Source organism: Pinus tabuliformis, chromosome 1_1, assembly GCF_031772625.1.
Source record: "Pinus tabuliformis cultivar Carrire ecotype Pingquan chromosome 1_1, CPIR1, whole genome shotgun sequence".
NCBI classification, from domain to species: domain Eukaryota; kingdom Viridiplantae; phylum Streptophyta; class Pinopsida; order Pinales; family Pinaceae; genus Pinus; species Pinus tabuliformis.
The window spans coordinates 917207471-917279559 of record NC_142297.1 but is presented as its reverse complement, the minus strand read 5'-3'; the positions used below and the strand labels follow the sequence as shown (position 1 = coordinate 917279559).

The following is a 72089-nucleotide window of genomic DNA, read 5'->3' as shown; positions in this document are numbered from 1 at the left end:
AAACAGAAAATGGCATTTTTATCTCTCAAGCAAATTATGTGGTAGACATTTTAGAGAGGTTTAAAATGCAGAATAGTAAGTCTGCACCAACTCCAACTGTCATAGGGTTGAAGTTGAGAAAAGAAGATTGCAATAGCAATGTCATTCCGACATTATATAAAAGCATGATAGGCAGCTTGATGTATTTGACCGCCACTAGGCCGGACATAATGTATGCAGTAAGTCTGGTGTCAAGGTTCACGGAGACACCCAAGGAGACACATTGGCAAGCAGCGAAAAGGATTTTAAGGTATGTCAACGGGAAAAGATAGTATGGCGTTTTGTACACAACAACAAGTGACTTCAGGCTGGTTGGTTACACTGACAGTGATTGGGCAATTAGTGTCAATGACAAAAAGAGCACGTCATGTTGTGGGGAAAAGTATCCGACTCGGAATGACCCTATCCCTACTCTAAGGGTGATAGTTCCTTAGCAACAACTGAAAGTAAAGCTTTGATATTTTTCCTTTATGAAAGTACAGAGAAGGAAGAAAAGATTGACCAACCGATGTCTTTCGCTTTTGTCGATCCTGTCTTCTCTCTTTGCCTCTTGTTCCCAGCTCCTTGCTCCCTTTGCCGGCCCAGCTACACAAAGATCCTGCAAAAACAAGAGAGGGAAACTACAAGAAACATGTACTCATAACTGATGCATGGATTAGAATGGATCAAATATACAGATAAAAACAATACATCATTGCAATACAAGTATATAGGAGAACATCAAAGCTTTATTGATAGAAGAAAAAGGTTCTGAGAAGGTTACAACCATAAATGGCTCCAATCCAGCAGCACCTCCCCAGCAGCAAGAAATCTCCTCTTCTCCTCTATAAAAGCAATCACCCAATAGCTCTAACTATAAACCAACAGCACTTCCTTACTTTGCACAAAATTCCAGCCTCCCTAGACCTCATAGAAGAGCTCTATATATAGGGTAGAAGGAGAAAGGATGAGTCAGCTTGAGACTGACATAAAGCTGCCTTGTGTCCTCTCCCTCTTCAGTTAAACTTCAGTTCTTGAGTCCACTTGGAGATCCTTGCTTCCACATGGAGATCAAGTACCTCTTACTCATCACAGGGCAAATTCCTCGAACCAAGTGTCAGTTTGGAAGCTTCCTGGGCAATTGACACCTTGCAGAATGACTGTGCCACTTGGCCAATCTCGCCCAGCGCAGGTAGCCTTCATTAAAGTTGACTTTCAGCGCAGGTACAAGGAGGAGCAGTTGACATTCAGCGCAGATGCTCAGTGGAGCAGCTGACATGATCCAAAAAAAGCCTGTTTTTAAGTGTTTTTAGGTGGAGAACTGATAGGAAGTGCTGTGGTTTGCTGACCTTGTTCCTCTAGGGGTAAGAACAACATGCTTAGGGACTGAGGATCCCTGTAATTATTGACATTTCATGCTCCATGCTGCGAGGCACAAAAATGTCTATAACAGTTGCCCCTTAAAGTATGAGGCCGTTTATCGGGTGAAATGCTTTATCCAGAGGGTCCGAAGTTCATTCAAGTGCTGAGAGGTGCCCTGTAATACAATACAATACAATACATTATTTTTCATTTTGTTTTCATGATCTAGCTGAGGCAGGCATTCCCATGCTCAGCTTTATAAATACATTTTGGTACATAGAACAGACGATCGTCTGGTGGTAGACTGATAATTCTCTGCTGAAATTATCATCCTTTGAGTAGGATGATCATCTACTGCAATGATGTACATGACAAATGCTTTTATATTTCCTGAATATGTATCGCAGCCCGGATGGATGAAACTAGATCCGGGGTCTTCAAACTCGTTCGATCTTCACTCTAAGTACAAGTCGATCCATGTGAGAATTTCGCTGAAGTCGAACATGGAAAGACATCGCTTGATTACCGGTCAATGATGAAAACCGTTAACAAGCGCGAGAGGAATCACCGATAATGATAATGACCCTCAAGGTACTGCAGTACAATTCACGTGGCGTGAATAAAGGACTTGGCGTCGAACGCCACGCAAAATCTTCTGGTCGAAGGTCATTGATGTATACCTGTCGCCGGAAGTGAGAAACTTGCCATTAAGGCATGCAAGCTTCAAAGTACTGATGGGGTTGTTCCTAGATCAACTTCTTGGATAATGAGCTGAAGTCGACAAGAAGCGATCCGTCAAAGGAGGGCCTTAATGAATCCCACATCAATGACACGGAACGGAGCTAATGATTTTAGTGGAGGTGAAAACAAACTGTGACATATGATTCAGGGTGGCGATCATGAATGGATGAAGGATAATGTATGGCAGTGGATGGGACACGGTTGACACTTTCAGAAAGACCTCTCTTGAACATATAACGACACTGATGCGATGGATTGGTAGCATTACCCCAAAATGTGGATGGTTTGGCGAAGACCATGGTGAAGAGACCGGTGAATGAAACAACCCAACCCGATGTGGTACGGAAGAAAAGTGTCATGTTCAAGAGCGACTTGCTACCATTAAGCTTTGATGTTCTCCCAATTTTTCCCCAGTCATTTCTGACCAGTACCTCTTTATTTTTGTCAAGCTTGAGGAGGATAACATATGCTTGTTCTATAACCTGCCCTTCGGGCAAGCCCATCGCTATGATTTAACGAGCTTAGCGATAGGGAAACTCGTTCTCGTCTAAAGACAAGTTTGTCGCTATTTAATCATTTTAACGAGTCTAACGACAAGGAAAACTCGGTCCTTTTCATTTTTAGAGGGTCTGAAAAGGTACAGAAAGTTAACTCCATAATTCTTTTTTCGTCATCTAATCCCTTAAGTCCGAAAAAGTATAAAACAATACAGAAGGGATGAATTTTCGATTGCTTTAACGAGCCGAATAAAACAAGCACTCGATCTTTTTGTGCAATAATCCCTCAGGTCCAAAAAAGATTAAAATCTAGAGGAGGGATAGCTCTTCCGGTCGCTTTAACGAGCTGGAAGGCCAAAACTCGGCAAACTTTTCATATTTTACGAGTCAGTGAAAAGAGCTCAAAGAAGACTCGTCTTTTGAGGAACGAGTGATAAACAGGGATAGCAGCAGATTCCAGGTACAGGTTGGAATTTTCCAATCACGGCAATGTCACAAGGATGGCTAGGTGAAATCACTCTTCGCAGCTGTTTCTCAAAAGAGGTAAACACACAAATGGAGGTGAATGATCAGCCAAATGAAAAGTGGAGGTGACGGTGCACAAACACGACCAAGGCTTTTATGGCTGATGAATTTACGATCTCAAAAGGTTATTTACCGGTTCAATTTTTCTGAATGAGCTTGAACTCTAGGGGAAGATTGCTCACAACTTATGTTTATTTTTTAACGAGCATGAACTATGCGCTAAAACTGCTCGGATCTTGCATTTATTTTTTAACGAGCATGAACTATGTGCTAAAACTGCTCGAAATACCAGTCATAAAATAAGAATGCCTCCTCTAAGGTTCCATTTTTTATAGAGCTTGCGCCTTACCAAAGCTATGTTCCAACTCATCCTTCCTTTATGTAAGTTCGGAAAACGGTTAACCTTAAAACCAGATAAATAACCACCCCTAGCTTACACTCCAAAAGGTTCGCATGCCCCCAGGTATAGGGTAGGATTTCGAGGCTGCCCCTCCTCTCCCCCACCTCTACTTTTCTTTGGGTGTTCACAGCTACTTGTCATCTTGCCAATCTAATGTTAACGATACTAATCTTCTCGTTATTTTAAGGGGTCTTATGCGGTACTCAGGCTTCCCGTCGGCCCAACTTTTAACGAACAGCTATTTGTGACAAGAGAAGAACACTACTCAAAGATAAAACATTGGTATTATTGAGGGAGGCTTGCCTCTTTCTTATTATCCGAAGAGGGTTCTATTTGCTGCCGCAAATCAATCTCTTTCTTCGGCGATGTCTATCATCAGGTTACTAAAGACGGCGACCACCTGTTGCAGCAATAGAATCTCTTTCTTTGGAGGCTGCCCCTACTTATCCTTCAAAACATTTGTTTTAATGGGTGAGGCTTGCTTTTCCCCAAAGATGGTTACTACTTGCTACCGCAAATGGTCCCCTTCCTCGGTATCCTGATTATCTAGACAAGGGGAGCGAGAAGCTGATTATCTCACTCGCATAACTTTGACAAAAGAATATTATTCTAGAACAACCCCTCTTCCATCGCCGGACGGGGTACGGACTAGTCCATTCTTCTGCGGAAATTCTACCTTATACCCAGGGTTTCTTCTGCCCGAAGCAGACCAAGGTGCATGCCCCCTGGGTTCCAGTCTTTCTTTCCGAATCACTCGCACTCATCGGGAAGGAGGACTGGGGGTGGAGGCGAATCCTGAGTGAACAGACCATTTAGGATTGGTATTTGACTATTTGCGATGCGAGATCCCGGAAATGAAAGTTGGTCTACGAGCTTGACCATCCTTCCTTCGTGTGGAAAACACATTACTCTAAAGAGTGAGGAGACTATCGCTCCCATGCAATAAATATAGTCACGTCCAAGGAGTAGGTTATAATCCAAGGGTCCTTGGATGACCATCATGTTCAAATTAACGGTCTTCCCCTTAAATGTAACAGGCACATTGGGGAGGATTCCTAATGGTCGACTGGTTCCTTTATCAAAACCTGAGAGATTTCTTAACTCAGGTAAAAGCGCCGGGGAACCCAGCGCTTTCCAAGCAACAGAGGAAAGGATACTCACAGATGCCCCTTCATCAATGATAGTACCAGCCATAATCATTCTATAGATCTGGACAATGATTCTGAATGGTATACTGGCTGGTAACCGGGGTCTGCCTAGTCGATTCCAATCAAAGGATACAACCAGGTTGCTTGGTGGTGGGACCAAATATACGGCCGGGTATGACCCTGATGATGTTCCTTCCTGCGACAAAGGAATGGGCGCATTGCCCTGACGCTCATCAGAGTCGGTGTTGATGAAAAGAACCTGGATGGTGTCATCCTTATTCTCTTCAGTGAGGGTGTCGCATGAAGATGACTCTTCGGCGACGGTGTCATTTGAAGATGAAACTTCTGAAGGTAGAACCGGGTCAACTGCCGTATCGACCTTTGGACTTTCATCCGGTCTGGATTCAGTAGGTTCATTTTCAGTGACTGATGCTTCAGCCGACCACTTGAGCGGGCCAACTGTATTTTCAACTATCAAGGGATTAGGCGCGAGTTTTCGGTATCCAGGAGGAAGTCGTAACGGTGAAACCAGACGATCTTCCAAAACTCTCTTTGCCTCATCTAAGAATGGACATTTGTGGATGGCATGCTTGCCTTCACACAATACACAGGGTGATCTTGGTCTCCCTCTTCGTCCTTCACTCTCGCTAGTTGACGGACTGCAATCAACATGACTATCAGAGGTTGATGCTACCGGATTGTGCAACCTTGGGGACCAGTCCCTTAGTATCCGGGGAATACAAGGACAATCACGATGGAAGTGGGTCCCTTTGCAAATGACGCATGGCGATTTAGGCCCGGTCGGTGCAGTGTGTGGGTTTTTGTCAGCTGTCTCCTGCTTGCCCCCAGTCGCCTTCGCCATAGGCTCCATCTGCTTCTTTTCTTTCTTCTTCTTCTCCTTCTTCTCCTTGGGAGGCTGACTTTTTCCAGCTCTACCTTGCGAAGATGAAGGATCGGAGGAAGTATTGTAAGAAGTGGAAGGCTGGTGGGTAGTTCTAGACTGTTCTGACTGTTGATTCGACTGTTCAGGATTAGTGGTGATCTGGACTACATTAGTTGAAAAGAGCCATACAGGTAGGCCAATTGTCAATCCTGGAAGTGACAATGTCGCCATATGAGGCGCACCAACATCTCCCCAAGAGGAGAAGGGATTTGGATTTCCGCCAAGGTTGCATCCTTGGTTGGTGGGCTCCATACTTTTCAACTGAAAGATCAACGTGGGAATAATAGGTGATTTTGTTCCGCTTAAAATAAATTTTATTAATGACGCTTTTAGACACAAACTTGCTTTTTCATGTTTTAAGAGTCGAGAAAAAGCTAAAGATGACTCTAGTCGCCTTCGATGTATTAACGAGCCCGAAGTGACAAATGCTCGGTTGGACTTTTTCAGTTATAAAGTTTGAAAAAGGCCAAAAGAAACTACTCTGGAGTTCTAGGCAGAGGGTGTGCCAAACTTTTCGCGAAACCACAGAATACGTTTTACGGTACGGGTGGTCAATCTTCGTGAATGCTGTGTTCACTGCATCGCGATCAGTAGGGCGGCCGACACGGCTTCCTATGGATAAAGGATAATTGCCTATAGGGGTCTCCCAATATATACGCGACGGTACGTGGGAGCACAAGTCCGTGTTAGTGCTACCGACTCTCAGGAGGAATCACCCACCTTCGTAGAGATCGACAGTCACTATGTTTACCGACGCCGGAACACGTCTCTACCTAGCCCTCTAGATGTTTGCATTATGTTACAAAGCGTTGTTATGTAAATTGGATTTATTTTAATGTTGATCTTGCTTAGCAGTTTGCCTTTAAGGATCACCACGAGATGTATGTATACAACTTCCTAAATGCAATCTAAGATGAGAAGCAAAACTTTTCAATCTTTCAACTTTGAAAACCTTAATCTACTGAGGGAAAAGAAAGACATCAACTTTTCTCACAGATCATAGAACACACACTAAATGCATTTTTCCTAAATCACATGCAAACTGTCAATAATGCACATGCACAATGCAGATATTTCTTTTCTTTTTCCTTAATGTTGATGTAAGACAAAAAGGAAACTGTTGTATAATTTTGAATCTAATTTCAAGCGAAAGTAAACAAGCTTGTCCAAAATCAAAAGACACCTTAAGATCGACTTGTTTAGACACTGGAAATGTATAGATTCAAACCATAAAATGAAAAACAAACAAACTCAAACAACCATAAACAGTAATAAAACTAGCTCTTAAGATCACAAAGACACTTTTACAGTTCAGGATCTAAGAGGCCACAGCTATACTGGTTTGCTTTTCACAATGGGAAACTGTAACTGAAATAAGAAATACTGAAAGAACAATCACAGTTTCATCACACAACTGAGGCGGAATAATGTCAAGGAAAGTTGGTTTACAGCAAGTACAAATGACAAGCAATCAGCAACAAAACAACAGTGAAAACAGGGCCAAGACTCAGTGGAAACCTCAGGAAGACATAGCCTAACTGGTTCAACGCAGGCTCTGGTCTGTCAAACTGACTCTCAGCACAGTTCCCGAAGGGAGTACCTGCGCTGAAATGCAGACTGCCTTTGGACAGCCTGCACTGAGACACGAGAGTTGCGTTTACAAGGGTTTCCGGGTCATAAAAAGCTCAAAAATTCACTGTTTTTGCTGAAATAAAAAGCTATAGGTCAAGTACAAGCTAAGGGATGATCAAGAGGATGAAAAGCTATCACAAAGAGCACAAGAGTCTTTCGTAGATCAGCTCTCCAAATCATGAATCTGCTCAAAGAATGAGCAAGAGTAGCACCCCCTCTACTTCGCTTTTGATATAGTCAAAAACTTTTCGATTTGGTACTCTTTTGTTCAGGAAATGAATAGCAAAGATACTACAAACACCAACAAGATACTAGGGTCCCCAGCGGAGTCGCCAGTTTGTTGTGGGGAAAAGTATCCGACTCGGAATGACCCTATCCCTACTCTAAGGGTGATAGTTCCTTAGCAACAACTGAAAGTAAAGCTTTGATATTTTTCCTTTATGAAAGTACAGAGAAGGAAGAAAAGATTGACCAACCGATGTCTTTCGCTTTTGTCGATCCTGTCTTCTCTCTTTGCCTCTTGTTCCCAGCTCCTTGCTCCCTTTGCCGGCCCAGCTACACAAAGATCCTGCAAAAACAAGAGAGGGAAACTACAAGAAACATGTACTCATAACTGATGCATGGATTAGAATGGATCAAATATACAGATAAAAACAATACATCATTGCAATACAAGTATATAGGAGAACATCAAAGCTTTATTGATAGAAGAAAAAGGTTCTGAGAAGGTTACAACCATAAATGGCTCCAATCCAGCAGCACCTCCCCAGCAGCAAGAAATCTCCTCTTCTCCTCTATAAAAGCAATCACCCAATAGCTCTAACTGTAAACCAACAGCACTTCCTTACTTTGCACAAAATTCCAGCCTCCCTAGACCTCATAGAAGAGCTCTATATATAGGGTAGAAGGAGAAAGGATGAGTCAGCTTGAGACTGACATAAAGCTGCCTTGTGTCCTCTCCCTCTTCAGTTAAACTTCAGTTCTTGAGTCCACTTGGAGATCCTTGCTTCCACATGGAGATCAAGTACCTCTTACTCATCACAGGGCGAATTCCTCGAACCAAGTGTCAGTTTGGAAGCTTCCTGGGCAATTGACACCTTGCAGAATGACTGTGCCACTTGGCCAATCTCGCCCAGCGTAGGTACAAGGAGGAGCAGTTGACATTCAGCGCAGATGCTCAGTGGAGCAGCTGACATGATCCAAAAAAAGCCTGTTTTTAAGTGTTTTCAGGTGGAGAACTGATAGGAAGTGCTGTGGTTTGCTGACCTTGTTCCTCTAGGGGTAAGAACAACATGCTTAGGGACTGAGGATCCCTGTAATTATTGACATTTCATGCTCCATGCTGCGAGGCACAAAAATGTCTATAACACGTCAGGATATGTTTTTCATTTGGGTTCCGGAGCCATTTCATGGGCCTCGAAGAAGCAGCCAATAGTGTCACTGTCAACCGCAGAAGCTAAATATGTCACAGCAACAACAATAGAGTGTCAGGTAGTTTGGATGAGAAGGATGTCGAGGGATCTTCGTCATGACCAAGAGAGAGCGACAACTACTTTCTGTGAAAACACCTCAGCAATTGCATTGTCAAGGAATTCTATCTTCCACAAGAGGACCAAGCATATTGATGCTAAATATAATTTTATTAGAGATTTGATTAACAATGATGAAATTGTGTTGCAACACTGCAGGTCACAAGAACAATTTGTTGATATTTTCACAAAGCCATTGGCATGTGAAAGTTTTGTTTATCTCAGAAACTGTTTGGGAATTGTCAACGGCGACAATTGTGATTAAGGAGGAGTGTTGGAAATATTAATCCCAACCACCATGTTAAACACTCTAACAGCAGCCATACTTGTCAGAAGTATTTTTTCAAGTTGCATCTCTATTTGAAGATGGAAGGACTAAAGCCAGAACAGAAGTACCACGCAAACCATTCCGAAACGCAACAAGGAATTTAAATCATTTAATGTATTTTGTTAGATAGATATGGGCAAGCATTCATTCATTGACTATTGCCCACACTCCACAAACACCTGTGCAATTCTGATCACACTCAACAACAACATCATATTAATTATTTTTCTCTGTCATGAATTAAATGTAAAATCTTATCTTTAGTTAAATATGAATGTAAAAGTAATTTTGTATAGAGAGAGTGTAAGAGAGTTAAAGATAAAAAGAGTGAGGGTCTCTGAAGAGAAAATGGTTGAGCAAATTTTGGTGGGTGCATGAAAACTTCCTATTCTCAGTTATTTATTTCTTAGCATTTTTTCCATCTTGAGGCCATATCTCTTTTGTGCTAGGTGCCCCTTAAAATCAGAAGCTTTTCCCCCATCCAAAATTCCTTTTTAGGGAATCAGAGTTCTTGGGCTTACCATTTGTCTTTCACAATTTGTCATCAAGTGGAATCTCTTCTATACAATTACAATCCATACTCACTAATGTCTCTCATCAATCTATTTTTGTTTACTTATTATTACTGAAATCAAATTGTCTGCAATATTCATTACAATGTATGCCACTCGTTTAGGGTCCTTAATTCAAATAATAATTCACAATAATTTGAAAAAAAAATAGTTTCAGAGAATTACAATTGTTGCATCTTAGCAGTTAATGTGGCTTAGAGGGTTCCTCCAGCCTTGGAGCAACATGGTTGTTGTGTTGGCACCTTGGCCATGGAAATATAGTTGTTTTGATTTATCATTTCCTCAAGGGTGAATCGTGCTTGAAATCCATGAACAAGTGTCATGGTTATTTGATGACATGTGTTTCTATTATTATTTCTTGTAATTATGAATTCATGGTTAAAAACCCTAAAATTAGGTATTTTTTGCAAATAATTATAATTTCTTTATATTTTATGTCGCATACATTTGTGTTACTAGTTAATGTGATGATTAATTTATCATTAAGTGGAATTTCCACTATACAAATTAAAGTCATGAATTAAATGTGTAAATTTGGCCTTTATTGGAGTTTAGGGATTTCACTCCCATGCAGTAGTTTTGTGCTTTTTATGTGTGGTCGTGCTAGTAGTGTTGCCTAGTGGGAGGTTGAGGACATTACAAAACAATCTGATCCACCTTGTCATCCTCTCAATAATCCCATTCAACACCAACATCTTCCTTGATGTGCTACAATGAAGATGACTCCAAAATAAGAGGACCTTAAAACAAAGACCAAAGTATAAGAACCAAAATAAAAAAGTTACTAGAGAGAAATATTTTCATGTGGAAGGCGTTGAATAAATGAAGTGATTTACTTTACATAGGGGACTACGTGTAAGGAAAAAGCTTCCACATGTTGGGAGAGAGTGTCCTTTCTCAAGTATAATGAGAATTGGTTAATCAAATGCATACCCTCCGAAACACGAAAATTTTCACAAAATTTCCTATTGAGTTACTAACATCAAACACACACGAGGTATATGGTGAATGCTTACTAGCACCTTAAGTTTCTTCTTGGTAGGGTTTTAATGGATAGAAAGAAGAGAATATATTCTCCTCTTTTTGGATCACATGCAGTGACAAATGATAGAATCAAATAGTTAGTTGGGGTGTATTGAGAAACATATGCACATTCCTCCTAGTTTTAGCTTCTCTTTGGGCATCAATAAAGATCCCAAAATTGTGGAAGCCACAAATTTAAATAATTCTTCTTAATTGGTATCTTATTCTTTTGTTCTTAATTGTTATGTATCATTCCTCTGCTTCTTAGTCTTTTCAAATCTTTAGAAGTCTCATGTGTAACATATGTCATACTTTAAGTTTTAATTCTCTAAAAAAAAAAGAAAAATATTGAAATTCCAATTATAATCAAATTTTTCTAATAACATACTATTTTTAATTTCACAAACTTAACATATCACCACTATATAGATATATTGGTCAAAAACACCATAAATCAACTTCGCATGATAAAAAAATTAAAAAATAAAAACATTTATACAAAAGTTCAAATCTTTAAATATAACATTCTCTAAAACATAATATAGAAAAATTCATTACACCGATTATCTTTTACAAACAATGACAACAATATAATATGCCGAATAAAAATTATAAATGACAAAGCAATGCATATTGCATCTCGTCAAAAACACCCTGAAATCTCAACCCAAAACATAAAATATTATCAACAACAGATAATAAAAGGATTTAAAAGATATTCCTATCCAAATAATTTAAATATTTTATAGCAATACTCTCCGGAACAGACCATGCATAATTCATTAGACAAGTATATGTAACAAACGACCAAACTAATATAATGTGAATTAATTATTTTTTAATAATATTTTTTTTCAATGAGGTTGAAAAATATATTTATTTAAAATTTTAATTTAATTATTTATAATTATTAGATAGAAAAAATTAATTTTCATAAAATATTTTAGGACACTCTTAGTAATATATACAAATGAAAGGTTGAAATTTATTTCCAAATTAATTATGTGGTTTTTTTTTTTTTTATTATTATATTTACTAATTAAAAATTTGTCATATCAACAAGTGTCACATGAAATGAGTTATGGATTTTTGGACATGTCATATTGATAATTTATGGTATTGACCTATATCATTGTAACAAAGTCTATTAATAAAGTGGCGTGAATCTTCATGGTTCAAAATCTTGTTACATATTTATTTTTTAAATGTATATATGTTTAACTTATATATTAGTACAACCACAAAAATTAAATGGTTGGTAAAAGTTGATGAACAACAAAACACTTATCTCATTATACATATTATACATATCACATTGTCTAAAAAAAAAAGTAACATTATTCTTAACGATGAAAATTTATCCACACTAAATTATTATTATTATTAAATGAATTAATATATGAGTTAAATATATATACATTTTAAAAAGGATGTAACAATATTCTTAACCATGAATATTTACCTCAACTTTATCATGGAAATTATTTACTTGCAAATAACTCTTCTTAAAATACCATGGCTTATCAATACTACATGCCCAATATAACATTTTCTTTAATTAATTAATTTGAGATAAATTGATTAAAAGAGGATAACTCACTTGGATATAAATCTGAATTCTTGATTTGTGAAAATTATTATAGATATTTTGACATATTCTATTAAGGTTAAAACTCTATTATCCACCTCTTACTTATTGATAAGTAAACTAAAATTGTGAAAGATCTATTCTTCAACAGAGACACATGTGAGTGGAATTAATTATTTTTATCATTAATAATAGTAATTATTTTAAATAAATTTATTTAAGAATTGGTAACTAAAGAACCTTATCTCTCTTATTCAAGCCTGCTCCAATATATCCCTTCTATCGTTGCTTTCTCTATCGAACAAGGTGGTTGACTTCTTGGCTAATGTGGGATGATGGGATCAGAACATCTACATGCCATTGGCATGACCTAATGAGACATGGTCCAATTGGAAATAATTGCTCCAAATTATTTTAGATCAAGAAAAAATGTAGGAAACATCCAACACTAATAGGAACCAAGGCTTAAGATTTAGCTGGTTACGTTTATCCAAATGGCTCTTTGGCTCAGTACGGAAGAAATGTCGTAATTTCTTGTCAAGTCCTATCCTATTAAACATTTTAACTTGATCAAATTACATAAAAATTAAAATTAAAATTAAATTAAATTTAAAATTTAAAATTATAATTATTAATAAAACATTTTGACTTTATCGTATTATAAAAAAATAAAACTAAAAAAAATTAATAATAACAAAATTAATAAAATTACTAAAATTAATAATTATAATTATTAATTTAATTAAACTTGTTTATATTCATCTTAACTCTAGATCTACCAAGCTAGAGAGATCAAATCATTTTTCTTTATAGTAAAAGGAGCTTTGATCCCTCTCTCATAGATTTGAATTAAGATGGATCTAGATTGTTTTACTTCTTATAATTTCATTTATGTCATTTGTCATGAACTTCATAGTCATAGTTATTAACATTTTGAAATATCTAAACTATTGTCCATGGTCAACAATTATGGTTTATGGTTTCCTTTGAGGTAGACTATGATGGGACGTAGGAATATCTAGTGTTATATGAGGAAATTTTGAGACAATACAATTATAAATGTATTAAAAAAATAAAATTATGATTTAGTTTATTCATACATATATATATATATATATATATATATATATATATATCATTTTAGCAACTATATGATGAAGTGTTTTGATATTTATTATGAATTGATACTTATCAACATTTATCAACCGCTTAATTTATATGTCTATACTGCTTATTATCATGGTAACATGTGAAGGCATGGAGTTTTTAGCTATCATTTATGAAATTTTCCTCAATAGTTGTTCACTATTATTCATGAAATTACCTTCTCAATGGCTATTATTATTCTCTTTGGACGTGCATATTAGATATCATTGGTATTAACACATATATTTCATGTGTTACTCTCTCTCTCTCTCTCTCTCTCTCTCTCTCTCTCTCTATATATATATATATATATATATATATATATATATATATATATGTTTATATTTATATCGATATATATATATATGTGTGTGTGTGTGTGTTTATTTTGAAATAGTGATTCTAAAATCTTAATTTAATTATAAATAATTATTAAGTGGATAGTAGAGATTTAACTTTCATAAAATATTTTAGAATATTCATTGTAGTGTACATGAATCAAAGGTTCAAATCCACATAGTTATGTCATTTTTCTCCTTTAAATTAAATTGATTCATTAAAAAAAATTCCATATGAATAAGTGTCATATAACATAAGTTATGATTTTTTAAGAATGTAAGATTGATAAGCTACGGTATTGGCTCATAATATTGTAATAATATCTATTTACAAATTAAGAAGTGTCATATGAAGTAAGTTATGGTTTTTTAATGCAACCATGTTTATTTATTATTTTTAATATTTATCTTAGGGTTTGTATACCATGGGTTTATAATATTAGTCCCTTAGATTCATAATCCTTTGGGGTTATAGTATTAATCCCTTGGATTTATTATTCCTTTGGGTTTATAATATCAAACCCTTCGGTTTATAATATCAATCATGGTCAACCATTGTCAGTCATAGCCAATCATGATCAACCATGTTTGAATGTCAGATTGTGACAAGGATTGTCTCACCATGAAAATAAACCATGTTTATTTTAGTGTTTGTAGTATTTATATTTGGGTTTACCAATGTTGGGTTTATAATATTAGTCCCTTGGGTTTAATATTATTCCCTTGGGTTCATAATCCCTTGGGATTATAGTATTAATCCCTTGGTTTTATTATTCCTTTAGGTTTATAATATCAATCCCTTGGGTTTATTATTCACTTAGGTTTCAATCATAGCCAACCATGGTCAACCATGGTTGAATGTCGCATTGTGACAAGGATTGTCTCACCATGAAAATAAACCATGTTTATTTTAGTGTTTTTAATATTTATATTTGGGTTTACCAATGTTGGGTTTTTAATATTAGTCCCTTGGGTTTAGTATTATTCCCTTAGGTTCATAATCCTTTGGGGTTTTAGTATTAATCCCTTGGGTTTATTATTCCTTTGGGTTTATAAATCAATCCCTTAGGATTATAATATCAATCATGGTCAATCATTATCAATCATATCCAACCATGGTCAACCATGTTTGAATGTCGCATTGTGACAAGGATTGTCTCACCATGAAAATAAACCATGTTTATTTTAGTGTTTGTAGTATTTATATTTGGGTTTACCAATGATGGGTTTATAATATTAGTCTCTTGGGTTTAATATTCTTCCCTTGGGTTTATAATCCCTTGGGGTTTAGTATTAATCCCTTGATTTTATTATTCCTTTGGATTGGTTTATTATGATGTCAACCATGGTTAAACATGGTTCAGCATGGAATTGTGATAAGGATTGTCTCAATATGAAAATTAATGATGGTCAATCATGTTTATTTGAGTGTTTATAATATTTATCTTAGGGTTTATATACGTTGGGTTTATAATATTAGTCCCTTTGGTTTAATATTATTCCCTTGGGTTTATTATTCCTTTGGGTTTCTAATATCAATCCTTTGGGTTTACTATTTCCTTAGGTTTATAATATCTATCATTGTCAACCATTGTCAATCATAGCCAACCATGGTCAACCATGGTTGAATGTTGCATTGTGACAAGGATTATCTCACCATGAAAATAAACCATGTTTATTTTAGTGTTTGTAATATTTATATTTGGGTTTACCAATGTTGCGTTTATAATATTAGTCCCTTTGGTTTAATATTATTCCCTTATGTTCAGAATCCGTTGGGGTTTTAGTGTTAATCTCTTAGGTTTATTATTCCCTTGGGTTTATAATATCCTTCCCTTGGGTTTATAATATCAATCCTTTGGGTTTATAATATCACTCATGGTAAACCATTGTCAATCATAGCGAAACATCGTCAACCATGCTTGAATGTCACATTCTGATAAGGAATGTCTCACCATGAAAATAAACCATGTTTATTTTAGTGTTTGTAATATTTATATTTGGGTTTACCAATGTTGGTTTTATAATATTAGTCCCTTGGGTTTAATATTATTCCCTTGGGTTCATAATCCCTTGGGGTTTTAGTATTAATCCCTTGGTTTTATTATTCCTTTGGGTTTATAATATCAATCCCTTTGGTTTATTATTCTCCAAGGTTTATAATATCAATGATGGTCAATCATTGTCAATTATAGCCAACCATGGTTGAATGTTGCATTGTGACAAGGATTGTCTCACCATGAAAATAAACCATGTTTATTTTAGTGTTTGTAATATTTATATTTGTGTTTATCAATGTTGGGTTTTTATTATTAGTCCCTTGGGTTTAATATTATTCCCTTGGGTTCATAATCCCTTGGGTTTTAATATTAATCCCTTGGGTTTATGTTTCCCTTGGGTTCATAATATCAATCCTCCGGGTTTATTATTAACTTAGGTTTATAATATCAATCATGGTCAACCATAACCAACCATGGCCAACTATGGTCAATCATGGTCCCATCTCACATTATGAAAAAAATTGTCTCCATGTAGGGTTATTTACCTTGGGTTTATAATATTGGTCCCTTGGGTTTAATAATATTCCCTTATGTTCATAATCCCTTGGGGTTTTAGTATTAAGCCCTTGCGTTTATTGTTCCTTTGGTTTATAATATTAATAATCCCTTTGGTTTATTATTTCCTTGAGTTTAAAATATTACTTCTTAGGGTTTATTAATTCAACCATGTTTATTTATTATTTTAAATATTTATCTTAAGGTTTGTATACCTTGGGTTTATAATATTAGTCACTTTTATTTAATATTATTCCCTTAGGTTCATAATCCCTTGGGGTTTTAGTATTAATCCCTTAAGTTTATTGTTCTTTGGGTTTATAATATTAATCGCTTGGATTTATTATTCCCGATTCAACCATGGTTTATTATGATGTCAACCATGGTAAACCATGGTCCAACATGGAATTGTGATAAGGATTATCTAAATATGAAAACCAATGATTGTCAATCATGTTTATTTTAGTGTTTATAATATTTATCTTAGTGTATATATACATTGGGTTTATAATATTAGTCCCTTGGGTTTAATATTATTCCCTTGGGTTCATAATCCCTTGGGGTTTCAATATTAATCCCCTGGGTTTATTATTCCTTTGGGTTTCTCATATCAATCCCTTGGGTTTATTATTGCCTTAGGTTTATAATATCAATCATGGTCAACCATTGTCAATCATAGCCAACCATGGTCAACCATGTTTGAATGTCGCATTGCGATAAGGATTGTCTCACCATGAAAATAAACCATGTTTATTTTAGTGTTTGTAATATTTATATTTGGGTTTACCAATGTTGGGTTTATAATATTAGTCCCTTGGGTTTAATATTATTCCCTTAGGTTCATAATCCTTCGGGGTTTTAGTATCAATCCCTTGGGTTTATTATTCCTTTGGGTTTATAATATCAAACCCTTTGGTTTATAATATCAATCATGGTCAACCATTGTCAGTCATAGCTAAACATGATCAACCATATTTGAATGTCAGATTGTGACAAGGATTTTCTCAACATGAAAATAAACCATGTTTATTTTAGTGTTTGTAGTATTTATATTTGGGTTTACCAATGCTGGGTTTATAATATTAGTCCCTTGGGTCTAATATTATTCCCTTAGGTTCATAATCCCTTGGGGTTATAGTATTAATCCCTTGGTTTTATTATTCCTTTGAGTTTATAATATCAATCCCTTGGGTTTATTATTCACTTAGGTTTCAATCATATCCAACCATGGTCAACCATGGTGGAATATCGCATTGTGATAAGGATTGTCTCACCATGAAAATAAACCATGTTTATTTTAGTGTTTGTAATATTTATATTTGGGTTTACCAATGTTTGGTTTTTAATATTAGTCCCTTAGGTTTAATATTATTCCCTTAGGTTTATAATCCTTTAGTGTTTTAGTATTAATCCCTTGGGTTTATTATTCCTTTGGGTTTATAATATCAATCCCTTATGTTTATAATATCAATCATGGTCAATCATTGTCAATCATAGCCAACCATGGTCAACCATGTTTGAATGTCGCATTATGACAAGGATTGTCTCACCATGAAAATAAACAATGTTTATTTTAGAGTTTGTATTATTTATATTTGCATTTACCAATGTTCGGTTTATAATATTAGTCCCTTGGGTTTAATATTCTTCCCTTGGGTTTATAATCCCTTTGGGTTTAGTATTAATCCATTGGTTTTATTATTCCTTTCGGTTGGTTTATTATGATATCAACCATGGTCAAACATGGTTCAACATGGAATTGTGATAAGGATTGTCTCAATACGAAAATTAATGATGGTCAATCATGTTTATTTGAGTGTTTATAATATTTATCTTAGGTATTATATACGTTGGGTTTATAATATTAGTCCCTTTGGTTTAATATTATTCCCTTTTGTTTATTATTACTTTGGGTTTCTGATATCAATCCCTTGGGTTTATTATTGCCTTAGGTTTATAATATCAATCATTGTCAACCATTGTCAATCATAGCCAACCATGGTCAACCATGGTTGAATGTCTTATTGTGACAAGGATTGTCTCACCATGAAAATAAACCATGTTTATTTTAGTGTTTGTAATATTTATATTTGGGTTTACCAATGTTGGGTTTATAATATTAGTCCCTTTGGTTTCATATTATTCCCTTATGTTCATAATCTCTTGGGGTTTTAGTATTAATCCCTTGGGTTTATAATATCAATCCCTTGGGTTTATTATTCCCCTAGGTTTATAATATCAATCATGGTCAACCATAGCCAAACATGGTCAACCATGGTTGAATGTCGCATTTTGATAAGTATTATCTCACCATGAAAATAAACCATGTTTATTTTAGTGTTTGTAGTATTTATATTTGGGTTTACCAATGTTTGTTTTATAATATTAGTCCCTTGGGTTAAAATATTATTCCCTTGTGTTCATAATCCCTTGGGGTTTTAGTATTAATCCCTTGGTTTTATTATTCTTTTGGGTTTATAATATCAATCCCTTGGGTTTATTATTCCTTGAGGTTTATAATATCAATGATGGTCAACCATTGTCAATTATAGTCAACCATGGTCAACCATGGTTGAATGTTGCATTGTGACAAAGATTGTCTCACCATGAAAATAAACCATGTTTATTTTAGTGTTTGTAATATTTATATTTGGGTTTACCAATGTTGGGTTTTTAATATTATTCCCTTGGGTTTTACACATAACAATTCTCTTATCACAATTCTAATTATTATTGGACCATGATTGTTATTATGAGTTAATATTATTATTATTATTATATTATTATAATAATCTAATATTATTATTATAATATTATGATGAGTTACAATACAATAATCATATAATAATATATTTAAATATATAAGACTATGGTTGTTATTATTTATATAGTTATTAATAATGATAAATAATTGGTGTTTAAAAAATACACATAAGAATTATTAAGGTGGTTGATATAAGCCTATTGGCCTATATCAACCACATTGGAAAATGTGGTTGTATTAATATATATGCTTCATATACGACGTATATCAACTACATTGGTAAATGTGGTTGTTCTAGTAACATCTATTTACAAATTAAGAAGTGCCATATAAAGTAAGTTATGGTTTTTTAGGAATGTAGTATTGATAAGTTATGGTATTACAAACAAAGTTTATTTACAAATTAAGAATCTCCATATTAAAGTGGGGCTAAGCCTTCATAGTTCAAAATCTTCTTCCATATTTTTTAAATGCAAATATATTTAACTTTTATATCAATTCTTTGTATTATTTATTAATAATAATAACAATTTAAAATAAAATTATAATTTAGTGAGTTTTTTTAATTTTTCTAATTTTAACTACTAGAATGTATGATATATTTAACTTATCTATTTTTTTTTTTATTATTTAATAATAATAATAATTTTAAATAAAGTTATAATTTAATGATTTTTTTATGGTTTTTTTAATTTTAACAACTTGATTTCTAATCTATATATTTATTTTGGAATATGTTTCTACAACTTTAATTTAATTATTAATAATTATCAAGTGAATGGTAGAAATTTAACTTTCATAAAACATTTTAAAACATTTTTATTAGTTTACACAAATCAAATGTTAAAATCAATTTCCCAATTAATTAACATGTCATATTGATAATTTATGATATTGGTACATAATATTCTAACTATTTATGAATTAAAATTTTCTATTATAAAATGGATGGACTGAATCTCCATTATCAAATTTTAATGTAGTAATATTTACTAACCATTTAATTTATACAGTTATATAATTAATAATAATATAGTTACTTTATTGTCCACTGAGTCTTGGATAGGGGATTGGGTGTTCTATTAAAACACTCACTTGATGTAAAGTGACACATTCAATTCTCACTTCAATTAGGGTGATATAATGAACATGATGAAAATGTAATCCTACCAAGCTTAAATTACTTTATTAATAATAATGAATATGCAAAACTAATATAATTAGTTTATTAATAATATAATATAATTACTTTATTAATAATAATGAATATGAAAAACTAATATAGTTACTTTACTAATAATATAATAATGAATGAGAAAAACAATTAGTTACTTTATTAATAATATAATAATGAATAAGAAAAACTATAACATAAGCTTTAACTCAAAATCATAATTAACTTAACATTTTCGCATCTTAATCTGCAACGCTATCTTGGAACTTGCATATTAAAGAGTTCGGAAGATTATATGAATGCCATTACAAAACATTAATTGCAACATCATAATCAATTATGGTCATCTTAACATCAATCAATCTCAATTGTATCACCATAAGCATACTACCTGAAACATGCATGCATGTGAAGGCAGTGGTATTATTATAATTTTGAATATGATGACATACTGTATAAGGGAAGTCCAAATTTTCCATGTGTAAGATTCAGCAAAGGCTCATAATCTTTCAATCACAATTGAATTCCACGCCCCTCCTATTGCATAAGACTCGTTGTGTCAATACTAAAGTATCCTTATTATGAATATGATACTATGGAGAATAAATATATTTACCTAATTCGGATCGGATGGATACTTTCATATAATATTAAGGGCAGAAGGCTAGGATGTAATTAGTACCAGAAGGGCAAGTGAAGGTGCTAGTATTATCGTCTTTGGCATAGCTATAAGCCTGTGGGCACTGCCCCTTGAAAAACATGGAATAGTTGGTGGGAGGGCAGTTGGTTGCGTAGGTCCCTGTGCAGTAGTATTGGGGAGTATTAAGGGCAGCACAAGCACTATCACATCCATCGACCACTTTCAATTCTGTAGGGCAACTTGCAGTTATGTTGCTGCTGCAGTCAACTGTTGGGCAGCTAGTGTCCGAGGGAGTTATGGAGAGAGGAAGATTAAATCCATCAACAAGTGAGATGTCATATGTGTCTCGACCGTTGGCCCCATTCAGAGTATATTCAGCCAGCGTTGTAGGAGGCCGTCCAACGGACTAACAGATGAGCAAGCCGCCGCAGTCACCAGTGTTGCAGCTGCCTTTACTAGAGGCATCGAAGGAGCAGCTCGTACATCCCCAAAATCTGCCTGCGCTTGTCCCTGCGGGCACGTCAACACTCCATGATTGGCCCTGTGTGAGCGCTTGACTGCCACCTACGAGAATTCCCACTGCCCACACAGTGAACGAACACTTATTCTGGATCACAAATGTTGCAGCTTCAACTCCTGCAGTTGGGAAAGCAAACACACATTTATTGATGACATAGTAAGATATACACATCGCTCGTTAATGTAATTCTCATAAAATAGAGTAGATTTGAATTGGGGGAGTACCACCTTGAAGATAAACCAGTAATCCTCAAGCTAGAGTTGCTGCAGTTGAAACATAAATATCTATTATTCTCCCCCCCATTGCTAAGACCAGGAAGCAAGTTAAACACTAGTACAACACAATACAATCAACAAACACTACTCAAACACAGCGCAATCAATTGCAAATGACCTTGCTTAGTTTTTATGCACGGATAGCACAGGCGAGTCACACGCAATATATATAGACAAGGTATTAGTGATCCACAAACTTGGTAGTAGCATATGAAACATGGATGAAGTTCAAATAAGATTATTGTCTTTTCTTGGCACGCAGTGTGGAAAATTCTAGAGCTACAGTAAACCAAGCCACAAAGTAAGCTAATCCTCTTAGAAAATTACTTGCGTACCCTCTTTTGGCCATAAAATTTACTGAATAGGCAAAGATTTGAAATATAATAGCAACAGTATTAGGGTTCAAATTTATCCCTTTTTTTAATCCCAAACATCCATATAAACTCCCAACTTCTACCAAAATCATTAACTAAGACTTCTACCAAAATCAGTAACTCAGAAAGTATGGCCACGTGATTACCCGGTCCATAATAGGCGCCGCTACCCATGTGTTATTTCCTTTTTTTTTTCAAAGTTGTTTATTCGTAATTTGTTTTCGTCCAAGGATGGAATTTGGTTGTATATTAAATTCCTTTTGGATTTTCAAAGGTGTTATCTGTAATTTGTTTTTGTCAAAGGACATAATTTGGTTGTGTATATGGAATGCAATTTCAGTAAAGACCAACAACTCGAGTTTACTCGTCTTTTTTGCCGACCCAACGCTTCATAAAAGACCTATAATCTCAGAGTGTGACAGTTTTTACCTGAAGAAGTATAATCTCACTGTCAAGCAAGATTGCTCAATCACTATCTGCAGAGGATTGCTATAATTGGGAACTATGCAATCACTGATAGTGAGAATTGTACAATCATTGTTGGCGGGGACTGCACAATCATTGAGGGTAACGATTAGGCAATAACTATTAGCAGGACTACACAATCATTATTGGCATGGATTGTACATTGACTGCTAACAACGAGTGTGCAACACGGTCATTATGAAGTTCACTTAGTTTATCTTTGCATGTGCACTTGTGAAGACATTAAGAACTGGGCATGTGAAAGCAAGTAGATGGACACTTACATTTTTTTCAATAAGACTTGAACATTTAGATAACATGATCGAGCATGACATTAATGGCTTGAAATGAAAGACGATCATAAGGAAGATGGCATGATCATAAAGAGGCATCAAAAATTTAAAGATAAGAAAAATTTTAAATGGGGTTGTAGAAACTACAACAATTTCATAACCCCACTTAAGTGTATCTTGGTCTTGAGCAATGTTAATTTTATGACTTTGTAATCTTTTAGAACATATTGGTCTTGAGCAATGTTAATTTTATGACTTTGTAACCCTTGAGCAGGAGAGAGCTAGGTAGTCAAGCTTGGGTGCATCAGCCAATCCTCTATCATTTTCCACCTCTCCAAATCATAAAATTAGGTTATGGTTTCCATAAATCTTCGAGTGTAGTATAATGTTTCTCTAAATTAAGTTCATCTAGCCCTCGTAGTTCCCCATGGTCCCGAGCCATGTCATCTATTTCCAAGTTTGTTTTCTAGAAGCGAGTGGTGTGGACATTCCTAATCTCACATAAGGCATGGCTTTGGATAAGACTCTAGTTTTTCCATGCTAAATTCCATATTAAGGAGCCTAAGGGATACTCTATAGCTCTTAAATTTTCTAACTAAAAAATAGTGTGATAATATTTCCTGTCCCAAATTTCATTTCCTCTCTAAAACCACCTCAACTATAGTTTAGCTCTCAATGACATATTCAAGATATTCATGTCTCTCAATCCCAAACCCCTAGCTAGTTTCGGGACAAAGATTTTCCGAAACAAAGATTGACCATTTTTGGAAATAATAATCCCATCCACCACCTTAAACACACTGACAACCATCATGTTTGCCCAGTCAACCACTACATGGTTGCGATTTTTGTTTACAAGCAGAATGACAGAAGTGAGAACAGAAGTTCAAAGCGGACCATTCCACAACACATCACAAAGGTTAAAGCATTTAATGAAGTTTATTAATTAGATATGGGAAAACATTCATTCCGCGACTGTTTCCCACACTCCACAACACCTACAAGTTCAGAAAATCATTTACTATGTAAATTCGCCCATGTTGCATATTAAATATTTTCTTTGTCATGTAATTAATGTCAAATTCCTATGTTAGGATAAATATGCAAGTAAAAGTCATTTGTAATGTTGGGCATGTTGGGCAAGTTAGAGAGCGAGAGTCTGTGAGGTAGTGAGGAGAAAATCGTGGAGGAAATATTGGTGGGCGCGTGAAAACCAGTTTTACAAAGTTTTACAAAAGTTTACTCCGCAACTCAGTGAAGCCTAAATCACAGTAAGTCTTCTGTGTTTTATTTGGAGAAGCAGCCTCCAATTTATCACGGCAATGTATTTTCTTATGTTTTATATTATAATCAAAAGTATGTTATGTTGCGATGTGGTCTTAAGCTTTCACAAGTAAATTTTTGCAACCCTCTTTTATTTTAATCTGTTTTTCCGTGAGTGAACTTTGTGTTTTAATTAAAGTCCCTGTGTGGTTGCGATATCCTCACGGCAACCAAATATTTACCTTTCCGAAACTGAGGTTGACCTTGCCTACCATTCTGCAACTTATTTCTGAGTTCCTCTACCCCCGTAAATTTATTTTTCTAACATGGTACCGGAACAGGTTAAACTCTGTTAGTGTAAAAATAAGTGCTTTTACTAACAATGAAAATTATTTTGAGGGAAAGTTGTTTTTTCCTTTGGAACGAATTTAACAGCACGTAGAAATTTTTTTGTGCACTTAGAAATGGCAAAATCAAGCACAAGCTTGACTAATCCTCAGATACCTCAATTTAATGGAAAAAATTATGATTATTGAGCTATTACAATGAAGGCCCTATTTTCGTCTCAAGACATTTGGGATTTGGTGGAGAATGGTTTTGCAGAACCAGCAAATGCAGCAGCATACAATGCATTGTCTCAACCAGAAAGAGATCTGTTGAGGGACAAGAGGAAGAAGGATTCAAAAGCTCCATTCTATATTTTCCAAGCAGTTCATGAAAGTATTTTCCCAAGGGTTGCAGCAGCAATGAAGTCCAAGTAAGCATGGGATACCCTCCAGACAACCTACCAAGGCATGGAAAAATTCAAGACAAAAAAACTGCAAATGATAAGGAGAGATTTTGAAACACTTTGTATGAAAGAGTCTGATAATATAGACTCATTTTTTACACATGTAAGTGGGTTGGTTACTCAAATCAGGTCTCATGGTGAGACACTTGAGGAAAGAAGAATAGTTGAGAAAGTTTTGAGAAGTTTTCCAGTAAGGTTTAAGGCCATTATTGTGGCCATAGAAGAGACAAAGGATCTCTCACAGTTCTCAGTGGATGAGCTTAATGCATCACTAATTTCTCATGAACATAGACTCAATAGAGTAGCAAGCTCCTCATTGGAGCATGTCTTCAAGACACAAGTATCATTTGGTCAAGGTCGAGGCAGAGGAAGATCATATGCTAGAGGAAGAGGAAGAAGCCCACACAGAGGTTGAAGAAGCAACCCTTCAAGCTCAAGTGGAAGGGGAAGCAATCAAAATCCAAGTCAAGGCCCAAGCCAGAATCAAGCACAAGGTCAGAGGTATGATAAATCTCAAGTTCAATATCATTACTGTAAGAAGTATGGTCATTATGCAAATGAATGTAGAAAGAAGAAATTTGACATTAGTAACAAACCAAGTGTAAATTTCACAAAAGAAAATTAGAAATATGATAGCATGTTTTTAGCTTGTAATGTAGCACAAGAAAAACAAAGTGATATATGGTATCTAGATTCAGGGTGTAGCAACCACATGTCAGGGAACATAGAAATGTTTTCCAATCTAGATGAAAGTGTGAAATCTGAAGTGACATTAGGGACTGATAGCAAAGTCTTTATCATGGGAAAAGGAAGAGTTAATATCCTAACAAAGAAGGGGAAAAGAAGTACATCTCAAATGTTTACTTTGTCCCCGGTCTGAAACATAACCTCATAAGCATTGGACAACTCATGCAAAAGGGCTACAATGTCTTCTTCAAGAATGATGTATGCACAATTTTGGATAGGCCTCCAAGCAGACAGTCGATTACAAAGGTTCAGATGACAAACAATAGAATGTTTCCTATAAAATTAAAATCAAATTTGTAGAAAGAAGGTGCACAAGCACAACTATCTATGAACTCACAAGAAGCTGCGCGAAAAGAGGCGGCGAACATACAAGTAAACTTTCAAGCAGAGGTAAAAGATGAAAACTGGTTATGGCATTTGAGATTTGGACATCTCAACTTTGGAGGTTTGAATTTGTTGCATAGGAAAGCCATGGTGAAGATTTTACCACTCATAGAAAAGCCAGACAACATATGTGAAGGATGTATCTTGGGCAAGCAACATAGAGAGACATTTCCAGTAGGAAAGTTAGTAAGGGAAAAGGCACCTTTGGAGATTTTCCACTCAGATTTATGTGGACCAATGCAGACACCATCAATTGGTGGCAGCCACTATGTATTGACCTTCATAGATGAATACACAAGGAAGACATGGGTCTATCTCCTAAAACAGAAAAGTGAAGTGTTTGAGCGCTTTCGCCAATACAAAGCTCTTGTTGAGAAGCAAAGTGGACACTACATCAAAGTCCTTAGGACTAACAGAGGTGGAGAATACATCTCAAATGATTTCCTTCGTTTTTGTAGGGAGCATGGAATTCACAAGCAATTTACAACAAGGTATACACCTCAGCAAAATGGTGTGGCAGAAAGGAAGAATAGGACCATTATGGAAATGGAAAGGAGTATGATGAAGGCAAAGCATTTGCCAAATGATTATTGGGCCGAAACTGTCGCTTGTGTAACATATATCTTGAATAGATGTCCAACCAAAAGCGTCCAGAACATAGTCCCTGAAGAGGCATGGAGTGGAAGAAAGCATAGTGTCACCCACATGAGAGTTTTTGGATGTGTGGCATATGCACATGTCCCGAATGAGTTGAGGAAGAAGTTGGACAGCAAGAGGGAGAAATGTATATTTGTTGGATACAGTGATGAATCCAAGGCTTACAAACTCTACAATCCATCAACCAAGAAGGTCATAATCAGCAGAGATGTGCAGTTCATAGAAGAGGAAGCATGGGATGGAAGTTTAGAGAAGACATTCAATGTCAAAGCATGCATACCACATCAGGACAAAGAGGAATTGACAACGTCAAGTAATTCCTCAACAGTGACTCCCTCTATGCCTATTCAAGCCCAACAAAGCAGGCAGCAAGGAACACCATAAACAAATATTAGGACAATGTCACGTAGTCAAGCAGGTGCTTCTCCAAGCACTACACAAAGTGCAACACCAAGTGACATATCAAGCCCATCTTCAGCAAGCATAAGAAGACCAAAATTCAGAAATTTGAATGAAATGTATGAGCAAGATGAAGTTGATAGCAGCGCTAGCCTGAATTCATTATTTGTTTTGTTTTGTCATGTAGATGACCCAATTCACTTTGAAGATGCAATTAAAGATGAAAAATGGGTTGCTGCAATGGAGGAAGAAATAGAAGCAATAGAAAAGAATGACACATGGGAGTTAGTGGACTTGCTGCAAGGAAAAGAAGTCATTGGAGTGAAGTGGGTCTATAAGACCAAGAGAAATGTTGACAGAAAGATTGAAAGACACAAAGCAAGGCTAGTTGTCAAAGGATACAAGCAGCAACATGGAAGAGATTATGAGGAAACGTTCACACTGGTCGCGAGGATGGAGACAGTGCATAAAGTTGTGGCAATTGCCACGCAACATAAATGGAAAGTGTATCAAATGGATGTAAAGTCAGCATTCTTGAATGGAGTGCTGAAAGAGGAAGTGTATGTTGTGCAACCGCCTAGTTATGAGGTAGAAGGGCAAGAAGAAAAAGTGTATTGGTTGAGGAAAGCTCTTTATGGGTTGAAGCAAGCATCGCGTGCATGGTACAACAAGATAGATGCCTACTTGTTGGACAATGGTTTCGACAAATGTGACGGTGAGCCTACTCTCTACATCAAAGAGAATGATGGTAAGATTCTCATTGTTGTATTATATGTAGATGATTTAATTTTTATAGGTAGTGATGATTTTCTCATCGTTGATTTCAAACAAGTCATGAAGAATGAATTTGAAATCACTGACTTGGGGTTGCTAAGATATTTTTTGGGCACAGAAGTGAAGCAAACAAAAAATGGCATTATTATTTCTCAAGCAAAGTATGTAGGAGACATTTTGGAGAGGTTTAAAATGCAGAACATCAAGCCCACACCAACTCCAACTGTCATGGGGTTGAAGTTGAGCAAAGAAGATTGCAGCAGCAATGTTAATCTGACATTATACAAGAGCATGATAGGCAGCTTGATGTATTTGACCGCCACTAGGCCGGATATAATGTATGCAGTGAGTTTGGTGTCAAGGTTCATGGAGACACCCAAGGAGACACATTGGCAAGCAGCAAAAAGGATTCTAAGGTATGTCAATGGGACAAAGCAGTATGGCGTTTTGTACACCGCAACAGATGATTTTAGGCTGGTTGGTTACACTGACAGTGATTGGGCAGGAAGTGTCGATGACAGAAAGAGCACGTCAGGATATGTTTTTCATTTGGGTTTCGGAGCCGTTTCATGGACCTCCAAGAAGCAGCCGATAGTTTCATTATCAACAACAGAAACTAAATATGTCACTGCAACAGGAGCAGCGTGTCAAGTAGTTTGGATAAGAAGGATGTTGAGGGATCTTCACCGCGACCCAGAGGGAGCGACAACTATTTTCTGCAATAACACATCCGCAATTGCATTATGAAAGAATTCTATTTTTCACAAGAGGACCAAGCATATTGATGCTAAATATCATTTTATTAGAGAATTGATTAACAATGATGAAATTGTGTTGCAGCACTGCAGGTCACACGAACAGTTTGCTGATATTTTCACAAAGCCATTGGCACCTGAAAATTTTGTTTATCTCAGAGATTATATGGGAATTTTCAATAGTGGCAGTTGCGATTATGGGGGAGTGTTGGAAATAATAATTCCAACCACTGCCTTAAACAAACTGACGACCATCATGTTTGCCCAGTTAACCACTACACAATTGTGATTTTTGTTTGCAGGCAAAATGACAGAAGTCAAAATAGATGTTCAGAGTGGTCCGCAACACATCACAGAGGTTAAAGCATTTAATGAAGTTTATTAATTAGATATGGGCAAAAATTCATTCCTCGACTGTTGCCCACACTCCACAACACCTGCAAGTTCATAAAATCATTTACTATGTAAATTCACCCATGTTGGGTATTAAATATTTTCTCTGTCATGTAATTAATGTCAAATTCGTATGTTAGGATAAATATGCAAGTAAAAGTCATTTGTAATGTTGGGCATGTTGGGCAATTTAGAGAGTTGTGAGGTAGTGAGGAGAAAATAGTGGAGGAAATATTAGTGGGCACGTGAAAACTAGTTTTACAGAAGTTTACTCCGCAACTGAGTGAAGCCTAAATCTCAGTAAGCCTTTTTGAGTATGTTATGTTGCGATGTGGTCTTAAGCCTTCACAAGTAAATTTAAGCAACCCTCTTTTATTTTACTCTGTTTTTCTGTGAGTGAACTCTATGTTTTAATTAAAGTCCCTGTATGGTTGCGATATCCTCGCCACAACCAAATATTTACCTTTCTGCAACTGAAGTTGACCTTGCCTACCATTCCACAACTAATTTCTCAGTTCCTCTACCCCGTAAATTTTTTTATTTTTTCTTAACTCCTCTCCATAGAAAATATTTATAAAGGGTAGCAATGGATTTGAAGATTTTATTTATTTTGTTAATCAGTTTTCCTTCTTCCATAATGAAGGCATTAATGCATCATCCATAATGATATGTTGTTTCACTTGTTGCATGCGGGTCTCCAAGGCATGTTTTCTTTCGAGATATGACCAAATTCCTTTCTATTCCATTTTAAGTTTGACTTTAAATCCCTTTGAGCTTAAGTAGAACGTATGCATGGAATTTCATCCTTGGAACTATAATTCTTCCCACCAGCTTTTGGCTTTAGATCGTAAATCGAGATCTTGTAGCCAAAGCCTTCAAATTTAAAGGGATGATTATGAGGAGCCATTTTCAAGCTAACTCCAAGCGGATTCGCTAGTGGTCTGAGCCAATGCTTGGCAGAATACCGGCTTCAGCAAAATGATCGTGTTCACGTAAGTCTTCAGATATTACAAATCAATCCAGCCGACTAGATACCTGATGTCTCCCTCCCCTCCAGTTATTCCTAAGTATACACACTATTGATAGTATTTAGATTGTCCACTTGAACTTGATGAAGAAGGTCAGAAAATTGTTGTGCCTTAGGATCGATTCTTTTGATTCCCCTGCCCACCCCTTCTTCTCTTCCATGGACTTAACAAGGTTGAAATCTCTGTTGACAACCAAAACCTCATGTAGGTGGAGGTATTTAATAAGGTTGAAATCTCCACCAACAACTCGAAGTGGTTAATATACTACGTCTGCTAGAGACTATAAAATGGAGTTACATGTTAAATATCATTTCTCCTCAATTGCTTTTAATTATAAATAAAAATATCATATTACCTATTAAATTTTAATTATCTACTATGATTTCTAATTGAAAGTAGATTTTCATTATCCATGAGTTCATTAGTTAATCTATGATCATTATCCACGAGTTCATTAGTTAATATATGCACTTGATAGAGTGTCTTGGATAAGCAATTGAAATACTATTTAATTTTATGTTGAATTTAATCATGAAGATATTTAAGTTCTTATGAGGAAAAAACAAAACGAAAACTCTTAGTGTTTTTATGTGCTATTTGTACTATTAATTAATGTATATAAAAAAATAGTTTATATTTAAAAATATAAATTTATTTAAATTATAGATAAATGTTATTAAATTTTAAAAGAAATATATAAATTTTTATAATTATTGTAAATGTGCAAAATAATTTTATTTTAATTAAGGATCTACAAAAGCATTAGAAGGATGAAAGCTTTTAAGATGCAAATTTACTTTGGAGTGTAAAAATTGAAACATGATTTACATCTTAAGAAATTTGATCATTTTCAAGAATATATGTATTTCATTAATTAAATGGCATCTTTGAAGTTATAGATAGATTAAAATCTTAAATTCAAGGATTGAATGCCTTGAAAATCTCCATGGACACTTTTTATAGATTACATTTTGCAATTGCCAACAAATTTTGGTAGTTTTTAGAAAAATAAATTAGAACATATATATATAATAGATTTATGTTTGAGTAGAGATATATATAGATAATGATATTTGTTTTTTTATTTACCCACAAAGTTTTTTTTATTTTTTTTTAAATGATAATCACATTATTCTTTTGAGAGAGACTTTACTTTAAAAAGGAAGCACTCAACTGGAGATTGAGCAAGGAAAATCATGTTATAGAATGCAGTTGGAGCAATTATATATGAGATTATCGTCTTTTCTTGGCGCGCAGTATGGAAAATTCCAGGGATACCATAAACCACGCCACGGAGTAAGTGAGTAAGTTAATCCTCTCAGTAGATTGCCTGCTAACCTTGTTTTTGCTATAAAATTTAAATGAATTGATAGAAATTTGAACCATAGGGATGTTCAAGTTTACCAAAATTGCCTTCTACCAAAATCAGTGACGCCACTGATTTACGGTCTTAGCGGCCGCTGCCACTCGATTTTCCTCCCTGTTTTTGGTTTTTCAAAGCTCTAATTTGGTTGTGTTGAATGCAATTTAAGTAAATACTAACAACTGGAGTTGTATTCATGTCCGTCACTCCTCTTGGCGTTACGACGTGTCAATCTCATAGCATGCAGAAAACTTCTCACTCTCAGTTATTTGTTTCCCTTGGGTTTATATAGAGAAGGTAGTAGCCATCCACAAACTTGGTAGTAACGTACGAAACACGGATGAAGATCAGATAGTGAAGATAATTGTCTTTTCTTGCCGCGCAGTGTGGAAAATTCGAGAGCTCCAGTAAACCACGCCACGGAGTAATCTAAACCCTCTAGAAAATTACTTGCGTACCCTCTTCTTGGCAATTAAATTTACATGAATAGGCAGAAATTTTTAGTAGGGTTCAAAACTTTCCCTTTTTTAATCCCAAACATCCATATAAAGTTTAAACGGCAGACTTTTACCAAAATCAGTAACTTAGAAAGTATGGCAACGTGATTATAAGGTCCGTAATAGCCGCTGCTGCACATGTGTTATTTCGTAATTTGTTTTCGTCAAAGGATGGAATTTGGTTGTATATTGAATTCCTTTTGGCTTTTCAAAGGTCTTATCTGTAATTTGTTTTCGTCCAAGGATAGAATTTACTTGTGTGTATTAAATGCAATTTTAGCAAAGACCAACAACTCGAGTTTACTCGTCTTTTCCTGCGAGGGTCTTATTTTGCCCACCCAACGCTTCATAAAACTGGGATGCTATACGGAGTCCACGTGGATGCTATATTTTCTAGGTGGTTTCAGGTGCCCATGTGATTGCTGTACAGCGGAAGTTTAAGTGGCATATTCAAAGGAGTCGTCTATCCAGGTTGAGGGTAGGTGGAGAAATTGTCTGGACGGTTAAAAGTGGTCTGGACAAAAGAATTTCAAAAAAAATTGTAGATACAGTATTTTAATCGTGTTTTTGATGATGGAAATAGATTCAACACTATAAAAACACCTAAAACACCTAAAATTTTAAAATTTAACAACTAAATATAACCAAAATTTCCATAACTTTCGGAACAATTCCTCTAAATAGTTAAACCACATCGTATTCAAAAGTTTAAAGAGTTATATTCAAAAGCATCATACTCTATTGTTAGGTCTTGGAGAGTTATTAGACATTTTATTATTTAATTGAACAGAATTTGGTTCTATAGCATCATACTCTACTTGCTATATGTTTTGAAAATTTTTTGATATATTCTATTATCTAATTTAACATAATTTAATAGAAATTAGTTAAAATTACAAATTTAATTGTTATTTAAAAAAATGAAACTATGAAAAATTTTATTTCAATTCAACCAAAAACTACAAAAGTTCCAAAAAAATATCGCTTCACAAAATTGCGACTATATTCAAAAGATTTGCCCCTTCAAAAAGTTGTGACTATAGTCAAAAGATTTGGTTTCCAAGATTTCAAAAGTCGGTTATAGAGTGTACATTGGATGATCATGAGGCGTGGTGGAGTCGCATTCCACAAAATAGTGTGGAAATATACTCCATTTGTGTTATAGCTTTCACTTTCATTTCCACTATTTGGTGATGAAGCGGCACATCACTGTTGTAAAAAAAGGAGAGGAGTAAACGGATACGAAATGAAAACTCGCACGAGTAATGGCCAAGACAGTAACGAAGGACTACAATGAAAATAGTTACTACCAGATCTCGCAATTAAAAATAAATAAATAAACATACAAAATACAAAATAATAATACTATAAAATTTAATGGATAGATTTATAATAATATATAGAATTAAAAATAAATAAATAAACCTACAAAATAATAATACTATAAAATTTAATGGATAGATTTATAATAATATATAGAAGGATAGAAAGTTAAAAAAATATAATATATAGATTAGATCACATGAATTGATAATTAAGATTAATTTTTTTTAGTAAATTTATATGAACTCAAATAAATTAGCGCAACAAAAAAAGTCATGCGTGTTAGCGTTAATTTTAATAAATGGAAAAAATAAAACATATATTTCCAGCGAGGGAAATCAATAATGCATCAAATTTCAATTTCGACTTCAATTTGATAAAGTAAAATAAATTTTAATAGTTATAATTATAGAATTCGAAAGGATTTATTATAAAAAAAAATATAAGGTGAAGGTAGGATTTATTATAAAAGGAATTGTAAGATAAGGGATGCCTACAACCCCTGGCTAATAGCTATAAGCAAAGCAGTTCCAAAAAAAAAAAGTAAATCTATCAAAACAGTGCCTAAAAAACAAATCTCCTTTGATAGAGGCTTTTTTGGCATTGGTTTCTCTCAGAAAAATTATGAGTGCATTTTATTTTTTTATTCAATCTTTACAAGATTGAAAATAGATCACAATAATACTTGCAAAAAAATTCTAGAAACAAATCAAGAGGAAAAGTAGTTATTACAAAGGTAGTTATGATAAGATTTGAATTTAAAGGGGGAAAATATTTTTATCGTCTAACATCAAATTAGACAGAGCATAATGAAGTCAGCTAAGACCTATGGGGTTTTTCCTAGAAAAGACCCCTAAAACTCAGGGGAGTTTTTCCCAAAGAAAAATATTAAGTTTTATTAGATTTATAATAATATTAAATTCTCTTACTTTTTTAATAGTAAATTAATTTTATAATTACTTTAGTTTTATATTAAAACAATAACATTAACAATAATATTATTAGTAATCATAATAATGTTGCATTAATAATTCATTATATTAATTATAACAATAACAATATTGCATTATTAATGTAATAGGGATATATACTAAATTTTATATTAACATTAATTTTATTACTAATATTATTAGTAACATTTAATATGTCGTTTTATTAAAAACATAATATAATACAATAATGTTAGTATTAACATTGATATTAAAATTATTATTAATAATAATAATATTACTATAAATATACATATTATAAATAATAATATTTATGTAAATAATATTAAAAATATAATCATGTTAATATTAACATTGATATTAAAATTATTGATAATAATAATATTATTATTATAAATATACATATTATTAATAATAATATTTATGTAAATAATATTAAAAATATAATGGTCATTTATGAACAATTATAGTCATCAATCAAGATATTTATGGTTAGAATGGTAGAATATGGTCAACCAAGGGCAACCAAGGTCAACCATGGTCAACCACATTTACTAACTCAATTGATATACATCTATTAGCCTCATCAACTCTCATAAAACATGCTCAAATTTATCAACCTCATCAACTCTCATCAAACATGCTCAAATTTATCAACCTCATCAACTCTCATCAACCATGGTCAAATCAAATGCTAAAATCAATTTCCAAAATAATTGTGTTAGTAACTATTTTGATGATTATTAAAAATGATGCCTAATCTATATATTTATTTTGGAATAAATTTTTATAATTTTATTTTAATCATTCATAATTATTAAATAAATAAAAATTTAATAACCTAAATAAAATATTTTAGAATATTTTATTTCAAAATTTAAAAATTAATTAACATGTGATATTAATTCAATATATTATAACTATTTACCAATTAAATGGAGTGAAATAAAATTTAATAACAATGGCCTCTTTATTAATAAAAGTTAACAAAAGTTTAACTCCAAAATCTTAATGAACTTTAACATCTAACAACATTCTGATATGATCGGTTGCGACGCTGCGTGGAACTTGCATCTGTGTGCAAACAGCTCAGAAGATAATATGAATGCCATAGTGGAACATTAATTCCAACATCGTAATCAATTATGATCGTCTTAACATCAATCAATCTCAACTGTATCACCATCGATATACTTCATGAAACATGCATGTATGTGAATGCGGCCATATTATTATGATTTTGAATTTGATGACAGAGTGTATAGGGGATTCAATCTGAATTGAATCCCAGCGAAGGCTCGTAATCATTCAATCTCAATTGAATTCCATGCCCTTTCAATTGCATAGGAGTCGTTGTGTGATACTAGCGTATCCTTATTACTATGAAATATGGTACTACGGAGAATAAATATGTTTACCTAACAGCTAGGATGGTATTAGGCGCAGAAGGCGATGTTGTAATTAGTACCAGAAGTGCAAGTGGAGGGGCTAGTATTATCATCTTTGGAATAGCTATAAGCCTGTGGGCACTGCCCCTTGAAGAACTTGGAATACTTGGTAGAAGGGTAGTTGTTGGCGTAGTTTCCCGTGCAGCAGTGTTGAGGAGTATTAAGAGCGGCACAAGCACTGTCGCACCCATCGACCACTTTCAATTTTGTAGGGCAACTCGCAGTTATGTTGCTGCTACAGTCAACTGTTGGGCAGCTACTGTCCGAGGGAGTTATCGAGAGAGGGAGATTAAATCCATCAACGAGATAGATGCCATACGTGTCGCGAATGTTGGCCCCATTCAGAGTATATTCAGCCAGCGTTGTAGGAGGTCGTCCAGCGGCTTGACAGCTGAGCAAGCCACCGCAGTCACCAGTGTTGCAGCTGCCTTCACCAGAGGCGTCGAAAGAGCAGCCCGTTTGTCCCCAAAATTTGCCTGCGCTTGTTTCTGCGGGCACGTCAACACTCCATGATTGGCCCTGCCCCAGCGCTTGACTGCCACCAACGGGAATTCCCGCGGCCCACACAGTGAACAAACACTTATTCTGGATCACAAATTTTCGTAGCTCCAACTCCTCCAGTTGGCAAAGAAAACACATATTTAGTCATCGCTTATTTGTGTAATTCTAATAAAATAAAGTAGATTTGAGAGAGTAACACCTTGGCCTTACCTTGAAGATAAACCGTTAATCCTAAAGATACAGTCGTTGCAATTGAAACCGAAACTGTTATCGTTCTTCCCCCCATTGCTAAGACCAGAAAGCAAGTTAAACACTACTAAAGCACAATGCAATGAACCAACACTACTCCAACACAGAGCAATCAGTTGCAAATGAGCTTGCTCAGTTTTTATCCATGAATAACGCAGGTGAGACACGCGCTATATATATATAGACAAGGTAGCAGCAACCCACAAACATGAACCACATGTAGTAGTGTATGAAACACAGATGAAGTTCAGATAAGATTATAGTCTTTTCATGGCGCGCGGTGGGGAAAATTCCGGAGCTACAGTAAACCAGGACACGGAGTAAGCTAATCCTGTTAAAAAGATTACTTGCGTGCCCTCTTTTGGCCATAAAATTGACATGAAAGGGAAGAACTTCGGAATATAATAGTAGTTTTACTAGGGTTTAAATTTCATATGTAACCAAGATTTTTCCGATTTTGATTCAATCCCAATCATCCATGTAAACTCCTACCAAAATCAGTAACTTAGGTGTGGCCCTTCGATTACTGTCATAGCCACCGCTGCCCACGTGGCTATTTTCGGCTTTCTTTTCGGTTTTTCAAAGGTGTCATCTGTAATTTGTTTTCGTCGAAGGATGCAATTTAGTTGTGCATTGAATGCAATTTTAGTAAAGACCAACAACTCGAGTTTATTCGTCTTTTCCTGCGACGGTCTTATTTTGAGACCCCACCCTTTATAAAACTGGGATGCTACAGGAAGTGTATGTTTCTAGGCATTTTTGACGTGTCCATGTGTTGTGGTACAACGGATGTTGAAGCGGCTATATTAAAAAAACAAAAACAAAAAAATGATTGCGGATAATATTCAAAAGATTTGGTTAACACCATACGCAACCCTTAAAACCCAAGATTTTAAGTCACTTGTTATACTGTAACATTGGATAATTATGCGGCTCTCATGGAAAAAAATGATAATTCCAACCACTGCCATTAATGCAGTAGCTGGCCATCTCTAGAGAATTCAGCAGGTAGTTTTTAGAATTCGGTGGATGCATTGACAAATGGGAAAGCTTCCTGGAGAAGCCACCACCCGACCGACTCCATAAAGATCTCTGATATGTATAAAAACATGTTCAGTCATCAAATGGAAACAAGTTCTTAGTTTTATTCATGTGTTTTGATGTATGATCTCTGATTTGGTATCAGAGCTCAGGAGAGTTGTGCGCAGGAGCTGAGGCTGTGGAAGTATAGTCAAGATTTCCTGAAGTGTCTGGTATATTGGTAAGGCTGTTTTTGTGCTTGTTGGCCGTAAAATTGGTCCGTTTTGTTTACTGGCTGTTGGGAAATCCATTTTGTTTTATGCTTGCTGGTTGTTTTGTGCTTGCAGCCGAGTGTTTTATTTATCGCTGCTAGGAAATATATGGTGCAGTAAGGGTAGAGCAATGACCAGATAGGCGCTATGCACCAGGAGAAGAGCTGTGTGCTCTGGAGAAGGACTGACGGTGTCTCTAGATAGGCATTGATAACATCAGAGACAAAGTACGCTAGATAGCTTATGCTTTAATGTTTGCATTATAGGTTGTGTGGATCTGAATTATGATTTTCTGCTTGGTTGTCTGATCAATTCCTGATAGTTTCATTGTACTGTGACCGATGGTTATACAAGTGTTCATGATTTATGTTTGGGATCAGCAACAGCATGTAGCATCTCTTCCTATGGTATGCAACTAGTTAGTAGTAATCAATTGCCAATAGGGCGGTGACATATTATTTATGTGACTATTTGTAATGTCGATTATGACTTGGGTTGCTTTTTGGTAGTATTTGTATGTGGCTGGAAAGCTGCTCAACAGCTGCCTTGCTTCACTGAAAGGATTTGAGGATAACACCTGTCTTGTTAATATTAATGGAAAAGACTTGGATTTGCTTAGTCGACATTAACTGTTTTTTATTGGTATAAACCTCGGTGTTGGGGAAAGTGTTGTGATTATTTAATTTGTGTTCCAAAAAAAAAAGAATAAGGAAAGAGGGTTGTTATTATTAAGGAAATTAATTATTGAAATTGTGAAAAAAATTGTATCTTGGTGGAAAAGGATTTATAAGCTTATTGACAATGGCTAATATATTGGCAGAGTCTATTTATCTGAATATAACAAGTTAGAGGGTGAAAATTATGCGAATTGGAAGTTTAAGTTGCAGACTTTGATGGAAGGCAACAATACATGGGCAATTGTGTCTAGAGCTGAAGTTAAGCCAATGTCCCCTCAAGCCACAGATGTTGCAATTCAGGATTGGGAGTGACAGGAAAACAAAGCAAAGGTGCTTTTGCAGGTGACGGTTAAGGACAACATTATTCCACACATTAGAGAGTGCAGAACATCCAAGGAGACATGGGACACTCTCAAAAATTTGTATGAGATGAAGACTACAAATCGAATATTATATTTAAAAAGTAAGCTTCTTTCAATTAAGATGGAAGAAAATGAAAGTGTTAGTGATTTCATTTCTAGAATTAAAGATCTAAAGGATAAATTAGGTGACATTGGTGAATCAGTATCTAGTACAGACTTGGTTACTATGACATTAAGTGGAATGCTTGATGAATATCAAATGTTTATAACTGGTCTTTCAGCTAGAGAGAAGGCTCCTACTTTTGATGAGTTCGCAGGCATACTTATGCAGGAAGAAGAGCAGAGAAGAAGCATTAAACAAAAATCTCCTAATTTAGATTTGGCATTGATGGCCAAAGGGAAAAAGTCCTTCAAAGGAAAACAGTGGGAGAAAAATAAAGGCAAAAAGCCACAGGTAAAATCATTTCAAGGTACCCCTTTACCGAGGACAAATGCCAAATCAAGTAGAGATGATGTGTGTTATTACTGTGGAAAACCTGGTCATTTTGCTAAGAATTTCATAAAAAGGAGATCTGATCAATTTAAACAAAGAAAGCATTCACGAAATTATGTTGATAGAGATGAAGCAATTAGTCAAGATGTTAGCAATCTTAAATTGTTTGTGTCCAATGCTGCTTTATCAGTAGAAACTAATGATGATAATGCTTGGTTTATAGATTCTGGTGCATCAATCCATATGTCATGCAAAAGAGATTGGTTTGATACTTATCATGAAATCAATAATGGTGGACACATCTATTTAGGAGATAATAGATTACATGAAATTAAAGGATATGGTAATATAAGTGTTATGATGCCTAATGGACAAGAAAAACAAATTCAAAATGTGGTGTATGTTCCTGGATTAAAGAAGAACTTAATTTCAGTCTCTACTATCACAGATCAACATTTAAAAGTTGAATTTGTGAAATCACATTGTCTGGTAAAGGATGTGCAGGACAACTACAAAGTTGTTGCAAAAGGAATAAGAGTTGGAGGCTTATCCAAGTTGGATGTAATGAAGAATGGGCATCAAGCATTGGCATCAACAGGCATGTCAACTATAGAACATTGGCATCAAAGGTATGGACACTTAAATCATAATGACCTAATGTTACTACAAAAGAAATTGATGGTAGAAGGTCTTCCAATTATTAAGGGAGAACACTTTGAATGTGAAGGTTGTGCACCAAGAAAACAACATAGGGAAGAATTTCCTGTGTATGAAAATAGAAGAAAACGTGAAATACTTGAACTAGTGCATACTAATGTATGTGGTCCAATGCAAACTAAGTCACTTGGTGGAGCATATTACTTCCTTATATTTATTGATGATAGCACTAGATACACCTGGGTGTACTTTATAAAAAAAAAAAAGTGACGTGTTTGAATACTTTAAAGCATTCAAGAGTATGGTTGAAAAGCAAACAAGAAAGAACATTAAAATTCTTCGATCAGATAAAGGTGGTGAATACACTTCAGGAGTTTTTATCAAATATTGCAAACAAAATGGAATTATGCAACAATTTACAGTGCCACATACACCTCAACAAAATGGAGTATCTAAGAGAAAGAATAGAACATTAGTTGAATGTGCTCGAAGTATGATAAAAAGTAAAGGACTTGCTAATAATTTTTGGGCTGAAGCCATTAATACAGTTGTATATCTTAAAAACACAAGCCCTTCTAAGTATCTTAAGCACAAAACACCATTTGAAGCATTGTATGGTTTTAAACCTAAAGTTAGTCATTTAAGGATATTTGGATGCAAGGCCTTTGCTCATATTCCTAAAGAGGATAGAAGAAAGTTAGATACCAAAGCCATCAAATGTATTTTTATTGGATATTGCACTAATCAAAAAGCATATAAAATGTATGATCCAAGTACTCACAAGGTCTTTGCAAGTAGAGATGTTATATTTCATGAGCATATAGATAAACAAGTAAAAGAAGATGAACATAATACATGGCAGTCTTCTTATGAAAACTTTAAGGAAGAAGAAGAAGTTGTGGAATCAACCCAAGAACTAGAACACATGGACATTCCAAAAGACACATCAAGGGATCAAAGTCCACAAAGAAGTGATGAAGGCACTCCACAGAGAAGAAAAGGAGAAGGTACTCCACAAAGTAATGAACCTCTAAGAAGGTCAACACGACAGATTCAAGCCCCCATCAGGTATAAAGATTATGCTTTAATGTCTCAAGTAATGATTGTTTTTTGAGCCCTTAAATTATGAACAAGCCAAAAATCATAAAGAATGGATGGAAGCTATGAAAGAAGAATATGACTCTATAATGAAAAATGAAACTTGGGAATTAACAGAATTACCTGAAAATAAAGTCCCTATAGGATCAAAATGGTTGTACAAGACAAAATTTAATGCATATGGTAGCATAGACAAGTATAAGGCAAGATTGGTTGCAAAAGGTTATTCACAAAAAGAAGGTATATATTATGAAGATACTTTTGCTTCGGTTGCAAAAATGAATACACTCAGAATAATGATAGCATTGGCAACTAAATATGATTAGAAGCTACATCAATTAGATGTAAAGTCAGCTTTTCTAAATGGTTACTTAAAATAAGAGATTTATCTTGTTCAACCAGAAGTATTTGTAAAGAAAGGACAAGAACATCTTGTATGCAAGTTAAAAAAGGCCTTATATGGACTAAAACAGGCTCCTAGATATTGGTATGAGAAAATTGACAAATTCTTCTTTCAGCAAGGATTTAAAAGGAGTAAAAATGATCCTAATTTGTATGTCAAAACAGACAGAAATGGGGATATAGTATTACTTTCTATATATGTTGATGATCTAATAATAACAGGGAGTGCTGATAAATTAATTACAGATATAAAAATGAAGTTATCATAGGAATTCGAGATGAAGGATCTTGGTGAGATGCATTATTGTCTAGGTCTTGAAGTATGGAGAAATGATGGAAGAACCTTAATCACACAAAGCAAATATACAAATGAAGTACTAAAGAGATTTCATATGAATGGATGTAAAGCAGTGAGTACTCCATTGGAACAAAATATCAAATTAAGAAGTGATGATGGAAGAAAAGAGGTGAATGGAACATTATATCGACAATTAGTGGGAAGTCTGAATTATCTCACTACCACCAGACCAGACATTTCTTATTCAGTGAGCATACTTAGTCAATTCATGGCTAAGCCTCATGAAATCCATTGGGTAGCTGCAAAAAGGGTCCTTCAATATTTAAAGGGAACTATCAATTTTGGTATTGAATATACTAATGCTTGTAATGTTGAATTGACAGGTCATTCTGATTCTGACTGGGTTGGAAATCCAGATGACAAGAAATCCACCACTGGATACGTCTTCAACATAGGATCGGGAGCTATATCATGGAGCAATAAGAAACAGGCAACAGTTTCCTTGTCATCAACTGAAGCAGAATATAAAGCATTATGTAGTGGCACCTGTGAGGCTATATGGATCAAAAGAATACTTGAAGATGTTGGTGAAGGTCAACAAGAACCTACAGTGATCAGATGTGACAATCAAAGCACCATCAAACTGGGGAACAATCCTGTATATCATGCAAGGTCAAAGCATATAGACACACAATATCATTTTGTAAGAGAAAAGGTCCAATCAAAAGAAATTTCTCTAATGTACTGTAATACAAATGAGAATGTAGCTGACATATTCCCTAAGCCTCTTGGGAAGGCAAAATTTGAGTTTTGTAGAAGTAAGTTATGTGTTGTAGAAAATCAAGATTATATTGTAAGCCTAGCTGAGACTTAGACTAGCAGGCATGACAATTAAGAGTATGTTTACAGTGTATTGTATATTTGTTATATGGTTGGAATTAAGGGGGAGTGTTGGAAAACAATGATAATTCCAACCACTGCCATTAATGCAGTAGCTAGCCATCTCTAGAGAATTCAACAGGTAGTTTCTAGAATTCGGCGGATGCATTGACAAATGGGCAAGCTTCTTGGAGAAGCCACCGCCCCACCGACTCCAGAAAGATCTCTGATATGTATAAATACCTGTTCAGTCATCAAATGGAAACAAGTTCTAAGTTTTGTTCATGTGTTTTGATGTATGATCTCTGATTCCACCACGACGCAACACACATGTTCATCTGTATGAGAGGCTCCATTATTATGTATGTTGGCTCGGGAGGAGAATTTAGAAGGTACTTCGGTTATGTTAAGAGGGAAAGCGGAATTTATTTTACAGTTGGAAGTTTAAGCTATGAATTTTAGGAGGAGGGAGCATTGTAAAAAGTAACGGGAACTATGGGTGCTTGTTTGGGTGTTGGCTCTGTAGGCATGCATAGTGGAAGACCGTCTCGCAGTTGATTGGAATGAGTTTGGCACTTAGACAAGTATATGGTATCCTCGAAAGATCCCGACAATTTGGTTCTTAGCTTAGCGTATGGTTGGAATACTCGGCACCCTTGCCCAATTCCGAATTGTTGGTTCACGTTGGTCTTGGTCTTCTCTTCAGGGACTGAGAAGGTAACCTTGGGTCATTGTGGTCATTGTTTCTTCTGGTCTAGGTGGTCTTTATTTTGTCCCTCGAGCAATCTCTGGGAGCTCTGCGAAGGGGACTCCTTTGAATTATGGATTTTATGCCTGCAAATCTTAAAAGATCATCATTGTGTCTTTGTTCTTAGTTTGAGTCCTCGGTTTCACAAGTCTGGCTCTTGTTGGTGCCCTAGTTTTGGCACGCCCTTTAGTTGCCACCCACATCTGTTTCTCGACCAAGAGGTCATTCGTCTCTCCTTTAAGTGCTTTCATTCGTTTGAATTGTTGTGGGTTTTCTCCTGGACACCTTGGTGGTAGAATTTTGCATTTGTGGGCTTCAGTGATGTGTCTTTTCTGGAAAGTCGTTTAGTTTCAAGGTAGTGCCTCTTAGCGTGTTTCAGAACCTACCTTGGTATGGTTTCTGTCATACTCAGGACTAGCAAGTCTTATTGTACTTTAGGTGTTTGTTCTTACTTCTATTCTGGAAGGAGTTTTAAGGGGTGCTCCAAGAGCCGAATGGTCAGTTCCTCTGCATTGAAAGCAATGCCATGCCAAATAGGGAGGCCTCATCGTGGCCGTGGCCATAGCTTCAATGCAGGGTGTCTAGCCCATAGCCACAACACTTCTTCTGAAAATTCTACAAGCTGTAATGTGAGGGCAAAGTGGCTCACACTTCGGACTGCTCTCCTCACTGTATAGTTGCTCCAGCCTCCTTGGATTCCATAGGAGAGAAACTAAGAGGTATCTAGGTCAATATGGACATCATTCGCAATCACAAGTATGAAAACCACAATGAATTGGTTGCATATATGAATTATATACAATTCAGACATAACAAGATATTAAACAATTGGATAGTCTCCAACTGAGTCATCACCTAACGAATGACCACCTTCAATCTGGAAGCTTAGGTGGAACATATTGATTTCCATATGCATGAACATACCGGTTATTTTGCAACTCCCACTATACTCACTCCCCATCCCCTCCTTGATATGTTGTTGTTAGTTTTTGTGATCTTTTTGTTTCCTTTAAGCAATGTATGACTTCTATACCTAGAAGAAATAATGCATATAAAAACTTATATGTGGCATCCTCCAACCCATATCTAGCAAATCTGGTCAAAATGTGGAAAAAAATAATTGTTAAAACATCTTTTGTAATTTTTGTTTTTATAAAAATCTAATTAAAAACAATTGACTGCAAAAAAACAAAAAACAAAAACCATTGAATCATCGTGAAGTATGAGGGATCTAATTAAAAAGACTTGACTGCGAAAAAAACACAAAAAACAAAAACCATTCAATCATCGTGAAGTACGAGGGGTCACCTTTGACACAATATCTGGAAATATATTCCATTAATATCAGCTTTCACTTTCTGAGTAAAATGAATGGGGATGAAAAATAGGACAACCTCAACATACATTTCCACGATTTCGCGATGAGGCGGCACATTGAATTTATAAGCGTTCACTATGGAAAAGAAAAGAAAGGAGTAAATGGGTACGAAATGAAAACTCGCACATGAATAATGCCGAAGACAAAATAGTTACTACGATATCTCGCAATTACCGGAAGGTTTCACAATTAAGCCAAAGGGAATAAATCATATATATGTAGAAAAACAATAATATTATAAAATTTAATGAATATATTTATAATAACATATGGTCTAGATTAAATCAAAAGAATTAAGAATAAAGATTAACCTTGGTTATAATTAAATTAAATTAATTGAATGGAGAAGAAGAATTTTTTAATTAAAATTAAAATTTATATAAAATTAATTTGTTTCTTAATATATAGAAAAACAAAAGTAATAATTATATATATAATGTGTTTTATAAAATCATATATTCGAATTAGATAGAGAAGTGAATACAGGAAAGAAATGATATTATTTTTTTAATATTTTATTAAAATTAAAATATTTTACATAAAATTATTTATTAAATAAAATCATATTATTTAAAATATAAAATAATAATTATTGTAAATTTTAAAAAGGTAAATACAATTATAGTTTAGAAAAAAAATAACTATTTTTTTATTTATAAAATAATTGAATATTATTTATTTATAAAACATATAATTTAATAATAATTTTAATTATAAAAACATAATTTAATAATAAATTTAATAATTTTAAAATTTTAAAGTTAATTTAAACATATAATATCACAACCTTATAAAAAAACAAAATTATTATAAATTTAATCTATTCTCATATAATAATAAAAAAAAAATTATTTATTTTCTATTGGAATTGGGTATTTTAATCATTTTATTAATTTTTTTTTTATTATATGATCTAAAATAAAAGATTTCAAATACATTTTAGTTATTACTATTTTATTAATGAATAAAATTAAAAATAATAACCTTCTTGCTATCTAAATAAAAATCTTAAAATAATATCTTCCTTACACATATAAATCAAGTATTTAAATCATATTTAAAACATTTTTTACCATACTTATTTAAAGTATTAAAACTTTACCATGATTTTCATTTATCACCGAAAATCAGAGAAAAATAAAAACATATATAAGAATTAGAAAAAATTTAAATTTAACGTAATTAAAAAAAAAAAAAAAAACAAACAAAACGTGTGTGATGTTAACTAAAACGTGTGCCTCTTAACTTGAAGCATGAGCTACAATTTAAATAGTGTCATGACGGTTGAACTTTTGCAACCATAGTTGTAATGCTCCCTAAAAATTATTTAGGTTTATTTTTAATGTAATTATAATAGCAAGTGGTTTTAATGTAAAAAGATGGTGGGAGGTTTTATATATATTAAATGAAATTTCAAGATTTATGTTTTAATTTTTATATATTAAGTTGAATTTTTAAAGTAAAAAAGTAAAAAATAAAATTTTTATATATATTAAATATATATTTTAATGTTTAAGAGTATGTGTGTCTTTTTAAGAAGTTAGAAGTTCAAAACCGAGGACTAGAATATGTATGTCTTCATAGACATAGTTTAAAATTATATAATAATATTAATACATATAATTGTTATAATGTAACATGACAATGTATAATACTATAAATCATGGTAAAACATAATGGCTTATTCTTTAGTAAAAGGTGTAATATATTAGGTTGTTTTGATTTCACCATATCTTTTAGGTTTTTAGTGTTTTGATATATAAGTTGGTTTTATAAAAAAAATAGGCTTTTTTTATTATTAGATTTTATTATAATAGGTCTTGGATAGATGGTGATCGGTTGCTCTGTTTAGGCACTCCTTGATATGAAGTCACTTGTTCAATTCCCCGCCAGATATATGATTTATTCAATTTATAATAACATAATAATAATATTAGTAGTAATTATAATAATGTTGCATTAATACTTTATTACATTAATTATAACAATAACAATATTTCATTATTAATGTAATAAGGATATGTATTAAACTTTATATTAATATTAATTTTATTAGTAACATTTAATATGTTGTGTTATTAAAAATATAATATAATACAATAATGTTAGTATGAGCATTGATATTAAAATTATTAAGAATAATCATATTATTATTACAAATATACATATTATTAATAATAATATTTATGTAAATAATATTTAAAAAATATAATTGTCATTCATGAACAACTATGACCATCAATCAAGATCTCTATGGTTAGAATGGTTGAATATGGTCAACCAAGGGAAACCATGATAAACATGGTTAGAATGGTCAACCATGGCCAACCATAATGGTCAACCAAGATCAACCACATTCACTAATGTCAACCATAATGGTCATCCATAATCAACCATGGTCAACCATGGACAACAGTAATGGTGAGCCAAGATCAACCATGGTCAACGACATTTACTAACGCAATTGATATACATCGATCAATCTCATCCACTCTCATCAATCATGGTCAAACATGGTCAATGAATCAACCCCACACATGTCAGTTGTAACTAGCACAACTACATTTACTAATGTGGTTTATATACACCATGGTTGACCAATATTGGGTATAACAATGTCACCTTGTCACCCTTTGTAGAGACTGTTTAAATAGTTGACTATGACAAACTTGGTTAGCCCTTTGTTTACTGTATTTGACAATAGTCAACCTTGTTCACTCAAAGTCATCCTTCAACATGACTCAACCTTATTCAATTATAGTCAACCATGGTTGACCAAAGTCATTCATCATCAACCTTAGTCAACTATGGTCACCCTTGGTCAGTCACAATCAAGATTTAAATGTGTTTAATAATAGCAATATTAGTATTTATAAAGTTAACTACTAATAATAATATTTTTATGTTGGAATATACATAAATTTATCCAATGTAGACATGTGACCATTATCAAACATGGTCAGCCATGGTCAACCATGATTAACCAACCAAATTTACTAATGTCAACCATAATTATCATCCATAATCAACCATGGTCAACAAAGATCAATCATGGTGTAACAACCCCTAGTTGATTTCCATGTAAATAAAATAAAACCATGGTCATGGGACACATATTCCAAGGTGAGTGGTGAGAAAAACACTATAGTGGGCATAGCTGCTTGTTTATTTGACTTAGAAAACTTAAAATTTAATAATCATGACCTCTTTATTAATAAAAGTTAAGAAAAGTTTTGTTGGAGTCACTATTGCTGTTACACCAAAACCTACAAGTGTTATTGAACAGACACATCGCTAGTGTTAAGCACATGCCACTAAACACACGGGGAGCGTTGAATCATCCTTCTACACCGCCATTAATGGGGAGCCAACAATCTCCCCCCAACGAGAGCCCAATGTGTTTCAAACTCGAGACCTCTGGCTCTGCTATTCTGCTGTTTCTGACTCAGTAATCTTGTTGTTTCTCCATTTGTCTGTCTCTGTGAATTATTCTCTGCTATTGCCATCTAAGTCATATAAATCTGTTGTGTGTTATGTATGCTCCGGTCTAACAAGTTTAACTCTAAAATCTCATGGCCCTTTTATTGATATACATCCATCAACCATATCAACTCTCATCAACCATGATCAAATCAAATGCTAAAATCAATTTCTAAAATAATTATGTTAGTAACTATTTTAATGATTATTAAAAATGATGCCTAATTTATATGTTTATTTTGGAATAAGTTTTTATAATTTTAATTTAATTATTAATAATTATTAAATAGATAAAAATTTAATAACACCTTGACCTTACCTTGAAGATAGACCATTAATCCTAAAGCTACAGTCACTGCAATTGAAACGAAACTGTTATCGTTCTTCCCCATTGCTAAGACTAGAAAGCAAGTTAAACACTACCAAAGCACAATACAATGAACCAACACTACTCCAACACAGCGCAATCAATTGCAAATGAGCTTGCTTGGCTTTTATGCACGGATAGCAAATGAGCTTGCTCAGTTTTTATGCATGAGTAACGCAGGTGAGACACGCGCTATATATATAGACAAGGTAGCAGCGACCCACAAACATGAACCACGTGTAGTAGCGTATGAAACATGGATGAAGTTCAGATAAGATTATAGTCTTTTCATGGCGCGCGGTGCGGAAAATTCTAGAGCTACATAAACCAGGACACGGAGTAAGCTAATCCTGTTAAAAAGATTACTTGCATGCCCTCTTTTGGCCATAAAATTGACATGAATGGGCAGAACTTCGGAATATAATAGTAGTTTTACTAGGGTTTAAATTTCGTATGTAACCAAGATTTTTCCAATTTTGATTCAATCCCAATCATCCATGTAAACTCCTACCAAAATCAGTAACTTAGGTGTGGCCACTCGATTAATTTGTTTTCCTCGAAGGATACAATTTTGTTGTGCATTGAATGCAATTTTTGTAAAGACCAACAACTCCACTTTACTCGTCTTTTCCTGCGACGGTCGTATTTTGCCGGCCCCACGCTTCATAAAACTAGGATGCTACAGGGAGTGTATGTTTCTAGGCGTTTTTTACATGTCCATGTGATAGTTGTACAGCGGATGTTGAAGTGCCTATATTAAAAAAACAAAACAAAAAGATGGTTGTGGATAATATTCAAAAGATTTAGTTACTACCATACGCAACCCTTAAAACCCAAGATTTTAAAAGTGTAACATTGGATCATTCTGCTCAAGATGGGGTGGACAAACGTTAAATTGGCGGTTCTCGGGGTTATACCTCTCCACCACGCAGCACGCAAAGATGAGAGGCTCCATTATTATGTACTATCAGGAGAATCTAAAAGGTACTTTGGTTATGTTAGGAGGGAAGGTGGAATTTATTTTATTGTCGGAAGTTAAAGCGATGAATTTTGGGATGGGAGCAGGGATTAAATTTGATGCCTGTATATTTGTTTTTTGTTTTTTTACACGTTAAATATTATTGGTTTTTAAATCTACACGTCATGGTTGACTGGCCAATAATTTTTGAAAATATCATATTAACGAGCGTATTCAAAATTGACTAGTTTTATGTATATATATATATATACACTGCATACTGCAGTGACGGTATGACAGTATTCGGGTGAGAATCATCCCACCTTGGTACAAAGAAACGAGAGAAACTGGAGGTTGGAGCCTGGAGATATTAATGGCACGCCGCATGGATGATGAGGGTGGTAATGCGGAATGGTTTTGTCAGCGAATAAAAATTAATTTTGAATATTTGTTTGGTACGAATCACGATTTCCAAATCCAAAAAAATCTATTACTTCACAACTTTGAAATCCAAATAGATCTTCTTCTTTTTCTATTACTTCACAAATTTGAAATCCAAATAGATCTTCTTCGCACGAAACTTTGCCTAGTGAAATATGCCGTGAAATATGGTTTGCGCTGTAATTTTTCTTGAAACTCCAAGTTATATGCGTGTTACAATGATAACCTTAATAACGACCAAAGAAATGGCCATTTGAGTATGTATCCTTAGTTATCATTGAAATTAACTTTAGTTGTTTTGAATTGTCAATTGTATGGCTAATTCTTCAAGTTTGTTTCAGGGTAAAGGATTCATAGAAATCCAAATCATTGGTTAATTCTTGAAGTTTGTTGCAGAGTAAAGGATTCAGAGAAATAAAAATCATTTCTTCAGCGCAAGAATTCTTATCATTTGAAAGCACAGTCTATGATAATTGCATTCAAATCCATATAATTACCTTAATACCCAATTCAGGCTCTGCACAGAGGACCTGCTGGCACCTTATAGAGAAGTGGCACCTTACGGAGAAGCCCTACAGAAAATAAGAAGTAATTCGAGGTTGCAAAAACAAAGAAACTATGTCGGCATGAGAGCAAGTCGCAAATTATGTAATATTAATAGCTCGAGTTTCTCGTTTCCTTGTATCTGCATCATTTGCAAGTTGTACGGTCCTGACCCCAGGCTCCCAGCTAGTAGCTACCGCCCTACCAGTTATGTTCACAGCCTCCAAACTCCAGTTCAAGTTCCAAATTCTAGCCATTTTAGCCATCACAGTTTGAGAAAAGATTGCAGACCACTCACACAGTTTGAGAACAAGAATTTGTTTGGTTATCCTCCAATTCAAGTTCCAAATTCTAGCCATTTTAGCCATCACAGTTTGAGAAAAGATTGCAGACCACTCGCACAATTTGAGAACAAGAATCTGTTCGGTTGTCCTTAAGCTTTTTGCCGGTAGATTTCGTGCCACAGGTAAGTAGTTTCTGCCCACGATTCTTTTGTGTTTTTGTCCGAAAATTCTTTTGAGTTTTTCTCTAAAAAAATTGAATTAGTAACTCCATTGAATATATTTACATTCTTGATCAAACATGATTTTAATATATGAACATAATCTTCTTGTGCTTGTTCTAGCGAGACTTTTTCTCTATTCACATGGATTATTAAAAGAAAAAATTACAATTGTAACAAATGAAAGACTATTGATTAGAAGTAAAAATCAATTTATAAAATTCAATTTATATTTAGGACTACCCAGTACCATGTCTTTGCCACAAGGGCTCTAGCCTCTACAGTACCATCTCAAAACCCAAACCCTCTAAAAACCCAAAACAAAACAACCCACTAAATAAATGGTAAACCTATATACGCAACGGCCATTTACAAACATTTTCCATTCAGTTAACCTGAGATTTCAATGGCCCTAACTTCAAGTTTATGCTATTGTGTTTTAACAATTACCTCTTCTAGTGAAACTATCCAAAATTTAGTTTGTGTACATGTTGATATTGAATGTAATTTGTGAACATTTACATAGTTCATACACATTATTTTTTTGGTTTGAAACTTATTTCAGAGCTATTTTTCTTGTAATGGGATTGACATCCAAGTGACTTAAACGGAAAACATGGTATGTGTGCTTCAATTTCTGTTATGTGAATTTTTTTTGTCTAATTTTAGTTGAACAATATTTACATTCACTATTTTCATGTGAGAGTAAATATGAATATATATATATATTTTTGTTATTTTTTAGAAATAAAAAAATTACAGAGATGTAGATACATATTTTCCATTTATTTTCTCACTATTTCCATCTTAAAGAAAAAAAGGCTAAACATTTTAACTATCTGGAAAAATCACAGAAATATCATCAACAAGTCTCAAATGAAAGTGTAGCAATGACACTTGAGTTGATTGGTACAACACAACATGGAAATTTTGCAAAATACAATTTGCAGAAATTAAATGAAACTTGTACAAATAAATATTACAAGTCATGTGATGGGCAATTTAAAAGTAAAACCGTCATAAAAATATTCTTTGACAAGTAGGGGCACCCGTCAAATTTAAACCCTGGAGGGGAGCATCGCAGAAAGTGAGATGGGAACCATGGGTGCTTGTTTGGGTGTTGGTTTTATAGGCATACACAGTGGAAAACCAGTTTTCAATAGATTGGAATTTGGCTGTGAGACAAGTATATGGCACCCTCGAAAGATCTCGAGCGGCGATTTGGTTCTTGGCTTAGCATTTGGTTGGAATACCTGGCACCCTCACACAATTCCAAATTGTTGGTTCACGTTGGTCTTCTCTTCACGCATCGAGAAGGTAACCCTGGCTCATTGTTTCTTCTGGTCTAGGTGGTATGTCTTCTGTCCCTCGAGCAATCTCTGGGAGCTCTGCGAAGGGGACTCCTTTGAATTATGGAGTTTATGCCTGCGAGTCTTAAAAGATCATCATTGTGTCTTTGTTCTTAGTTTGAGTCCTCAGTTTCACAAGTCTAGCTCTTGTTGGTGCCCTAGTTTTGGCACGCTTTTAGTTGCCACCCACGTCTGTTATTCAACCAAGAGGTCGTCCATTTCTCCTTTAAGTCTTTTCATTCATTTGAATTGTTGTTGTTCTGGGGTCGGTGTTTCGTGGGTTTGCTCTCAGGCCACCTCGGTGGTAGAATTTTGCATTTGTGGGTTTGTGGGCTTCAATGTCTTTTCTAGGAAGTTGTTTGGTTTTAGGGCAATCCCTCTCAGCCTGTTTCAAAACCTACCCTGGTGTGGTTTCTGTCATACTATACTCAGGACTAGCAGGTTTTAGTTTTATTGTACTTCAGGGGTTTGTTCTTACTTCTATTCTCGAAGGAGTTTTAAGGTGTGCTCCAAGACCCTGACGGCCAGTTCCTCATCTTTGAAAGCAATGCCACGCCAAAGAGGGAGGCCTCATGGTGGGGGAGGCCATCACTTCAATGCAGGTTTTCTAGCTCATAGCCACAATGCTTCTTCTAAAAATTCTGCAAGCTTGGAACATGAGGGTGAAGTGGCTCACACTTCAGACAGACCACTCTCCTCGCTGTATAGTTGCTCCAGCCTTCATGGATTCCATCGTAGAGCAACTAAGAGGTATCCAGGTCAATATGGAAATCATTCACAATGACAGGTATGAAGACCACAACAAATTGGTTGCATATATGAATGATATACAATTCAGCGAGAACTAGATATTGGAACAGTTGGATAGTCTCTAATAGAGCCATCACCGAATGAATGACCACCTCTATAATCTGGAAGCCTGGGTGGAACATATTGATTTCCATATGCATGAACATATAGGTTATTTTGCAGCTCCACCTGTACTCCGTCCCCATCCCCTCCTTAATATATTGTTAGTTTTTGTGATCTTTTTGTCTCCCTTAAACAATGTATGGCTTCTAAGCCTGGAGAAAATAATGCATATAAGAACTTATCTGTGACATCCTCCAACCCCATATCCAACTAACTAATTAAAATGAGGAAAAAATTAAAAATTAAAACATCTTTTATAATCTTTATTTTTTATGAAAATCTAATTAAAAAACTTAACGGTTAAAGAAAAACAAAAAAACAACATTGAATTACCTTTGACACAACCTTTGACACAATATCGTGGAAATATATTCCATTAATATCAGCTTTCACTTTCTAAGTAAAATGAATGGGGATGAAAAAAAGAACAACCTCAACATACATTTCCACGATTTCGCGAGGACGCTGCACATTGAATTTATATTTTGGAATAGTCGATTGCATCATTATCAACGTTCACTATCGCAAAGAAAAGAGAGGAGTAAATGGGTACGAAATGAAAACTCGGACATGAATAATGCGCAAGACAAAATAGTTACTACGAGATCTCGCAATTACCGGAAGGTTTCACGATTAAGCCAAAGGGAATAAATCATATATATATGTAGAAAAACAAAAATAATAATATTATAAAACTTAATGAATATATTTATTATAATATACTTAATATAAGATTTTATAAATTAAAATTAAAATTTATATAACATAAATATATACATAGTAGGTTTTACAAAATCATATATTCGAATTAGTCAGACAAGTGAATACATAAAAGAAATGATGTTGATTTTTTAATATTTTATTAAAATTAAAATATTTTACATAAAATTATTTATTAAATAAAATTATTATTATTATAAATTTTAGAAAGGTAAATAAAATTATAGTTAAAAAAAAATTAAAACAATTATATTTTCAATATATAAAGTAATTGAATATTATCTAATGATAAAAGATATAATTTAATAATAAATTTTATAATTTAAAAAATTTAAAATTTAATTTAAATATATAATTTCACAATTTTATAAAAGAAAACAAAATTATTATAAATTTAATTTATTTTTATATATGAAAAAAAAGAAAAACAACCTTTTTTTAGTTTAAAATTAACAAAACATTAATTTTTAGTTACTTTTTATTGAAATAATATATTTTAATCATTTTACTAATTAATTTTTTTGTCATGTGATTTAAAATGAAAGATGTTAATATATTTTCATTATTATTACTTTATCAATGAATAAAATTGAAAATAATAATTTTCTTATATTTCTAAATCAAGAGTTTAAATTTGAAAATGATATCTTCCTTACATATATAAATCAGATATTTAAACCATCTTTAAAATATTTTTATTATTTTTTTACCCAATTAAAATTAAAATTTTATGGTGCTTTTATTTATCACCATGTATGAGGATAAAAATAAATAAAAACAAGTAGGAGGATTTAAAAAATAAAAGATAATTGAAACGTGTCTAATGTTAACTAAAACGTGTGCCTCTTAACTTGAAGCATGAGTTACAATTTAAATAGTGTCATGCCCTCTAAAACATGATGTGGCGGTTGACAGTTGAACTTTTGCAACCATAGTTGTAATGCTCCCTTTAATTTTTAATTTAATTATAATAGCACGTGGTTTTAATGTGAGAATATGGCGGGGATTATATATATATTAAATGAAATTTTAAGATTTATATTTTAATTTTTAGATATTAGATTGAATTTTGAAATTCAAAAAATAATAAATAAAAAAATATATAAATATCTTATATACATTAAACATATATTTTAATGGTTAAGAGTATGTGTTTCCTCTTAAGAAGTTATGGGTTTAAATCCAAAGGATAAAATATATATGTCTTCATAAACATAGCTTAAAATTAGATAATAATAATAATAATAATAATAATATATATATATATATAATTGTTTTAATGTAACATGACAATATATACTAATATAAATCATGGTAAAACCTAATAACTTATTGTTTAGTAAAAGGTGTAATATATTAGGTTGCTTTGATTTCATTATATCTTTTAGGTTTTTAATGTTTTGATATATAGGTTGGTTTTATAAAGTTTTTAGGTTTTTCTTTTATTATTATTAGGTTTTAATATAATAGGTCTTGGATAGATGGTCATCGGGTGGTCTATTAAGGCACTCTTTGATATGAAGTCACTTGTTCAATTGCCCGCCTCTATAGGGGTAATATATTGGACATGAGGATGATGTAGTCTCACTCAAACTAACTAAAAAAAAATAGTCATATAAAAATAATATTCAATTTTATTCCATTTATAATAATATGATGCTTTATTACTACTTTTATAATATTAATAATAAGTTTTATTAAGTTTATAATAATATTAAATTCTCTTACCTTTTTTTACATAAGTTAATTTTATAATTGTTTTAGTTTTATATTAATAATAACATTAATAATATTATTATTAGTAATTATAATAATGTTTCATTAATACTTTATTACATTAATTATAACAATAACAATAATGCATTATTAAGGTAATAAAGATATGTATTAAACTTTATTTTAATATTAATTTTATTAGTAACATTTAATATGTTGTGTTATTAAAAATATAATATAATATGTAATATAAACAATAATGTTAGTATGAGCATTGATATTAAAATTATTATTATTATTATTATTAATATTATTACAAATATACATATTATTAATAATAGTAGTTATGTAAATGATATTAAAAAAATATAATGGTCATTCATGAACAACTATGGTCATCAATCAAGATCTCTATGGTTAGAATGGTCAAATATGGTCAATCAAGGGCAACCATGATAAACATGATTGAATGGTCGAACATGATTAGAATGGTCAACCATGGCCAACCATAATGGTCAACCAAGATGAACCACATTCACTAATGTCTACCATAATGGTCATCCATAATCAACTATGGTCAACCATGGACAACAATAATGGTTAGCCAAGATCAACCATGGCCAACGACAATTACTAACGCAATTGATATACATCGATCAACCTCATCCACTCTCATCAACCATGCTCATACATAGTCAATTAATCAATCCCACACATGTCGGTTGTAACTAGCACAACCACGTTTACTAATGTGGTTTGTATACACCATGGTTCATCAATATTGGGTATAACAATGTCACCCTTTGTAGAGACTGTTTAAATAGTTGACCATGAACAAACTTGGTCAACCCGTTGTTTATCGTATTTAACAATAGTCAACCTTGTTCACTCAAAGTCATCCTCGGTCAACATGACTCAACCTTATTTGATTATAGTCAACCATGGTTGACCAAAGTTATTCATTGTCAACCTTAGTCAACTATGGTCACCCTTGGTCAGTCACAATCAAGATTTAAAAGTGTTTAATAATAACAATATCAATATTTATAAAGTTAACTACTAAAAATAATATTGTTATGTTGGAATATACATAAATTATCCAATGTAGCAATGCAATCATTATCAAACATGGTCAACCATGGTCAATCATGTTCATCCATGGTAATCCATGGTCAACCATGATTATCCAACCAAATTTACTAATGTCAACCATAATGGTCATCCATAATCAACCATGGTCAACCAAGATCAATCATGGTGTAACAATCCCTGGTTGATTTCCATGTAAATAAAATAAAAACAAGGTCATGGGACACGTATTCCAAGGTGAATGGTGGGAAAAACGCGATAGTGGGCATCACTTGTTGTTTATTAATGGCTATGGAAATTGGCAAAGGCATTGGTAAAGGTAAAGAGGCAATAAATGACATTTAATTATGAAAATAAACGAAAATAGGAGAAAACGAATGAGAAGAGACACAAATATGTATGAGATGGAAATTAGAGGAAAAATGAAGAAAACTGAAGAAAATAGAGGTCTCAATGATAAAAAGGCTTCAGAGAAATAGTTGCTAGATTTTTTACAGTTTTGGTTTGATATCTTGTCCAATCTCTCTCTCATACTCTTGTACACTTAGAGAATTCTTGGAGCATGGTTGGAGCACTCTAGTATTCACTTGGATTTGGAGAAAGCAAGTAAAGGACAAGCAAAGAAGTGAAAGGAAGTGCAAGGGAATAGTTGGATCAGCAGCTACAATAGGGATACTTTGTAGGTATAACAAGTTGCGTGTGTGATTTCCTTGCTAGTTTATTGATGCATGATATATGCATGTGGTTCCCCAGTTATGTGTCATCATTGGCATGGAGATTTGTCTAGATTGACAGTGGTTTCAGCCTTGCTTTGTAATTTCCTTGATATCGATGGTGTTGTGGGTTTCCCACTTGTTTTTATAATTCATGCTCATGTTCCCTATGGTTTTGGTTTGGGACAAACACTCTATAAGCCCCGGAACAAATTGGGTTGACTTACTAGTTCCCAGAGTCATGGGTTGAGACAAACGCTCTAGAGCCCTTGGTGGGTTGAGTTACTAGTTCCTAGAGTCGTGGTTGGAACAAATGCTCTTGAGCCCTGAAAGATTGTGGATTGAGACACTAGTTCTTGGACCCCTGGACAGCTTGGGTAGAGACTGATCTGGTTGATGTTAGTGATTTCCGGACATTAGAAGTGGAATCACTGTGGTTGAGGGTTGAGGTGGTTTGGCCTCTAGAAGCCCTAGTTTGGTTTATTCCATGAGATCTCATGTTCATGCTTGGAACATGGTGTGGGGGTGATTGTCTAAAAGAGATATTTAGATCAACCAAATCTATGGTCGAGTGATACGTGGAAGTCCATGACTTGGTTCGATTTTAAATAAGTTAATTAGATTTATTTTCCTTTTGTGATCTATGAGCATTTGTATTGATTATGATGGTGATGTTATGTCTGATTTTCCATGGTTTCTATACTATCTATATGATGGTTATATGTTATTTATATGATGTATTCTATCTATGACTCTTGACAAGTTTTCATAAGTATTTGAATGGCTAATGAATGCATTGTCTGACAAGTGCTATTGCAGCTAGCTAGAGAGGGCTTGGAGCCTTATTGATGATTCTCATATGAATATTATCAGTCTATGATTAGATATGCATTCATGACCTATAAATTTCATGTTTACCATATGTTTGACAAAATACATGTCATGGGTTAGGCATGTCTAGGTCAAGTTCTTGCTTGAGTTTTGATTTGTTGGCATTATCAAAATATTTGATTGCATTTAAGAAAGTTACATTTTGTCCTAGGAAGTGGTATGGAGGCTAGCCTGAAAAGTGGCTCAGATCTCGAAATCGTTGGCTCAGAACTGGAGGATTTCGGTCATAACTGCATGGAGGCAAGCCTATGCATGTGGTTAAGACCTCATAACTGCACGCATGCAATGTTGTGCATGCAGTTGGGGAGTTTCTTTGGTGAAAAGAACCCCACTCAAGGATTGAGCACCTGGGATGGTTTGCAAGCCCTTAAGTGGTCTCTAGTTCTTGAGGGGTGTTTGTAAGTTATCTGTATTTCATCCCCACTTCCATAATTGGAACATGGAGGTAAGATCATATCATAGTGACGCTTGTCTCATGTTTACCTTGGCTAGATGTGAAATTGGGTAAATGTGGGAGGAGGTGGTTACATATTGGTATCAGAGTGAGGTAGCAACATTGGACTACGGGTAAACGTGGTCATTATGCATGCATGCAAGTTGTATATGTGTTTAATATGCATGCATTGTAGTGGTTATGGTCATCATATAATCTACAATTTTGTATCATCATGCATGGTGTTGATATCTTGGTGTCATTATATATGTATCGTGCTAATCTGGACTGACTTGTGCAGATGCGATAGCCTCCCCTGAACTCCTCTGAGGTATGATTTGATTATGTTTCTATTATTCTATCTAAAATGGCATGTTTTTCGGAGATAGAAGGCCAAAGATGAGGAGCAGAATGGTGGGCTATAGTTCGCGTGACTCTCCTTAAAAATCATATGAGCAACAAGGAGATGAGTATTCTCCTGATATAGCATATACACTAAGAAGATTGAAGGCAGAATTCAGAAGTTGTAAGGTAGATAATAGCAGGTTGATTAAGGTACAAGATAGGCTTTCCATAGCTCAGGAAAAGCAATCAGAAGTCAATTCAGTTATCCTTCAGAGTGTTTCAGATTTGTAGAGACAAGGATAGTTGAGGATCATTCATGGACAGGAGGAAAGGACTAATGGGTCATATGGCAACAGGATTCAATCTAGACATAGATTGGAAAAATATGATACAGTCAGAGGTGGCAGAGAATTGGATACACCTGAGAGGAGGGGTAGTACTTATGGGTTATATTCTAGTTATGTTTCTGAGATAAATCATCGCCATCACCATCATCATCCATATAGGATGAGTGAGAAGCAATATTTGGCAGAAGATTTTAAGAAAGAAAAGCCTCCTACATTTGATGGAGAGATGAAGGGGTCACAAGATGAAGAAGTGTGGTTTCTTGGGATGAAGAAGTTATTCAAACTACATGAGTATTCAAAGAATAGAAAATCCAAAATAGCTACCTTTAGTGTTAAAGGGAAATCAGATATTTGATGGGAAGATGTGAAGAATTTCATAGGCATTCAAGAGGAAGAGTTGACTTGGAATGAATTCGAGAGACTCTTCAAGAAGAAGTACTTGTCTAAAAGGTACTATGATGACAGGGCTAAGTAGTTATATGAGTTGAAGATGGACACTATGACCGATGATGAGTACACTAGCATATTTTTGGAGTTCTTGAGGTATGTGCCTTACCTCAAAGAGGAGAAAGAAAATATTCAAAGGTTCATTGGTGGGTTGTCAGTAGCATTCAAATGTAGGACTAAGTTTGATGAGCCTAGATCATTGGAGGAAGCCATCAAAAAGTTGAAGCATTGTTATGAGCAGTCAAAATGCAAATCCGAGTCTAAGAAATATTGGAAAGGGAACGAGAAGAATAAAGGAAAGTAGGCCAAAAAGAGGGGAAGACTTCCATATGCAGGTGATAAGGAGAATGTAGCGTCACACAAGAAGTTTAATGCAGTTGACAGAGGACATGGGTCTCAACCTAAGGAGTAGGACAAGGCAGATGGTAGACAACCTTTGAGGTGTTGGACTTGTGGTGGAGGGCATCATAGGAGAGATTGTCCACAACATCAAGGTGGCATATCTCAAATTTACAGTGCTCAAGAGGCACAGACAGTTGGAGACGTTAGTCATAGTATTCGCAAGATCTATGGAATGGTGGATAATAGGCAGGTTTATCATTACGAATCTATTATCGAGGTCGAAGGTAAGCTTTGTAATCAAGTTGTTTCTATTTTAATTGATCCTAGATCTAACTATAGCTATATAAGTCCTGACCTAATGGGTAAGTGTTTCTTAAGTAGAAAAGTGCATGCAGAATATTGGTTAGTATAGTTGGATACAAGGACCAAGAGAAGAGCTCATCATTGGATGAGATATGTGCATTTGAGCTTAATGGTATTACTACATCAACACATCTAAATGCTCTTCCTTTGGGTTCATATAGTATGCTTTTGGGCATGGACTAGTTATTCATTTACAGGACTAAATTGGATTGCTATGGCAAGGTTATTGAGTGCCTAGATGATGATGGGGAAAGAAGAATCTTGCAGGGAAAGAAGAATTCTACATCAATGAGAATGGTCACATATATGCAAGCAAAATGCAACCGCGGGAAATAATTTTTTTTATTTGCAGTACACATCTCTAGTGACAAAGGGAAGGATGATGATAATGAGGAAGTTCTGAAGAAGTATCATGTTTTGCAACAATTTCAAGATGTGCTTGTAGTAGAGATTCCAAAGTTACCTCCTTATAGGGAAGTGGAATTCTCTATTGAGTTTATGGTAGGAGCAACACCAACATCAAAGGCACCTTACAAGATGAGCACTCTGGAATTGGTGGAATTGAAGTGGCAGCTTATGGAAATGCTTGATAAGGGATACATAAGGCCAAGTGTATCACCTTGGGGTGCACCAATGTTGTTTGTGAGGAAGAAGGATGGTAATCTCATATTGTGCATTAATTACGGGAAGTTGAACAAGGCAACGATCAAGAACATGTATCCTTTTCCATGGATTGATGACTTGTTTGATTAGTTGAAGGGAGAAGTAGTGTTTTCAAAGATTGATCTGAGATCAGGATATTATTAGGTGCACATTAAAGAAGAAGATATCTACAAGATCACATTCTATACCATGTATGGGTAATATGAGTTTGTAGTGGTTCCTTTTGGTCTTACTAATGCTCCAGCTACTTTCATGTGTTTAATGAACAGTGAGTTGCATCCTTATCTAGACAAGTTTGTGATAGTGTTTATTGATGACATATTGATATATTCTAAAAATGAGGAAGAGGATGTAGAACACCTAGTAGAAGTATTGATATTGTTGACAGAGAACCAATTGTATGTCAAGCTTAGCAAGTGCAGTTTCTTTCAAACTGAATTTCATTGCTTAGGACATGTTTTTTCAAAGGAAGGGATAGCATTGGATTCAGAAAAGATTAAATCTATCATGGAGTGGCCAAATCCTAGGAATGTGGATGAGGTGAGATCATTCAAGGGACTAGTTGGTTATTACAAGATGTTCTTCAGGAACTTCTCAAATATTGGCTATCCTATCACATATTTGCAGAGAAAACAAAAGAAGTTTGAATGGATAGAGAAGTGTGTAGCTAGCTTTGAGAAATTGAACCATTTTCTTACAAATGCTCTAGTCTTGAAGATTGTAGATCCTGATAAGGAGTTCATTGTGTGTACATATGCTTGCAGGGAAGGACTTAGTGGAGTCTTGATGCAAGAAGGACAAGTGGTATGTTATGAGTCAAGGAAGTTGAATGGGCATGAGCAGAACTATGTGACTCATGATCTTGAGTTGGTAGTTATCATCCATGCATTGAATATGTGAAGACATTATCTTATTGGCAGGAGGTTCATTCTGAATGTTAGAAAAGTTATATGGTTGGCTACTTTCAATGAGTTTGACTTTGCGATAGGTACATTAAGGGAAATGAGAATAGGGTTGTAGATGCTCTTAGTAAGAGAGCGTAGGTGAATCAACTTTCAGCTATGATTTTATATGGGACAGACTTACAAAAGTGGATCTTATAGGCAGGACAACATGACGACATGTACCAACAGCTGAAGCAGAGGTTGCAGCAGCAAGGTGAAGTGATAGGGATGAGGAGCATCACCTCATGGCGAATGGCTTGGTTAGATTCAAGAACAGGATTTATGTGTTGGATAACAGTGTGTTAAAGAAGCTTATCTTGAGAAAATTTCATGTCAAGACATATCCAGGTCTCCTAGGATATCAGAAGAATTTGGAATACATTAAGAAGTTTCATTATTGGTCGAACATGAAGAAAGAGGTGGTCGAGTTCATCGCAAGATGTTTGAACTGTCAGTAAGTAAATGTAGAGTATAAGAATCGAGTTGGTTTGTTCAATAGTAGAAAATGAGAAATTAGTGACTAGGTGACTAAAAAAGTTAGTCACCACAACTTTTCCAAGTGAAATACTACCAAAACTAGGCAATCTTAAGTGACTGAACTAAAAACAACTAACATAAACCACTAATCTAGTCACGGGTTAAAATATGTGACTAGCTAATAAGTAATACAACTAAAAATGACTAACATGAATGACTAATTTAGTCCAAGAACAAAAATACAACTTCCTAACAAGTACTACAATAATATGAATTAGTTTTTTATGGTAGTCATCTTAATTGTGTCAAGAAATCTAAACTTACAAGTGATAGGGGATTGAAAGGTTGTTAAAGAATGGTTGAAAGGTTAGCCTTCTTTAAAAACTTCTTCATCCTCACATGGTGTATAGGTGAGCCAAATTTGCACTATATTGTATCTCTAATAATTTGTAATTTAAAAAATATATTTTTTAATAAAAAAATTTATTTTATGTATTTTTTAAAAATCTATTCATTGAATCTAATTGGATCTAGTTCTAATTTGAAATTAAGTTAAAGGGAAATTTTATTTTTTAAGGCTATAATAAAAAAAAAAAACTACTTTAATTTCATATTAACTAACCTACATCCATCTTAACCCTGGATCTATCAAGTGTTGAGAGGGGTCCAATCTCTCGAGGTGCAAACTTTTTTCTAGTGCAAAACTTGAGGAAATGTTTTCACCTCGAGAGATTGGATCCCAAGCGGCACTTGATAGTTATAGGGTTAATATGGATCTAGGTTTGTTATATAATACTATATAATATCTATATTTGTATTTTTGTCTCTTTGTTATTCCCTCTCTCTATCTCACCCTCAAACATACACACACTCTCTCCCTCTCTTCCCCTTCTTTGTCTATCTCTCTCTTCCCCTTCTCTCCATCTCTATCTATATCCTTCTCTCTATTCCCTCCCGCTCTCCTCTCTCCCTCACTCTCTCTCCATGACTCCTGTGTCACCCCATCTCTCTCTCCACCTTTCTCCCTCTATGTTTTTCTTGTTCCCTCCCTCTCCTACCCCCTCTAATTCCATCTCTCTCTCCTCATCTCTATCTTCCTTCCTCTCCATCCCTTATCTCCCACCTCCCTCTATCTCTCCCCCCCAAATCTCTCTCTCTCTCTCTCTCTCTCTCTCTCTCTCTCTCTCTCTCTTCCATCCAACTCTATCACTATCTCCCCTCCCCTTGTCCTTCTCTGTCTCTCTCCCTTCCCCTTCTCTCCCTATCTCTATCCTCTCCTCTTCTTTCTTTTCCCTCCTCTCCTCTCTCCCTCACTCTCTCTCCATCTCTCCCTTCTCACTCCTCTCTCTCTCCACCTCTATCTCTCTATGTCTTTGTTCTTTCCTCCCTCTCTCTCCCACTCCAAATCCATCTCTCTCTCTCTCCTCTCTCCTCCTTCCTCTCACTCCCTCTCTCCCACCTCACTCTCTCTCGCCCCCATCACTCTCTCTTTCTCTCTCTCTATCCTCCAACTTTTTCACCATCTCGCTCCCTCTCTCCACCCCCTCCCCAACTCTCTCTTAAATTTGATCATATTGTATTGTGTTTTAGAAAAGCTTAATTGGTTGTGAAATATTAAACCTATATTTTGGATCAATCATGTCAAAGAAAATAAAATAATGAAAAACTTTAAAAAAATCATGCACTATATTTAATATATTATAATTAGTCAATTTTCTTGCTCTCATCCCTTGGATCCTTATATATATATATATATATATATATATATATATATATATATATATATATATATATATATATAGATATAGAACAGGGATAGATCCATCTTAGCTTAATTTTATTAAAACCTTATTTTAATTTCTATGGGAATATTTTTAGTAGCCGTGAGGATAGAGTGTTTAGATATATCTCAAATTGTAACATTTTCCCTTTTAGATTCAATTAAAATGTTGTAAAATTAAATTAAAATAAAATATTTTTACTATAAAATAAGTTATGGTTTTTTGGAAATCCATGGTATTGGCCTATGGTATTGTAACAAAGTGGATTTACAAGTTAATATCCATGGTAAAGTGAGGGTGAATATCCATGGTTAAGAATCTTGTCATATTGTTATAAAATATTTGATTGTGAAATCATTTATGTTTTTTGGGCATGTGGTATTGTTATAAAATATTTTGATTGTGAAATAATTTATGTTTTTTGGGCATATGGTATTCATAATCCATGGTATTGACTCATGGTATTGCATCAAAGGCTATTTTTTACAAGTTAATAATATCTATCATAATGTGGGGGTGAATATCCATGGTTAAGAATCTTGTCATATTGTTGTAAAATATTTTAGTTGTGAAATAAGTTATGGTTTTTGGACTTGTAGTATTGATAAGCCATGGTATTGGCCCATGGTATTGGTTGTAAAATATTAAACCTATATTTTGGATCAATCATGTCAAAGAAAATAAAATAATGAAAAACTTTAAAGAAATCATGCACTATATTTAATCTATTATAATTAGTCAATTTGTTTGCTCTCATCCCTTGGATCCTTAACTAAGATGGATCTATGTTGATTCTCTCTCTCTCTATATATATATAAAGAACCAACATAGATCCATCTTAGCATAATTTTAATAGAACCTTAATTTAATATCTATGGGAATATTTTGATTCTCTCTCTCTCTCTCTATATATATAAAGAACCAACATAGATCCATCTTAGCATAATTTTAATAGAACCTTAATTTAATATCTATGGGAATATTTTAAGTGGTCGTGAGGATAGAGGGTTTAGATATATCTCAAATTGTAACATTTTCCCTTTTAGATTCAATTAAAAAAATGTTGTAAAATTAAATTAAATTAAAATATTTTTACTATGAAATAAGTTATGGTTTTTTGACATGTGGCATTGATAAGCCATGGTATTGTACCAAAGGCTATTTTTTACAAGTTAATAATATGTAACGTAATGTAGGGGTGAATAGGGGTGAATATACACGGTTAAGAATCTTGTCATATTGTTGTAAAATAGTTTGGTTGTGAAATAAGTTATGCTTTTGGACTTGTAGTATTGATAAGCCATGGTATTGGCCCATGGTATTGTAACAAAGCCTATTCACAAGTTAATAACAAAATCAAAATATAACAAATTAAACAACATTATTTTTATTAATTTAACTTTTTATTATTAATTGAGGTCATATTTAAATGTTTACACTCATCCCAATATCATTTTTAACTTCTTCTTCCTCTTTTTAATTTAGCATCTTACTAAAAAATAACAAATTCTTATTAAAAATAAATCATTTAAGCCAATTGCAATTTATATATTTTGTTACACAAAAATATCGTCACCATGATTATTTGCAGTCAGTATGGGTCTATCATCACTTGTACTGTCCTCATAAGCAAGTCTCAGACCTCAGCTCTTCAAATCAAGCTTTGGAAATGAGAGAAAGACATCAAAAATCAATGTAACTCTGGTTCCACACTTTCTCTCATGATCACCTGCGGTCCCGCACCTTCTGTGTACAAAAACTGTGGACCTGCCCGCTCTGTCCCTAACGGTGTAGGTGCGGACCCCTGTGAAAGTCAAAAGGCACAAGTTTTATCTTAAAAAACTCACTTTGGGTTAATTCTAGAGGTTTCTAGAAGGAATTTTGACGTGGATTGTTCGCTCTGAGGTGGTTCATGCATCCCGAAAGAGAAGGAGCTAATCCCTTGATGAGAGGAGCTATCCCTTTGAAGGAGGGCTTTATCCCTTTGAAGGAGGACCTAGTAAACTCCCTCCATTGCACTATAAATATAGGCATTGGGCTGGTTGCTGGAGAGGTTAGAAGCTGAACATTTTTGAGGGTAAATGCTCGTGAAATCAAGACTTCCTAGTTGAGCTTAAGAGGAGAGATCACACATCTTTTTGGCTTCATTGGGGAGTGAGTGAAACTTGTCAAAGTAGAGGAGGCTTCCTGCTGGACCCTGGGAGGAGCTTGTACAGCGTCAAGGAAAAGGTTGTAAAGTTCTTCTTCTTTTGAATTAATACAATCAAACTCATTTTTCTCAACAAGTATATTATGTTATTTGTTTCATGGAATCCTTGACTTTCATGTTAAATATGTTTTATGCAATTGGCTTTTCAGGTGCTATTTAATTTGTTTGCCTTGTTTGTGTTTGCAGATTCGTGAAAAGGATCTCATTTGGATTGAAGGAGCGAGGGTATCCACAAGCTTGCGTTGGACCTAAGGTAGGCCCTAAAAACACTTGTTTGCTATTGTTTATCAAAGCATATTTAGAGAAAGATAGTGTCTGGTTGGTTTGCTTGTCATTAGGTCTTCTTTAGATTCTAGGAAGGTCTATCTTGTCTGCAAGATCGACTTATTCCGTGTGACAAAATGGCGACTCCACTGGGGACTTGATTGTTTTCCTTGTTTTTACTTTGACCTGAGAAACTCTATTTTTGTTTCTGTTTTTGGCTTGTTGTGTGTAAAATTGGGTAGAGTTTGTAGATCCAGGGTTATTTTTCGTTTTTCATAGCTTTGGGAGAGGACCGCACCCTAGCCGTTTGACACAGTGCGTACCTACCCGCAGCTTGGCTTTTAGCACAGAGCGGGACCGCACCTGTGCCAACTGTGGGCCTGTGGACCCTGTCAAAATTTTGAAAACCCTAAGATTTCCTCTGTTAGTCAGCTTAGTTTGTGTTTAGAAATTGTAATCCACTACCCAGACCTGCATATAACTTGTCAGAAGCTTTCCTTGGATTGATTTCGTTAGTGTTAGGGTTTTAGGTGAAATTCCTAGGAGTTTTGCTTGTTGGGTTTGTTTTTCATTGTGGTTGTGTAGTGGCTCTAAGCTTAGAAGCTGTAGGGACTTCAGATCACCTTAGTGTCTACCAACCTTCTTATGAGTCTGACCATTGATGAAATCTCCCCTTGTTTGAGGAATCCGCTTTGAGTTTTCTCTTTACAAAACTTCGAAAAGTTTGTGTTTGAAAGTTTGGATTTTCATTTTCAAAAAGAAAACAAAATTGGTTGTTCTTGACCTATTTGTGATTCTGCATAAATTGGTCCTTAGCTTACATCTAGCTAAGTAAAACATCCTTAAAAAAGACTTTTAGTAGGCTTTGACTTCAAATAGGTTTTTATAGTTTGTAGATCTCAAAGTTAGTCATTTTCATAGTTTTGAGTGTTTTATTAAAAAATATAAAAATATCTTTTGAAAAAAGTTTGTTTTGTAGTGTTTGAGTGCTTTGAAACGAAAAGGGAATTTTTTGTGAAATAACTAGTTGTCTCGTTTTAAGTGCTTTGGAAAGGGAAAAGCTCTTCTTTTAATTTGTTTAATTGAGAAAGATTTGTGTTTACAAAGTATTAGCATTCTCAAACTCTTTCTTAGTTTAGAAGTTCATCGAAGAGAAAAAGATTGTTTAGATCATCTTAGGCGCATTTTTAGTGATTTTGAGTCGAGTCTTCATACCACGAGTTTCATCTCCGCACCTTTGGATTTAAACAAAAACCACTAAAATTAACGCTTAAAGTAAAATTCACCTAGTAACATTTTTATTTCTAGGGATCTGATACACCAACTTAGCTTAGGCTAGTGTCTTGGAGTAGGAGAGTAATTAACTCTCCAAGACAGTAAAAACAAACAAGTAGTTGTATCTTGTGGTAGGGAAGAAATCCAATTGTTACATTTATGCTCTAGGAAAGCTCCTCTTAAAGGAGAAGCACGAGATCATGTCTGAACCGGTGTGGGAATCAATCCTTCCTCATTGGGAACGACGCCAGATATTCACGTATTAAAAATGGTAAACCTCGGATTAACCATTGTCGAGGAGCCTGGGTTCACTTGTTGGTAAACCTTGGATTATGTCAAGGAGCCTTCAAGGGGATTGAGCTTGCTACTCTGCCCTTGTGTGCATATTGGATCGTAGACTATTCCCCCAGGTGTATTTGTCTAAGTTGGTAACCTTAGTGGCCATATTCTTTAGGACTCTTCCTGAGGTGACAGTGGTGGGAAGATCCCACTGTACCTGGAGCAGACGTCGGCTAGACTCACTTGGATTTTCTGGGGGGTTCTCTTCACTCGAGATGGTTAAGTGGAGGAACTTGTGCCAGTCTATTCATTAAGCAGGTTGCCGGGGTAACTGTTCCAACTGCCATTTCTGTATTGAACTCTGCGACGTTGGATTTCATCACCAACTAGTGTTTTCGGTACGAAAAGTTAATGTTTGTGTGTGTTTGATCTCCTAGATTCTTTAGGCGTTTGATTCAAATTTGTTTGGTTCTTTAGAGACTTTAGGTGCTTTTCATTGAGATTTTACTTTGTTTGCGTGTGAAGTAGTTAAAATTTTTCAACTGTGGCTGAATTACCAAGACAGTCCCGTAGACTTCGGGGCTAGTCTCCTGAGTTTGTAAACGTGGCTGAGTTACTGAGGAAGTCCCGTAGACTTCGGGGCCAGCCTCTTGAGGAAGTACCGAGCCAGCTCGAAGGCTTGAAAGTCCTCGTAACTCCTATAGACAATAGAGTTGGGTCACCTGAGGAAGTAGAATCTTCTTTGATAGTACATCCTAATTTTCAACCGTTAGTAGCAGAGTATAATCCACAGTCAGTGTCTATTTCCGAAATCGCTGGTAGCTTTTCGTCTACTAGTGATATAGGTGAAGAACCCAAAATATCCGAGCCTGAAAGTGAATCTGCTGCTACTCCAACATCGGGGTTTGTTTCTCCAACTTCTAGTGGTCCTGGTTCACCTAGGGTAGAAAGAGTTATCACCCAAGATCTTCCTTCTGGACTTATTGCTATTGAAGAACTTGCTCCGGAAGAAGAATTAGGCATCCCTATCCCTGAAAATCAACCTGTTATTGAGTTAAGGGAGCGTGAATCAATTTTTTATAGTCCACCTAGGAGTAGTTCTTGGTATCTTTCTTTGACTAATTTTCTAGAAAACTCAGGGTTAAGTTTTTCACCACCTCGTGCTCCTTATCATCCAACACCTAGAGGTTTTTATACTCCCATCAATATGGCAGGACAGTCATCCATGTTTACTCAATCGCCCGAATCTTTTTTGTATGGCGGTCCTTCTGTTCCCTTAGGGTATTAGTCGCTTTCTGGTACTTTTTCGGGAGCATCTCCTCAACCCATTGAGCAAGGGTTATTAACTGGAAACAATGGTACTAAGCCGTTGAGCGTAGAAGACATTCTTATGATGTCAGGTTCTATTCCCAATCCTCAACCTCAAGCTGGCCAGTTACCACCTAGCGGGCAGCCTCAATTAACGCCTGGGGGTCAACCTCAAGGTACACAATTTGCATCTGGGGGGCAACCTCAAGGATAGTACATACCTATGGGACAGTACGTTCCTCAACGTCAGCCCCAGACTCAATATGTACCCCAAGGTCAACCCCAGTATCAGTAAGTGCCTCAAGGGTATCAACCCCAAGGTCAATACTCAAACCAAGGTTTCCAACCACCCCAAGGTCAAATGTATGTTCAAGGAACGGGAAATCTACCTTTCAATTATCAATCCTACCCTCAATCCGGTTATGGTCCTCAGTATTCTCAACTAGTTATGGGTCAGTACCCCGGAATGAAAATAGTGTGGGATTCATCGCAAACCCAACAAGTGTTGCAGCCAAGTGTACAGTTGTCATCTCAAACTGGAAAACCCCTAGTTTCTGGTTCACCCCAACAACTAGTCCAGTCTAACATTCAAACTTCTGTACCTTCGGTAGTTTCCCAGCCTGGGCCTAGTACACCTCGTACTCCGCCTTAAACGACTGCTACAACTGCCACAACATCTGTTCAATCTACCCCACCTACTTCTGGAGTATCGACAGCTCCAGTTTCTACTGTTCCTCTATCTACTCCTCAGACATCTTTACCACCGTCTGGATCTACCATTCAAACTTCGGTTCAGATGCCCGTAGGACAACCTGGCTTAAGTACGGTTGTCACAAGTCAACCACAATTCACCTATCAACTGTACCAGGGACAATACCAATTTGGTCCTGCTGTGCAACAGCCAGTCTATCAGTATCAACCATATCCTGGGTACACTTATCAACAACCTCAACAACCCCAGTATGGTTCGGTTAATCCTAGTTTACCGGGAGGATACAATATCCCAAACGCGATTCCTATTCCTAGTTATCCTGGATATCCTCCTCCTGGGGCTGGTCTCATGACCCAGAGTTTTAGGGATCCTAATCGGCAGTTACCGTTTATCGCAACTTTGGACTTACCTGACTTGTCGCGCCTAACGAACGATCCCATTAATTATCCTCCGTTTTGGCCGCCAATGCCGAATAAGTTGCCCAGTGACATTCCCAAGTTCGAAGGTAAATCAGGAGAGGACCCATCGAACCATGTGATGACTTATCACCTCTGGTGTGCGTCTAACTCCATCACAGATGATTCAATCCGTCTTAGACTTTTCCAGCGCACTCTAATTGGTCTCGTGGCCAAGTGGTACATTGAGTTACCGTGAGGCACTTTTTATAATTTTAGTCAGTTAGCTACCTCGTTTTTAACTCATTTTCAGTTGCTAGTCCAATATGACAATGGCACGGAATTGTTAACTTCGCTAAAACAATCGACATCCACTTACATTTCAGATCATATTCATGAGTGGAGACGTCGACGACGTTTAGTGAAGGTATTTATTCCGGATCAAATCTTGGCTGAGTGGTTTGTAAAATCTTTGTTGCCAAAGATCACTGAAGATGTTGCTAAAGCCGGAGTTGTTACTGAGGAGCAAGTAATTTCTCAAGCACAGTACCTTGACTTGGTCTATACTCAGTCAGGTATGTTACACGAAAAAATCCCCGATCTTCCCAAGCAAAATCAAATCGCTGCAGCTCCTTCGGGATCTCATGCCGCCGATGGTATGATTGGCACGGTTAACACTAAAAGTAAGAAGAAGTCTTCCAAGAATTCTTCCCCTATCATAACCTTGCCTGATTCCCCAACAGGAGATTCTTCTGCAGAGATCTCCGCCGATATTCACATTGTAGAGTCATCTACAGCCAAATCAAAATCTGGTGGGAAGAAGAAAGGAAAGAAGAAGAATAAAACGGACAAAATTTCAAAGGAGAAACCTGAAAAGGCGGAATCCAATGATGAAAAGCGCAAACCTCGTTATCCTTGTCTCATTTGTGACGATGAACATTTTACAAGAGACTGCCCTCATCGTGTAGAGGTTGCGAAGATTATCAAGGGTTCCCAAACTCCTGCTGTTTTGAAGGATCCTTTTTCGGCTCAAGATAGTAAGATGATAGGTTCATCCTCGAATGCCAATGAAGAACCCATACTGATGATGTCCCATGTTAGGATTGTGACTTGATCGCAAGATTATGGTAGTAAAAGTCCTATTGATGGTAAAGAAGCAGAATCTTCTC

The 72089-nt window shown here is 34.9% G+C and overlaps 1 protein-coding gene and 1 pseudogene across 1 annotated transcript; both read right to left on the bottom strand.

The window, feature by feature from the left end:
* Positions 1-20909: 20909 nt before the first annotated feature.
* LOC149217383 (pathogenesis-related 5 protein Cup a 3 pseudogene) lies at positions 20910-21614 on the bottom strand (annotated as a pseudogene).
* Positions 21615-35400: 13786 nt separating this feature from the next.
* LOC149217382 (pathogenesis-related 5 protein Cup a 3-like) lies at positions 35401-36504 on the bottom strand. Its single transcript, XM_089391353.1, has 2 exons — positions 36322-36504; positions 35401-36233 (listed from the first exon to the last, which is right to left on the bottom strand). Exons 1-2 carry the CDS (start codon positions 36406-36408, stop codon positions 35610-35612), a joined length of 711 nt encoding a protein of 236 aa, XP_089247479.1. The 5' UTR covers positions 36409-36504; the 3' UTR covers positions 35401-35609.
* Between the last annotated feature and the right edge of the window lie 35585 nt (positions 36505-72089).

Excerpts from the sequence above, each read along its gene's own strand:
- LOC149217382 (XM_089391353.1), bottom strand. The coding sequence starts at position 36,408 with ATGGGGGGAAGAACGATAACAGTTTCGGTTTCAATTGCAACGACTGTA. Across the intron at positions 36,234-36,321 it reads ATCTTCAAGGTAAGGCCAAG|TTGGAGCTACGAAAATTTGT; the intron begins GTGTTACTCTCT and ends CAACTGGAGGAG.